Below are 72,089 nucleotides of genomic sequence, written 5' to 3'. Positions count from 1 at the left end.
AAGGCAACTTAATCTATGACAATACTTTGTTATTTATTAGTCGGTTGATAATTTGTATTAACAGTTTGAATCTGTGTATTAACTAAAGCTATAAGAAAAATGCAGTTGAGTAAAAAGTAGAATATTTTCTCTCCAATATTTTGTGGAGTGGGAGTATAAAGTTACATAAAACTGAAATATTAATGCACTAGAGCAAAGTACCTCAAAATTTACTGAAGTGCAGTGCTTGAGTAAATGTACATAGCACCATTACACCACTGGTGGTCACACCATGAGCTTTACAGTCATATCAGACATGTAAAGTGTAGTGGTATTATGATTTGAATCAACAGATTACAGTCCTTTAAAACATTCAATCAAGTATGGGATGCTCTGCAAAAATTACTGTTTATTTCAGTAATATTAAAGGCCGTTACTGTTAAGCTAAACTCTTATTCACACAGACACCACACTGTCATAAATCTATAAGTCTCATCTGTGGTCTGAAGTCCAAAAGCTTATGAGCAGCAGAAACATACATGTGTTTTCAGCCGAGCATGACAGACCTCAGATCCAGTCACGGGTTGAATTAAGGCACAAACACAACAGCAAATGTCACAGGGGGACGGAGCAGATTAATAATGACAGCAAAGATTGTCATAACTGCAGGGACGCTGAGCTGCAATGAGGTTGACAGAGCCGCCGAAATAAAGCTGTCTGGAAGAATTACGTTCCTTTTGTGAGACGTGTAATAAAGACGGTACCGGCTTGTCGTTCTTTCATCAGTCAAATACGTTTTTCTATTGTCCGCTTCAGAAGATCAAAGGAGAGACGTGCTTTTTAAAAGTTGAGAGATCAGGCAGAAAACTGAAAAAAGCACTTTGTGAGAAATGTTGGAGGAGTTATTTGATTTATTTTTAGCCTCGCTAGCGGCTCTAGGAATGGTCCGTCGGTCAGTCAGTCCACCACTTTGGTCCAGACTGAAATATCTCGAACACTATTCCAATGATGACTAGGAAATTTTGTACAGATATTCATTATCCCCAGACAATGAATCTTGCTGACATTGGGGATCCCCTGACCTTAACTCTAGCGCCAACATGAGGTTGACATTTGTGATTTTGAGTGAAATGTCCTGACTACTGTTGGACAGATTGACATTTGGTGCAGACATTTATGTTCCCGTCAGGATGACTCGCAATCACTTTAGAGGTTCCCAAACTCTTTATCTAGTTCTACTGTCAAAGTCAAAAGTATTATTGTGCAGTTCTTTGATCATTACTAAATGACTGCAAAACTCATGAAATCAGCCCCCATCAGCTAGATGTTTCTGTGTGGTGTTAATCTGTGAATGTAAGCAAACTAACATGATGAAAAGAAAAACATCATACCTGTTAAACATCAGGTGTTAACGTTTCTAAAGTGATGTGCTACATGAGCTGACTGCCAAGCGTCTGCCAAACTGAAGACTCATATTTAAAACCTCTAACACCTCCAGTTATTTTAATTTTTGTCACAAAGTGACACTGCGTTTCTGGCCAAATCGTGCCACGAAAACATGTTATTTTTACAGAGACGTCACTGCATTTTCTGTCGGTATAGCGCCATGAAAAGCAGTTTTTATGACTGAGACATCACTGCATTTCATGTTCTTTTCCTAACTTTAACCAAGTGGCTTTTGTGTCTAAACCTAACCACACTTTATCTACAGCATTGTTGAAATGGAAAGTTTCATTGTACCCGCAAAATAATAATAACATACACATCACCTATCTGTGGTTTTCATAAACTCACAATGCCACCATTTTTTTCTGGAAATTAGGTTGCCAAAGCACAGCATGGCTGTATAGATTCATGTTCTCATATCACAAGTTGAAACAATTATTTTAATTTCTGTCACAAAATGATTGTTATCTCATGGTGTGGTTTCTCTATTGAGCTGGAATTAGTTTCAGAGGAAGCAATGATTCACTTTTATAAAAGGAAATTATTGGCAAAGTGAAGGCAAAGGTAAACTAAAGGCTACGTCTCCCTTTTAAAATCTCTGCATTTATCAGAAATGACAACAAATAATAAACATTTAAGTGGTGAGAGAAAGATACTCCCTCCAGGATATAGCTATAAAATTACACCACAGTACTGATGCTCCCTGAAATATGAAAACATACAGCTGATCGACTGATGAAACATCCCTGTGTGCGTTTCTTTATGACATTTTTGATTGCAGAGCAAAGAGTATTGATCACGGCCGACCCATTTCACGTCTGTACATTAAATGTTTTCCACCTGAATGCCTCAAAGAACCATTAAACGGGAAGGTATATTGCTCCGCTCGGAGAGGATTTCTGGCATCTAACAGCTCAGATGACAAACATACACTGCTGTGTTACGCCTTGTAGAAAAGAAATAGATCATCTGCCTATTTATAACATAATTCTGACAAGGCCTCAAACCCATCAAATGAACAACATCATTTCCTGTTCAAAATACTAAATAATCTTTTGCATTCTTCAGACAACAGCAGCACTGCAGGGTGCTGACCAGACGCAACATTTCTGGCCCATTTTTGACTTTGCATGAAATAAATCAATTATGGTTCTGTGTTGCTGTTGCCTTGGGCTTTTATATGTCCTGAGAAGGGGAAGGAATTCAAATTTTATGGAAAAATGTACTTAATTTAATGCAGCGCTCTAAATGTTCCTTTTTTCCATGTCACGTTTACTTTAAATGAATAAGAGCTTTTCCCAAATGATCAAACTTTTAATAGAAAACGCAATACAAATGTAAGAATTACAAGGCATGATTCCTTTGACATATAGATTAAACTTAAAAGATATCCACACCTCATAATTAAACACACAGCTTTTACGCAACGGTGACATTATCGGTTAGAGATATGGAGAGTCGGGCGTCTAACACAGAGGAAGTATGCATGAACACTCTGTGACAAGATTATCAATCTCTGGGCTGCAGAAGTGATTAGTCAAGGAGCACTCGTGTATTCCTCTGCCTCACATTGTGCATCAGGAACATGTAGGACACTCATATATATAAAACACATGTAATAAGAAAGATTTGAGGAAACATATGCAGAGCATACACCTCATTTTTCTGACCATTTCAGCACGTCTTAATCAATAAAGTTCTTACACTGGTTTATTTTATAACTCAAACAGTTTGGGTTTTCTGCACACTTGATTTTTTTTAATGACTCTTAATGTACATTCAGACAATAATATTGACTGGAAACCAAACAAAGCAGCGAGGCCTCGGGAAAGTTCAAAGTACACAGATAGCCACTAATCGATATCAAAATGTTTGCTGTGATGAAAGCTTTGCATGTCTACTGAAGCTTTCATTCATGTGTGTTTAATCAGGATGCCACATCTACATTTATGGATTAATACAGCATTTTTTGAAAATATTAAATATCTGGATTACACTATTCTTGATTAAGACATGTTGTATTTTATATATGAAGTGGTGACAATGATTTGGTTCACAGCAGCAGTGGAAGAAGTACTTTAATATTTGATTTTCAAAACAGTTGTAGAGCCTTTTACGGCACTAGAGGGAGCCGCGTTAAGTCCAATAAATTGGCTCAACAGATAGTTGGACAGAGTTTGGACCTCTGTAGCTTGCTCCATAACACTGTTTTAGGCTTTTAGCTTGAGGCTGTGTGAGCCGCTAATGGCCTTAAGGCCCGGACACACCGAACCAACATCAACGAACCAGTGGCGACAAAGGTTGCCTGTTGCGTTGCCTCACATCGCCTGTGTCTCATCCAAAAAGTTGCACATAAACACACTGCAAAGAATACAGCCAACAGCCAACTAGCACATATGTTCTGCACCCGTGAGAGAGGAAATAACCCTCCATAAAAGCAGGCTGCAGCAGTCTGTATTCATCATTAAAAATGGACAAACAGGACTGATTCCAGACACTAGTTAGCCAATTAGCACATTAACAACACAACCTCATGTTGAAAGAAAAAAATTATATTCATCATGCACCAGTGAACAGCAACATTAACAATTACGAACCATTTCTGCTAAAGAGTTCAATGGCTAAAACATGATTTTACATAGTAAAACAAGTCTGTTTTGATCCCACTCCTCCTTGACTTTTGTCACTTTGGTTCCTCTTCTCGTGCGTTGAGCTGAACTGCCAATTAGAGTGATTTAATTCACCGATACTTCGCAGCTCAGATGCTAATTCGACATCCTGAATCAGCCAAAAAAAACGGACGATGACCAACAAGAGCCAATTACTGCCAACGATGCAGGACACACTGCAAACACCAGGGTAACCAACGCTAACCAATGACCCAGCAATGACCAAAGGACGACCTTCAGCTTGGTTTGTCAGGCCCTTACACCCCCGAATCTCCAACTAAACTGTCGGCAGTTAGAGTTGCATTGTGGGTAATGTAGGCATTAGATTTTGACAAGGAAGACAAAATAGTAGGAAATCAAAAAATATATCTTAGGTTCAGCTCCACTGATTTTTATCCTGTTTTTTAACTGACTTTTTAAAATCTGTTCTGAGGTTTACTATAAATCTGTTGCAACATGTTTTGACAGAAGTAGTTTTGATGCTCCAGTTAAAACTATTATTGCAGTGATGACATGTATCATGATTTCTATGAACTTAAGAAATTCATTCTGAGCAGCTTTTTGCCCAGAATACAATTAAAGAGCACATCTAATCTCTTACGGTAAACCATCTGTTACATTAAATGGCTCAAATATTCTGTAAATGTCACTGAGCAGTCTCTAAGAAGCTATGCATTAAACTCCTGGACATACTTTCATGTTCATGTGTGGCTGCACACATCTTCTCAACCATCGCTTTAATCTATAGCACAGGACGAAAGCTCAGCCGTCTCATAGCAACCTCTCCTCAACCTCCACACTGAAGGAGGTCTCTGATGCTAATAACCCCTTGATTCTATAGAAAAGGTTCAGCAGGGCAGAAAAAGCTCAATACATCAGGAAATACAAGTGATATACTGTTTTAGTGTGTATTTTCATAACTTCAATTCAATTCAATTTTACTTATAAATATCACAAATCTAAATATCCCTCTATCCTGACAGTTATAGTGTTTGTGATATAGAGATGAAAAGACTCTCTTTAGGATTTAATTCTGGACCAGCAGTTTGATGGAGAGTATTAGCTCATGAGTCATAAATACAGCCTGTTGAGGGTTTTTATGATGCTTACCATCAATACATTCAGAGTAATAAATGGAGGATTTGTTATCTCAACACTCGTTTGGAAAGAAACTCACACAGACACACTGGATGTGTCACACTTATCTGCAGTTGTGTTCATACTGACAAAAAGATTTTGAAAATAAAGCCTTTTTTAAAATGCTATCGTTCGTACTAAATTGTAGTTTAGTGCTGATGGGCAACACCTCACAATTCAACCTGCAATAATAATGGTTAGAGCTTCTGATGGCGGGAAAAGGGTCACTCAGTCACTAAGCCTTAAGTTTACTATTGTAAGTTATGTTTCTGTACACTTCATTCACAATCATCAGAATTTTTTGTCATCCTTCTTGGATGCATAATGGTGATTTTATATCTGGGCTATAAGACATGAAGCATTGTATCGTGGGATTGTTGGCAAAACATAATTCTACATTCTAAATGCACAAAAAAAACACAAATAAACACAACACAAGCAAATGAAGGAACGTCTCCACTAATTTCACGACAAATTCGAAAGGTTTTGAAAAACGCGGCACATAGAGGAAAGTGTTGAAAAAAGCTCACAACACAATGGAAAATGTTTTCCAAGGGAATTTAAAAAAGATGCACATGGGGCGCCGATTAGCTCACTTGGTACAGCGGGCGCTCCATGTACAAAGGCTGCGTCGCTGCTGCAGCGGCCGCAGGTTTAATTCCAACCCCGGCCCTTTGCTGCATGTCATTCCCCCTCTCTTCCCCCTTCCAAGCTACATCTGTCCTATCAAATAAAGACATAAAAAGCCCAGAATATAATCTTGATATAATCATGCTTGGGTTGCAGTCGAATAGTTATTTTTGTTTAGGTAAATTCAAGGTGAAGTCCACGTGGCATTATGGGAGCTGGCTGAGTTCTCTAATTGCTAAGAAAAGGAGCTTCAATGCTTCCTTTCATGTCTCATTTTGAACAGGATACTCCGTGCAGTCCTCTACAAAAGGAAAAGGCATAATGCCATTTCACAGTTTCTTGTGGCAGCAAAATTTAAAGTGACCTGCGTCAATAACATCATTATGTAGCCCATTGTGAGAGCAGTCAGGTGCATTTAGCGCCGCAGTTGTCCTTTCACATGAATTCTCCTTCACTTCTTCCCTTGACCTTGTGCCGTTTTCCATCAAGGAAAACAGCTTCAACCTCTCGTCAACATATGGTCAATTTAGATGGCAACTCCCAAAATGCGAAAACAAAGGTCTGGAATGGGAGTCTGCAAACCAATGGGTGATGTCATGGTCACTACGTCTATTATTTTATACAGTCATGTTGCAAATCCCTCCTGATCAGTCACCTAATAATTTAAGGTAGTGAAGTTTTGTTCACAGTTGAATCCCCCTTTTTGTACATATCAGACAAAGAAAATATTCAGTAAAAGAAAAAGATGCGTTGCATATATAAAGCATATTCAACAGATATGTTAACTTTTGCTTAAAGAGTACTGGAATAATATGAGATGTACTTAAACTCATCTCCTGCCTCATTGCTTTGTGTTTCTGCATTATCTATTTTCGCTGGAGGAGCTTTTAAATGAGACATATTCATTCAAAAATGTGATGATTAATGACCAAGAAATAATAAACAGTCTCTTCAAGCATCATAATGAGCTTCCCGAAACAACTCTCAACACTGTGGCTGCCCTTTGATTATTTGTGTAAAAACACAAGAGCTCTTCACAGCTGCAGTGGATAAATAATTCATTCTCAGAACATCTCTTTTTGTTTTGTTCTCTATTATGAAAACAGGATTAAAATATATTATACTTGCTGTTACTCATCATATGATTTATTCATGATCTTTAAATAAAACTGTGTAGCGTTGCTGCTGTCTGAAATTCTTCTGTGATACACAATCAGCAGTATTTAGCTCTTTTCTAAAACACAGATATCTTAATGATCTCCAGGTACTGTTCTGCCTCAGACTGTGTTCACAGGTGTTATGAGATATTACAGATGAAGATGTAACCAAAGATGAAAACTAAAATAAGTATCAAAACATAGAAAAGTTGTAAAGTTGTAGGGACATTTTTCTCACTGACAGGGATGTAATAACCTACTGTTCAGTGTAGAAATAGTGAGATTTTTGAGGTAAAAGTAGTAATACCACACAATAAAAATGAGTAAATGTCAAAAAGGGACCATCCATAGACTGTATATAAAGATGTATGTTGCATCTCCTCTTATCTCCACTGTACAAATATGAAGCCAAAATATGCATGGATGCATTAATAGAACTGGATACAGCATTGAACACAGAGCCTCGTTAATTCCTATGAGAGTTGCTCAGTCAAGTCAAAACGTTTCAACTGCCAGGTATAAAATTGCGCTGATGATCCAGGTTCTGTACGCACACTAGAGACCTGTAATGCCAAAAAATATGCTGGAAAACAACAAATTGTGGGTTATCAGAAGTATAGATTGAATGACTCATGCAGCACCAAAAAACTCTTTACGATGCCTAAAATGCTGTATATGGTTTTAGACTAAAATGATGGAGTGGGTTTGGTTTTTCAAGGTAGCTAACGTTTACCTATTTTGGGTGAAACTTATAACACCCTACTCCTAACAAAAAATATTTTATTTTTATTATTTTCAATATACTAAATGCAAAAGTTTTTTTTTAAGGTAACATAAAATGAATAAATAAATGTTATCAGGTGGAAAACAGCAAAAAGTACAAATTCCAAGGCAAAAGGCCCGATTGACACCCAGAAATAATATAATGTATGTTTTATCCTTTGATGACTGTGGGATCAAAAATTGCAGTTTGAATGGGTTTAAATTGTCCCTTTTTGACCTTTTACACAATAGTATGAATATAACTGTTTTGTTTACACACTGTATTTTAGACTTATTGTTGAAGCTGAGCTGAAAATTCGAAGATCAAAGAAAAAAACACAAAATCTTGCCAAATGAATGCCATATGCATGCACACAGCCAAAATGATCAAAAATGCATGATGAAAAGCATGTAAAATGCACCTAAACGTCCCTTAAACAGAGTCCAGACGCCACTGTGGTGCCACACACATTAACACACAAAAGTTGCAGGTCTGAAGTTGATCTGGTGCGGCAGATAAGATCTTCATTTTCATCTTAGCAAGAAAAACACAGAAAGTTCAACTCACAGTTTGGTGTCAGTCCGTCAGAAACAGTCAAAGATGAAACCAGAAAGCAGCAGCGGCGGTGATTCCTCCTCCGGAAGTAAACAAACTTTAGCTTAACTAGCTTTAGCTTAACACCGGCACGCAACTTTGACGTTATCAGCTGAAAATAAGCAACAAATGCACGGTTTGGTCCACAGCTAGTGTTTCTGGGTGTTTCTTCAGCTCCGTGTCTTTTTTTTTTTTTTTTTTTTTACCGACTTTCGTGTCTTCTCTCGGCTCCTTCGCGTCTCTGCAGCGCACTGTTTTGTCCCCGCCCTCTGACCTACTTTTCCAGCCAATCAGCGCAGGTGTTTTGACTGATGCCTTCATTAACCAATCAAAATAAAAAGCCCGAAATTAAGGCACAATCTGTGTTTTTTGTTTGTTTGTTTGTTTTCAAAGTTGTCTTACTTTATATACTTTATTTTGAACATTAAAAACATAAAAAGAAAGAATATAATAAGAAAGAAGTTATGCTGCAGTCCATGCAAAGTCGGAGGTCGAAATTTCCCAAATGAGATTTCCGACTAAGGACCTCTAAGCGACAGTGATGAACTGGTGGTATTTAAATAGTACATTAATATTTAATACTAATATTTTAAATGTATACTAATAACTACTAATATTATAATACTAAATACTAATATTTTGACATCAATTTACATGCAGAACAGGTTTTACTACATAATAGTAGGTGAATTAGTTTAATTAAATACATGCAAATATACTACTAGCTGCCTTTTAGTTGATTTATTTCAATTTGCAATTTCGCCCTGTGTGCCTCCATGGCCTCCATGGATGCTGCCATTGCTGTATGACGTCAGACCACTGAAGTTAGTACATGGATTTGCCCCGAGTTCACAAGTAGGAACTTCGACTTTGAGTGGTGTTTCATTTTACTTGTTCTAGTAGGAGGTTAGAATATCTCAACGTCTGACTTTAAATGGAACGCAGCATTAACGTCATCCTGGTTTCCTTGTCAAAAAGCCTATGGGATTTTTCCATTGGAAAATCAAGGCTAGCTGTCTGGACCTAAAATAATGTCGTACTCATTAATATATATCCTTTATTTTACCAGGTAAAAGACTCATTGAGATTTAAAATCTCTTTTAGGTAGGTAAGAGTGACCTGGATAACTGTATGTCACTCTTTTTATGGACTCTGTTTATACTGCAGGGACCTAACAGAGTGCCCCAGGGATAATATTTTTGACCCTAGTTCCCTCGTCAAAAAACCTATGGGAGTTTTCCATTGGACAGAAATTTGCTCTGTGGCAAACCAATGTTTATGATACTTGATATTTGATATGATACACGTTTTGTTTACCTAAATGAGCTTCATAAATTAATTCCATTTTTGAGATTTTTGAAGCTTAAATGCACTGACGTATTTTATGTCCTAGAACAAAATGTGAAAGTCTCTTGTGGTGCTCTGAATAACTGAATGATTCATTCCAGCAGTGCTCTGAATTCACAAACAGTCCAGTGTTTGCCAGAGTGAGCTCAAACTCCTGGATTGAGAATTTTCAAACGCACCCTATAAGTCAGATTAACCCCTCGCACCTCCACAGCTCCAACCTCTTGCCCAAATCCAGTCACTTTTGGCTAAAAAAAACAAGATTATAACATCCAACATGCCAGGTCAAGGCTTAAAAATGGGAGTCCACAACTCACAGTAATTAGGTCCATTATTTTATACAGTCTGTTGTTATAATAAGTTATAGTGTTGGTTTTAGGGAGGAGGAAAGTCTTTAATTTTCCAACAAAAGTCTTTTGAAAAGATATTAAATTTTGCACACAAGACTGGACTGGCATATGAATGAGTGCAGAATAATTCTCAGCATGCACAAGTTGAAGCAACGTGTATTCCTCTGACATCTGACATACAGCAGAGCAAAGCAAAACAAGACCCCCTCCCTCAAAAACAATACATTATTGATCCATGTTGTCACATCTAAGAGCTGAAAATAAAAAATATCATCAGCTGCTGAAGCCATCAGCAACATTGTTTGCTGCAGGTCTCTCTCTGTGTGAGAGTGTATTTCTGCCTTCACTGATTTTCTCCTGCAGACTTTTGTTACATCTCTTTCATCATAAAAACTCCATATGACATTTTGGACGATAATCTGGATGTGAGAGAGAGCATGTTTCCTGCACAAGACAACACTGACAGGTGATTATTGACAGTTATGTCACTTAGTGAAGCTGGATTCAGCTGTTTTATAGAAATCGTTTCACATTTCACATTTTATTTTATGGTCTTCACTGTTTAGAGCTGCAAAAAGAGACAACAAAGATGTTATATGCTGAACTATCGAATTTTTCAATGTAATATCTTTTTAAAAATGCCCTTGGCATGTGAAAACCAATGGACATCAACAAATAATATACTAGTGGTCGAGTAGAGACAGTGGAAATTAAAGATTACGTTATATTATTGTGACTCAGTGTATCCTATATATGAATTTATACTTGGACTTTTCTCTCCCTCTTTTTCTCACTATCTTATTATATCCTACTGCTTAAGATACTGTACATATGTGTGCATGCATGTGTGTAGATGTTTGTTGGAGTTGAAATGTATCATTTTACTTTATTTGTTAAAAAAGCCCAATAAATAAATTTTAAAAAAAAGACATTATATGCTCAAACAAAGAGTAAAATATAGACTTATTAATGCAAACCAAAAAAAGAGAATCATACTGTAAGTGTGTCCTTGAAATTATCCATTTGTTGTCCTATATTCATGGTTTGTACTGATGCTGAATGCAAACATGCTAGAAGTACAGTTCCAATTCAGTTTATGTAAATCTATATAATAACTCAGTTTTCTAAAGGACGCACTGGACGAATGCTGTCAGCAGCATTTATTTGAATCCAACACAAAACTCTCATGAATAAAGAGAATTTATGCATTTATTAGGGTTGTAAAAGGAATCCACTACAAAGCCTGTTTACAAAATGTCAAACAATATACAGAATAGATAAATATACTGAACAGATGGTGAGAGGGATTTTTACAGGGGTCTGGAGAGATGGGTGTGTTGAGACACAGAGACGTGCAGTGACGATGAGGCAATAAGACGGCAATCAGACAGCTAACTTGTTGGCAACGATTAACATCACAATATTTTTTTCCCATGATGCACTTGCTGTCAGATTTGTTAAAATGTCAGAAAGACAACAGTTTAGTTTCATGCTCAAACTTGGCTGATGGTTCGGATTGGAACTGATTTGTTTTCCATCATAGCTCTCATGGTTATATCCTCCTGACTCCCAGTTTGGCAAACTAGAAATCTAATGATACAAACTTTCCCTACAAGGTAGAGTTTCCCCCGTGTCATAAATAATCTCGGTGGACTGGGACTGAGATTGTTGTTGTGGTTTTTTTGGGGGTTTTTTGTTGTGTTTTTTGTTTTTTTATGGTGAGTAAATCTAGTGACAATAGGTGGGTTTCCACTACAGATTTGTGCAAAACTTAAGTGATATTTTCGAAATGTCAGTAAAACATAATTGCGAGATGACTGGGTTTCCATTGAGTGATGTTATGCGACTTCTCCTTTCACGTAACATGTCAAGAAGCATAATGATGGATATGCAAAACATTAGCAGGTTTATTTCTATTGCAGCCACCACACTAGCTGGCATTATTTCCAATCAAAGGCAATGGAGGCACGTTATGTGAGCAATTATGGAAAGGCAAGCCCCTCATACGCGGAAGCGACCATGTACAAGGGATTTCTCGGAGGTGATAGTCCACAATTTCACAGAGGAATTGTGGATTCAAAACTGACAAGCTGCTCAACTTTTGAAGAGTTATGCGATGCAATAACAGCTCTTGTAGTGCCTGCTGCATCGTGCCCGAGGGAGCTGGTTCCTACTGACAAGTTCATAGCGATAAATTCATGTGACCTATAAAAGCGAAGTGTTTCCAATGAAGTTTTGCAAAATATGTCTTTTTCTAATCACCTTAAATGCTACCTTATGGAAGCATAAAACCTTTTTTTCTGCAATAAATGTTTTTTTTCGGAAATTGACGTGTTTCATTTCAATTTGCCCAGTTTGAGAGTTAATGTAAAAACCCTCCTAGTGTCAAGGAACAAAAGAAGAAGTTAGTTAATGTGAAGAGAAACATGAAGAGAAACTGAGATTTAAAACATTCAATATTAAAGGCCCTGCACACACACACACACACACACACACACACACACACACACACACACACACAGGTGTTTTCACTTACTCTGGCTAATTAGTCCTCTGGGGAAATTAGGTGGAGCTATTCTAAGAATTTCACAACGTCACCAAACTTTATTGATTTAAGAGGTCAAACTGCCAACCATAGATTGCATAATAAAGATGAACGATGTGACAGCTTCCCTTAAGTGAAGCCTAAACATCTCCATCGCCCCCTGGTGGCTGGCTGCAGTGTAATAAGTCTGAAAACCCCGCCCCTCCATGTTAGCGAATGGGAAATGGCCAAAACAAAAAACTCAAAGTACACATCAATTACATTTTTTGGCTTTTAGATACTTTTTACCATGCTGTTCATTGTCTAAGGCACATATACTGTATACATATATATGTATATATTATATAACTTTATTGTAAAATGAGATTCATTTTTGTGAAGTTTTATTACCTTAGATTACCTTATTCTATTCTCTGATTTATTTAGACAAATAAGTTAATTTCATAAATGCTAAATTCAAACATACTGTATGCTCCCCTTTAAGTTAACATTAGAAACTACATAATGTGGTGCACCCTATCTTTAAGGTCAAGGATGGTTTTTCACCAGTAAAGCCCTGCTTCTGACTCTTGAGCTGCTGTAATGTATGAAATTTTTCCCAGAGTGGGATCAATTAAGACTTATCTTATTTCAAAAGTTTGATTATAATTAGTTATTTGATGCATAAAGAGGGGGTTTGATGTCATGCTTAAGAGCACTGTTTGCCCATTGGTTTGCTTGTGATCAATGGAACTACTCACAATAGGTTAGACAGGTGCATGTGCTCGAGATCGATACTGTGCAGACTCTGGCTCCAAATGACGACAAATGAATGAAGTGCAAGATAGCACAGGATATTTTGGCTTCTGTTGCTTTTGTTTTTGTTTTTTCTCTTTTTTGCCTTTATTTGAGAGGACAGTACAAGCGTAAAAGAAGGTGAGAGAAGGGATGAAATGCAGTAAAGGGTCGGGGAACCTGCAGCTGCTGCAGCAAGGACATAGCCTTTTGGCTTTATTTTTCTACAGTGGGAGGAAGTGGAGACGTGTCTTCCATCTTTATATACAGTCATCAGTGTGAACTATGAACCACAACGCTCTCAGTTTATGTGCAGCCTTTTGGAGCCTTGTCTGTCATTCCCTCATTTTCAGCTGTCATCTCTCTACCGTCAGCTGTCCAATAAAGCCAATAAAAGACCAAATAATGAAAAATAGGGTACTTATAAAAAGAGAGACATAGTTGATAGTCTGTACACACAGGTTTGTTATAAAGGTTTACCATGTTCACCACATAATTTCACCACCTTACTTCAGTGTGTCAGGGCCCTATTGCTAATTAGCAATAAACACAAAGTAGAGCTTAGGCAAGTCGTTAGTTTTGCTGGTATTTGGTCAAATGCTAAACCAAAGTATTGGACAAATTAAGCATTACATAAAAAGAAATGAGAAAATGACTCCAGTTCATCTAGATGGGAGCATGAATGTCTGGACCAAATTTAATAGCAATCCAGTCAATATGCAAGTTTTACAGACATTTTTCACAAATCTCAACCTCATGGTGTCACTAGAGGACACGTCAGGTCATCAAGGTCACCAAAATCATTTGGATTCATCATCTGTAAACCATGAATCAGTCCTAAATGTCACGACAATCCAACCAACAGTTTTGCAGTGCTTAGCTAAAAAAATCATTACTAATAGTATTCCAATTAATATTTTGAGTATTCATTGGAAAAAAAAGTTTTGCTTCACTCAGGTCATGTGCACCAATGAAACATTTTAAATAAAAAACAAAAAAAGTCGTTAGTTGCATGTACGTGATGTGATGCACTGAATTGCCAGTCAGAAACTCCCAGCACAGTTAAAACTCTCTCTTTATTGTTGTCTGGACTGCTAATATTGTCTTGTTGAAACTGGTTATTGTACAAATAAATATTTGAAAAAAAAGGAAAAATATTGGACGGTGTTCATCAGTGCTGTCGAGGAGCGTGATACAGCTGAGTACACTCCAGCCTGAGAGTGAAACTATAAAAACCACAAGTGCACTTATCTAGAGACACATTATGCTAATCATTTGTTTTGTTATATTTTGTCAGTGTTGCACATAACAAGTACCAGTTGGACAAAACTAGTCAACATGAAATCTGGACATGAATACAAAATATGCATCATAATTTTTTAAAAATGTCCACATACACATGATGATGCACATTATGTCCCACTAAGTAGTGTTTAGTACACTAAAACCTGGTCTCACATACTCTATGTACAACACAGTTACTAATACTGATACAAAAGTACCACAACCACTACACCACAATTACAAACAGTCACTACAAACGAGAAGAATATCTACAGATCTCAGAGGCCGTAAATACTTTTCTCTAACAGGAGGAAATAATAGCAATCTTAAACATCCAAATTAAAGATTTTCACAGATAATTTTCTAATTATGATGAAGCAAACATTAGCCTTTATTAAGAAATGCTGAAGGTGCTCGCGTCATCATCTGTTTCATTGAGCCTCTTGGTTTGGCCGCCCACTTCATCCTGCTCTGTGGCCAGCTCGTTGCTCTCATGGGACGAATCCTTCATGACGCTGTAATACATCGGCACATTGTATTCTGCTGCTTTCTCCTTTTGTCGCCAGCTGCACTTGCAGAGCTTCTTGAACGCGACACGAAACTTTTGAGACATGAGGTTGTAAATGATGGGGTTGATTGCACTGTTGGTGTAGATGCACATGCGGCAGAAGAGCAGGAACCAGGTGTTGGTGTAAGGAGGGTCGATGAAGGAGTTAACCACCACCAGTGTTCGGTAAGGCATCCAGAGCAGGGCGAAGAGGACGACCACCACAGCCAACATCTTTGTTATCTGTTGATGCAGAGGCAGAGGAGCAATGAAATACGCAACAAGAGAGACGTGATTATGTGACTTTAGGCTACAGTTATTCATGGGGTCCATGCGATGTCACAGTGCCTTAGTGCTGCCAGTTTTATGACCAGTCACAACTGAACACTACAACCACAAGTTAAAAAAAAAGCACAAATCGAAAGTAAAATGTAAGTTTATACAATATGCCCAGAACAGTCATCGGAGAAACCCTGAACTACAATTTTATTGCATCCAAAAGCAGCTAGATCGGCAGAATAAACAAACAAAACAAAAAACAATAACTAATTTTTAACAAATAATTGTGGTAAATTAATTCATTTTGATGCACTGTGTTTGCAGTCATGATGGCCAGAGTAAGTCTGCTGCTTGTTAAAAAATACGACGCTGGGCAGTTCAGAAGTGACGTCTTGGGTACCCATGAATACTTATCTTAACTGGCACATTGTCTGATATCATGTTGGATGTCGAAAAAGCAACAGTTTACGTCTGTTAGTGGAAGGACTCCCTGTAAATTTCACCAAGATAAGCTTGATTCTGCAGGACACAACAGTTTTCCAGTATTCTGAGTGCAGGTTCATGCTTTATATCATAATTTTTGTGCACCTTTGTGAGAATGCAAACCAAAAATCCTGAATTGTTTTGGTTTGATCAAAATGAGTTTATCAGCAGTCAGGTAACATTTATTCATTTAAAAACCTGCAGGGAAGTCTAGTGGTAACAACAGAGCCATCAATACAAAGAGCAAAAATCTAAGTGCATCTTCACAAATCAATCACACACACACACACACACACACAAAAACATCAATGCAGGTTTAATCTTGAGGTTAAGGCAAAAATTAGGCAAATAAACAACTTTTCAGATGATGGTTTTGCTATCTTATCCAAAAAGTGACAAGACAACCCAAGTGAGGGAGTCCCATGATATCAGCTCTGTCAGCTCTGTCAGCCTGTAGCCCACCCACAGCTGTGCGAAAGCCAATGTCAGTGTACTAACATGCTATTAATGACAGTGCAGGTCATGCCACAGCAGAAGTGGGATGAAAAGGCAGCCCTTGAAAAAGGTGAAAGCAGAGCACAGTTTCTGTCAGTTTTTTCTGGCATTTATCGTGTTGCACTCGTTTGTACATAATGACATAAATTATGTGTAAAAACGACAAGAGGAGCTTGAGAGAGAAATCGAAACCCCATTTCACTTCCATGCATCTGGCCAATCACTGTGTGAAGTGTGTATTAATGCTGAATTGACTGTCCTTGATAATTGAAGAAACACAGGCTCTCAGAGCTTTTTGTCCATCTAACCAGCATTTCTGATGAAACACACCGGCATCTTAAAGTTTAGGTGGTATAGTGTTCGCTCGCTTATTAGCATTAAACAGAAAATACGGCTGAGGCTGTCAGGGAATATCATCATTTTTGCGTGTATTTGGTCAATGGTGGTGAAGGATTAAAAGCCAGAGAATCACCAGTTTACCCTGGTCATGAATGTTTCAACCAAATTTGATTGTCGAGACATTTCACTAAAAACTGCAAATGTCATCCTCATGGTGGCGCTAGAGGAGAAGTCAGTGGATCACTAAAGCCTGCAGCATTCATCTTCTGAGAACCATGAACATTGGTACAAACCGTGCAAAAGTTATTGGATTATTTTAATTTTGATCATGATGGAAAAATAATAATTTAAGTGAACTATTTGGAAAATTGTGGACTACTTTTTTTCTCACATTTATCACCTGTGCAGTGATGTCTGACTATAAGAGAGATTCTTGATTGAAATAATTCATAAGTTTTTAATGTTTTCTAATAAAGGTGGATAATAAACTATGTGCCAGTCTTTCAGTACCTGTTTCCTTGCAGAGACGGCCCCCTTGTTGGCCTTGTTAGCGCTGTTGGAGTGACCCTGGTGGACCGACCCTCCTCCGGCTCTGTCGTTCAGATGCGAGGGCAGCGGGCTCATGAACAAAATCCTGGCGATGAGCCCGTACAGCACCGTAGCCACAATGAGAGGGATCACGTAGAACAGAGTGAAGTCCAGGAAATAGATCGGCATATAGAAGCTCCTGGAGACGCGATAGCCACAAGTGACGACCACTCCATTGGTGTAGACGGTCTCATCCGTGTCCACTAAGAAGAACCACATGATGCAGTAAAGTGAGGTGAAGATCCAGACGGCAGCTATGATCCTCTTGGCCCGGGAGACGGTGCATATGAACTGTGCCTTTATGGAGTGACAAATCGCGATGTATCGTTCGATGGTGAAGGCTGTGATGGAGCAGGACGACACGTTGATGCCAAGATACTGAAGATAAGTTATGCACAAGCATCCGGTGTATCCATAAATCCAGAAGGCTACAACATCGGAGATGTTTGGCAGCCCCGCAGCCAGGAGCACAATGAGGTCTGCGATGGCCAGACTGACGAGGTAGCAGTTAGTCGGGGTCACCATGTGTTTGGTGCGCAGCACAACTAGCACCACCATGATGTTCCCAGCGATCCCGACCACACAGATGAGTAATGTCAAACATATTGTTATGATCTGCTCTTCGACAGGGTTCAGAGGTATTTCTGTCCGATTTAAAACTTGAGTGGTGTCCTGAAAGACGGTTGTGTTGTTCTCCATTGTGTTCACGTCCTGCAGCCACAATTCAATTGATCTCCAGAGACACAATTCAAGAATTCTGTAGACAGAAACAGAGAAAAACGACAGGTAAAGTCTGTATAAAAATGATTGCACTGGGGAGGAAGTAGGTTTCATTTCAACATTGTAATGCAGGGATGTTGAAACTTTTTTGAGTGGTGATTTGATAATGTTAAAATACCTCAGGGCCAGCTGTTTCTCACATCATGTGAGTTATTTTAAAAAAAAATCCTATACAAATGAGACAAACACAACTGTTTCATCTATCAGTCAAAGACTTTGCTGTCGAGTTTACACTTCTTTGCTTTTGGCGAGCCTCTGGAGATACAATACATACCACAAGACAGGTTACTATTCAATATGTCTGGATATATTGCAATACTGTAAGCAAGATGATATATTTAAAATATTGTTTAAAAATCTAATTCTAGAGAAAAACTCAAAAAGACCACTCCAACATATGCAGAACATCTGACATCTGATTTTGAGCAATGATCACTTAATTTCCTGCATTTTGGTAATTTTTGCATGCATCAATTTTTGCTTGTTCTGCATCAGTCTATGGTGGACATGACCTAAGTTTTGGCAAAATAAAAGTCCTTTGCTACTTTAAGGTTTTTATTAGGAAAGACAACTGCACATACTTTAAATATTAAGGGTGGCATGTCTGCACCTATGGGGATTTAAATGTTATATTTCACTTTTTGAAAAAGCAAGCTCATTTCTTGCATCACTTCATCACTCTGTCTGGATTTTTACGGTAACAATTTATCAAATGAAAATGTGAAAAGAATATGAAGAGGTTGCTTGTAGTAATGAATCTACAGAAAAGAACCACCTGAGTTTGGAGCTCCCCTCGGCTTTATGGAGCTTTTAGTGAGTTTGTGAACAGCTGCAACATCACTATTTTGGTTGGCCCTCACTGCTCACTCACTGCATTAGTTTTAGCTCATCAAGCAGCTGTTTTCAGCCAAAAAAAAAAATCCTCCTGAAGCCCAACTAAGCACTACCTGCTCATTACCAAACAGCACGCAGACACAGTGAGAGACTAGCTGGTGGACATAATGGAGCATTTAGCAGATTAAGAGCCAGATTTTTCCCTCAGGAGCTGGTGGGGACCAAAAACAGAGCTCCAAAAGCTGCCCATAGGCATCAGGACAGCAGAAACTCTGACTGATCAACTGATCAGACTGCACCTTCAACCATAAAATACCAAACAACCAAAAAAATACATTTCTCTATCTTTCATCGTTGTATTTGTACTTATAGCAATGAATCATAATGGCTGTTGATGCATAATCTTTGTAAGTTTGGGGTTGTATCCATATGGTTGAATGCATCTGTCATATCGTTTTGGATAAAAGCTTCAGTTAAATGAATGTGATGAAACGTAGATAATGTAAATATTGGACTTACATTAAATAGGCGGACATAAGCACGACTTCGAATGAATGATAATGTTGCTGCGTAACTGCTGGATGTGTAAACATGCAAATATTTGCTAACATATGGATGGATCTATAGAAAGAACTGGATACAACGTTGGAGGCGGGGCCTCATTCATTCCTATGAAAGTTACTCAGTGGCACATGAAGCCGAAACAGTTCAACTTCCCGGCTGTTAAATTACCCAGATCTTTTGCTTCCTTAGGCCCATAAAACAAGTGCACTGTAGACCTTTGTGAGATGTGCAACTAATATGAATGATGGTAAAATTATTTAATATCGCAGCTCTTTCAGACTTGAAAATGTTATCTGGGGCACCCACTATCTCAACCTGGTGGAGCGGGCGCCCCATGTACAAAGGCTATGTCCTTGTTGCAGCTGCCGTGGGTTAAATTCCAACCTTGGTCCTTTGCTGCATGTCATCCCCTCTTTCTTTCTCCCCCTCTCACACTGAGACCATCCTGTCTCTAATTAAGCCCAAAGAAAAAAAAAGAAAATGTAATCTGACCAAATTTAACAGTGAAATTAGATATTTTGCTTGGGTTTTGGTGCTCAAATAAATGCATCTACTGATTTACAGTTGTCTCTTTCACAATGTCTGTTGTGAAAAGTCTTTTTGGGCCACATAGCAAACACGTGGGATGCAGACATTGTACTTCCAGTGTCTTCTAACCCTAAGTCCAGCACATTCCCTGGAGGCTTTACATCAACTCCGAAATATTAATATATCAATGTTGCCTTCATAACCTGTTTCTACTGCCCTCAAGTGGCAAAAAAATCACTTATTCTTCAAACCAGTCATTGCAGGTTTTATATATATTAATAAAATAACACAATAGCCAGAAATGCTCACATTAAAAGCAGAATCAGCAATTTCCAACTTCATGGCAAACAACAAAATTATGAACATTTCAGCCACTCTCTGGAATAAAGAGATACAAAATGAAAGGTTAAACTTGAATGTTAATATAGGTCAACGTTATATTTAACTTTTTGTTATGATGCAGGTGAAAGTAAAGGGGGCTGCTGACCGTGTGTATTCTGTTTCTCACAAATGACATATTAGTTCAGTTACTTAACCCCCTCAGTTGCTCCTCCTGAGATTTCTTCATTTTTTTCTTCCTTAAGGGATTTTTTGGGGGGGTTCCTTATCCACTGTGAGGATTTAAGGGCAGAGGGTGTCATATGTTTTAAAACCCTCTGAGGAAAATTGTGATTTATGACAATGAGCTTTAAATTGATTTGAAGTGAATCTGAGGGGAAAGTTAAGCGCCTGTTTTCCTCTGCAAATAATAAAGTGCGTCAATAAGTCATTGTGCACACTTAAACCATGATTTGGGTTTACTGATCCTTTAAAAGTAATAATAAATAAAAGACCATCCCCTGCTCTTCCAGACAAGTCTCCCTACAGTAAAATAATAAAATAAATAAATAATCATAATCCTCCCACTTTACAACCCCATGACGAAGAAATAATTTGCTTTAACATTCACAGCTGATTTGATGAAAGAGCATAAGTGTGGGAGAGTAAATAAACATGAAACAAATATTTTTTAGAGAAGAAAATGGGAAGCTTACCATCATTTGCAAAAGGCGGCTCTCACTCTGGCACGGCTGCAGCACTCAGGTGCACGAATGAATGCTATTCTTCCTCCAGAGCCAGTTGTCCACATATGTCTCTCCCTCTCTCTTGCTCTCCCTCCCTATGTTCCCAGTGCACCCCTCCCTCTCTTTCACATCACACACCATTACATCCACACTGCAACACGCTGCCTCGTACAGCCACCAACTTAGAAATCTATTCCACCTCCCCATCCGAGCTCAGAACGTCATGTCAGCCACTGAGGCCATGACCAAAAACCCTGTAATTATCAAGAGAACAGAGGTGGTAGCCTGCAATTCAACACATCATCCCTGAAGTGTTCGGCCATTTAATTGAAATGGCACTAATTACGAAGTAGACCCCTTTTTTGCCTCTAGAAGACATAATTTAGTTAACACTTCATCCTGAGCTTCAGATTCTCTGGTTTTGCAAAAATTCAGGAATTCAAAATGTCTCTTGAGGCACTAATAGGAACATCATAGGATTTAAGATTCATGCTGTTCCTTTGAGGCACATTTGGAAAAGCTTTCACAGCCTCCGGCACTCTGATTGTATGGTGGGATGCTGATACCATTAAAACCAGCTCCCAGTAGCTGAAAACATTAAGTAACATCAAAACCGATCGTCCACAGAATCTTTTCTCAAAGCTATGATGGATTTAAATAGATTCTTACAAACCACTCAGAGCTCGGAAAGCTCTTTAAACCTTTTCCTGTGGACAGGACTGACAGTGTGAATGCTAATGCATGACAGATGCATACATTTTCCTCATTTCGAATAGTTTCAGAGCGCCCAGTCCTGCAGGCTTCCTCTAATGAATAGATAACAGCTTCAAAGTAGTAGAAGAAGAAGAAATCCAGCAGCGCAGCTTCTGTCCAGGTAATTGTTTGATTGATCTGCTCCATGCTAAGAAGTCCTACCTATACTGTATCTGAACAAATATAATGATTAGCAGCTCATCTTCATGCTGTGCATCCACAATTTGTTCAGAACCTCAGATGTTTATTTATAGTCTCAGCAGAGATCCAGAAGTTTCCAAAGAATTTGAGGTTAATGTATATAATGTCTTAGAGAAGGGACATACATTTTTAAATGTTTTTTAATTTGTTTTGACCCTTTGAAACCTGGATCGACATCTGTTTTCTTGTGACGAGTTCAGACACCATTCACACACTATTTATTCCATTTAAACCCAAAGGCAATGACCAGCTTGGCAAGAAATGTACCCAAATTGTGAGGATTTTTTAAAATTTTTAAATAGGGGAAAATGTCCAGAAGTCGAAATTGCTTACTTTTTTAAATCACTTTTTCGGGTCATTTGTTATTGTTTTTTATTTGTTTTTATTTCAACTTTTTTCAAGTAATTATCTTGAGATTTTTTACTAATTATTTGCTCTTTTTGTTTTACATTGATACAGAATTAGTATACAGTGTGATACTATTACATTAGGTCAGAGAAGTCGTTTTTGTTCCATCATAAAGCCACTAAAAGAGTTAAAAATGGGCATATTAGATGTTAAGAGGTACATTTTATTTACATTTTAATAATAAAGCATTTTCCAGTTGACTGCATTTCCAACAACAGTAAGCGCTGAGCTGTAACACATATTATAAGCAACACACTGATGTGAGGATTCATGATAACAGAAACTTCATGAATAATTCATATCTTCTGTGTATCATCTTTAGGCTGCTGGAATCTGAGTCAACCATGAAGTGGACAAAAAGTCAGAATTAAAAATAGATGATAAAGAGGTAATCTATTATTATGCTGGGATGGTGTCTTAAAATAAACTCCCAAAGGCTCATGGGAGTTTTACTAAGCATGAGCTGATAAGATGCAAAGGGTTTTTTCAGAGAGGAAGTGATTTTTTTTTTTTTGTAAGGGCACACTGACTAAAATAGACTGGTGAATTATTGGATATGTAAATGAAACAGATTTATTTAATTTATTAAAGTCATCTAGGCCAATAAAATAAATGAAAAATTGAACAGACTTTTGTTGATAATTTCCTGACAGGAGATACTGAATTCTGCTCCATCCAAAGCACCGTAGTGGCATCTAGTGGGGCTGAGGGGGAAAATTACACACAGGTTTACACTGAACCACACAAGAGGGAAATAAACACTGCACACAATGTACAGAAAGTACACAGTAAAAAATGAGCTTTGTGAAATTAGTGTGGGAAAAAAATGGTTTGCAAACAAAAAACAAGAAGGATGCAAATTTAGCAGACGTGATGCTACATCTTTGAAAACCACACCAGGACTGAAAGTGAGCGCCTTCAAGAAGACACTGTTGGGTGGTGATACATCTGCACAGGAAAAGGTGTTGTTACACAGGATGCTCTATCTTCAGTTTTGCAAAAACAGACATATATAAGAAAAGAGCAGTGAATGATGTGCAACAGACATGAAAGAAACAAGAGCCAGCAGCTCTGTGAGGCTGCACTTTGGCTCAGTGGTGCTCGCAGGAAAACATGAGCAAACAGATAAACATGTTCAGAATTTTGTTCACGTTCACCATCTCCGTTTTGTGTGTTAGCAAGCTGATAAGCACTAAGCACAAAGTACAACTGAATCTAATGGGAATGTCAATAATTTTGCAGATATTTGACCATAAAATCAAGTACTGGAAAAGGAAATTTTGACCTGATGGTGGCACTAAATCAAAAGATATGACCAAAATCATTACAAAATCTAATGGCAAATTGATTATTTGAACAGACATTTCACACAAATTAAAAAAACACAAATGTGAACCTCATGTTGGCACTATAGTAATGATTCTCAATTTACAGCCCATAGGTCAAATGTACCCCGTGATAGAGTCCTGTTTTTAATTTACAATAAAAAGAAATTGAGTCATGCTGAGATTTTTTTTGTACTTCAAATGAAAATAAGGTGTCATAAAGTGTCATAAAGTGTTATAATTTCAGTACAAAAGTTGATCCAAATGCTGTACAACAAGCAGGCAGGTGGATTAAACAAAAAGCGAGCTTTAATACAGCTGCTAAAATACATTCAGTATAGGCAGGTAACAAAAGTGAAGATGCAGAGGCAGACATAACTCAGAGCACAGGAGAGAGAAGCACCAAAACCAAACTGAGAGAAAACCAGGATGGCACAATGAACACAGAGAAATAATCCATCTAGGAACACAAGACACCAACACGGAAAGGGAAAACAAACTAGGGAATGAGCTGATGAGCAGACAAACTGACAAAATAAAATACAGAGGAAAAGACACAAGTGTATTTACACACAGAGAACTACTCACAACCATAAGATTCAGCTGGCAGACACAGACAAAGGAAGGAAACACAGAGATTCACTGACAATGAAGTCAATGAGGGTATGGTAGGGAACAATGGGGTGGAGCAAACAAGGCTAATACAGGACAGGTGTGCAGGGAAAACTCTGGAGCACATGAGGAGAGTGACCTTCAGAATAAAACAGGAAACAAACTATAAGCAAAACCTGGGATCATGATAACACAGAGCTCTTTAACAATCATTAAAACAGAGCTTGTTTATAAGCCAAAAAACAGTGTGATAATTTTTGCAAAGATGATTGAGGACAGCAAATACTGAATGGTTGCAAACAAGCAACTGGTTTATCATATATACTGATAAATATTATTGTTTGTTTGGCTTCCTGTCATTTTGCAAGAGTGGTTCCCATGGGCGAAACAAGTTGAATATCCTTTCATGAGAAATAAAATCAGGGGATCAACAAAGTCATTAGACACAGTGTGTAGGATTGTTGAGACTTTACTAAGTAATACAAATTTTTCAGGTGCCCAGTGGCTCCCCTGACCTTTAAGCATTGCATTGTCCAGTAAACGTTCACACAACCTTAACATAAACAGTCTGTTTTTGCTCCTTTTTATTCTGCTTCACTCGCATTTTCTTCATCAAGTATTCCATCCGCCTCTCCTCCTGCTCTCTGAAAAAGGATGCAGAGATTTTCCTGCGCAGCCGCCTTGCGTAAACCTCGAGGAAAACCAGAGAGTAGCTCATCAGCCAGAGGCATCCCAGCAGGAGTGTGACTCCTAGGTTTGGAGCAGAGGTCGTCACGTCACAGAGCGATGGCTCGGGGTCAAAAGTCCATTTGTAATCCCTGTGGAAGTTTGTGAGCTCCCGGGTGACGCAGGAATTTGGGATGATACAAAAGGCAGGAACGAACCACTGAACCTATCAGGAGAATAAAAAAAAAGCATGAAAACTGTAAAAATGAGAAAGGAAATACTGTAGATGCAGTAAAATATCTTACCTTATAATCAACACTTATGCTGGCAGACGTTGGTGGAAAATCCAGAATCCACGGCAAAATCGCCTCAACTATATGATAAACAACATGATCCAAAACTACTATTAAAGTTATTGCAGTGAAATATAACGTCACCACAATCAGTGATATGAAACAGGACGTACATTCTTCACTTGTTATTTTGCAGCTTGTGACATAAGGTTTATTTTTAGCATTTTGAGTCACTTCTTGCCGGAGCTCTTTTGATATGTGGCTGTTATCAAACTGAACTGATGCCAGATAAGATTTCAAGTAGCGTGCAGATTCAAAGATGAGTAATGCCACAAAAATGGCAGCAAGGATCCGGTTTGACAGCAGTTTGTATTCTTTCAGCAGATTCCTTGCATGTGAGAAATTGACCTCTATCTGCCCAATCATCTTAGTAAACCTGCTTCTGACTTCTGACACATCGACATGTGTGAAATGATTTAACTTCCTCAAGTTGGTGACAATGCTCAAGTCTTCCCTCCTCACTTTGACGGCTTCCTCAACAAGGTCTCTCTTAGCTTTGTTCAGAGGTTCAGATGAGTTTAATAAAGTCTTGGTGAAACCCTCAGCGGTGCACTTTAGGATGCGAGTTACCGCCCCTACGTTCACTGTAATATTCGGGATGACGTTCAAGACTAAAATCATGACAGACGCCGTGATGAGAAGCTTGCGACCCTGTTTGGTGCAGACGGTGGGCAGAGTCATGGTCAGCACGCAGCGCAGAGGATGACAAAGGAACGACACCAGGAACATGGCCACACTGTAGATGCAGGCGGTCTGAACGGACCCTTCATGGTTATATCTGAGAGTCTTTGACAGCCAGTGATGAAGCAGGCTGCCAGTCACGATGGCGAGTATGAAGCAGAGAGACAGCTGAGTGAGGATGTCTCTGCCGGCAGGTGCTGGTGCAGAGTAAACATCCCAGAGGTAAAGCAGGACAGATTTTAAAACCTGTCTGCAAGATCCCGATCTGTCCCTGCGGAGAGAAAACATTAACCTGAACAAAGTTGTGGAATAGTTTGACATTTCAAGGGAATATTTGCTTTCTTGCCAAGAGTCAAGCTCCAGGGGACATCCTGTTTCCAGTGCAGGAACTCAGGGGTTTTATAGGGTCTCGCCCGTTGGTGCATGTCTCCACCGTAGGGTTCATCCCTGTAGGACAATTTTCAATAACTTTTACAATTGCAAAACAAGTCCCTGCCTCGGGGTAGGTACATCAATGCAGCCCTGAAATACTGCTGCATGGGACATTAACAGAACAAGCACCATTTTTAATGCTCAGAACACAAATTCATCTCCAGGAAAGGTGCTCAGCCCGGCATTGAATTTTTCCCAGTGGCCACTCCAGTACTGCAGTGAAAAAATCCACTGCAGCCCAAAAACAAATCTCCCCGCAGGCCAACATTATAAAAGAGATGTCTGTACAACTGTTAACGAGACACCTTGAACTGCACTCAAAGTCAGTTGTTAGTTCTTAGTTTTTTTAAACCTTAAAGTCCATGAGACGAGAAGAAATTTGCAGGCAGGGCTGCTGGCTTCAGCTTCATGGTGAACAGACACGTATGAGAGCCGTATTGATCTTCTCATTTAATTCTTTTTCAAAAAAAAAAAAAGAAATATCAAATGACCTAAATTCCCCAAATATGACACATTACTTTAAGTATGAAGCTACATGAGATCAAGGAGGTGACTGTCTTATATAGCATACAGACTGAAGACAGGTGGAAACAGCACTGGTCTCTCCAAAGTTCAAAATATAACATCTCTAAATTTTTTGTAATTTATAAATGGTATGCTTGTTTAATCTGTCCACAAATGTATTTGTAGATTTCAGAGTAGTCAGGTGTTCTATTTCCTTACAAACAACAATTAATCAATCTTTCCAACTCTTCTGTGCAGCAGCTTCCATGTTAAACCAAATAAACAATGGACATTTTTCTCATGTCACTTGACAAGAAAGCAAACAAACTTATTTCCAAAAGTGTGAATGAATTTATTTAACTCCACTAAATAAAAATCTCAGAGAGATTACTTTGGATTGAGACAATTTTCCACATGCGCCTGATCACTGTAAACAACAATAACACTGTGAAATTATGAGTAATTTACATGAACACTTGAACATGCTATTGTTAATCATGTAGATCCTAAAAACTTCATCTATCTGTCTATACACTATATAAATAGACAGACAGACACATAGACAGGTAGACTGATATATCTATTGATGGATAATTTCAATTTGTAATGTCCTTTAGGAAATCATTGGGCCATTCTATTAAGGTTCTATCTCAAGTAATTAAAATAAACAGTAAATAACAGTTCTTACCTGACAAGTGTAATAATATCCTCTCTGATGAACCTCATTCTCACTGTGAAAATAGGAGTTTAAGGGAAAAAGATGGTTAGGAAGTGTTGGAAGGTCTGTAGGTTAAAAGAGGAACTTCTCTCAACAGTCACCGTCATGTTGGTATTTGTGGGTCGCCTTCAAGTTCCCACGTGAGAAATGAAAAGACAGTTCTTCTCCATGTAAACCATACATGACACAAAATCATATGTGAAAGCATGAGGCAACCACACACGCACATACAATGTGACACAGGTCACACTTTTAGAGTGACGTAAGATTTGGAAATGTAATACAATTTGTATTTGTTTCACTCAGCTCATACTCTGTTGTATTATGTTGTATTATGACACCAGTATGATCACACATAATGTAAATAGTTCTACACTTTAAAAAGTGTATTGAATTGACACTAGAAGGCTGCATTCAAGCTAATTTCAGAACTGTTTCCTGTTGCATGTTGTGTACACTTTCCTCCAGTTTGTCACACAAATAGAAAACTGTTGACTGATGCACATTTTCCACCACAGTTATAAATTGAAAAAAAGAACTGTTGCCCCAGATTTGTTTGTTGTATCAGGATAGAAATCAATAAAACGAGAATAGATTAATGTTTGTTCGGCCAACAGCAGTTGGTTTCAGATGGGTGTTCTGTTGCTAGTAGCAACCACTACTGGCAAAGTTCTATAGCAGATTTATTGACATTGGTTGCTAGTAGCAACCGATACTTGCAAAGTTCCATTACAGTTTAACTGACAATGTTACATGTTACATGTTTGTGGTTAGCACTGTTGCCTCACAGCAAGAGGGTCCCTGGTTCGAGTCCCAGTTGGAACGGGGTTCGGTCCGGGCAGGGGCCCTTCTGTGCGGAGTTTGCATGTTCTCCCCGTGTCTGCGTGGGTTCTCTCCGGGTTCGGTGAGTCGGCCCTGCGATGGTCTGGCGAACTGTCCAGGGTGTACCCCGCCTTCCGCCCAATGACAGCTGGGATTGGCTCCAGCCCCCCCCCGCGACCCTTACGTGGTTACAGAAAATGACTGATGACTGACTTGTTCTGCCAACAGCAGTTGGTTTCAGATGGGTGTTCTGTTAGTAGCTAGTAGCAACCACTACTGGCAAAGTTCTATAGCAGATTTATTTACATTGGTTGCTAGTAGCAACCGATACTTGCAGAGTTCCATTACAGTTTAACTGACAATGTTACATTTTATCAAATCTGGTTAAATATTGACAAGCATTTTTTTTCAGTTTTTTTTTTTTAATTTTATCTAGGCTTCTGAACAAATACTTGTGTTGGAAATCTATCAGCTGTTTTGTGATTGTTGATTTTTTATTTTGTAGAATTTAGTTTATGATCAACTTGTTGCTAGCCAAGGCTAGTTGTATGAAGGTAATATGTTGTTTATACAGCATTTTAAGTAGCTGTTCGGATGAATTTATTTTACTCTTTTTACCCCTGTGGACTCTGTTTATTTTGTGGGAGCTTAATAAAGTGCCCCGGAGATGATGTTTTTCATCCTGGTTGCCTCATGTAAAAGCCTATGGGACTTTTCCATTGCATTTTGGATTATAACAGAAATTATTTATTTATTATAATTCATTATATATTTTATTAATTTATTTAACCTTTATTTAATCCCACTGGTCCCACTGAGATTAAGAATTAAATAAGTTCTGTGAAAAACAAATTTTTATGATACTTACGTTTCGTTCTGCAAGATAATCTCAATGCATGAACACCACTTTTAGGATTTTTGAAACCAGAATACAATCACCTAAGTAAGTAAAAAGTTAACGTTAGGCTATGAATGAACTGCATTACAAATCACATGAATTACCTTTGTCACCACAGTGAGGCTGTAAAGCTGCGTTCGATGCAGTGCTGCACGGCCCGATGACATTCTGTATTTAGCTTCTTGTTATAAATCGTCCTTTTTAAGACATACAAAAGCTTCAGAAATCACATGTGGATTATTTACTGACATGTTTTATGTCATAGAACAAAACATGAAAGTCTCTTAAGCTTGTGTTAACCACAGACCTTATTTCAGGAATCTAACCAAAAACCCATTTAAAAACAAAAACAAAGAACAACTGACTTTGAGAGAGAGGTGCTGAAATTCTAACTTTTGGGTTTGCCGATTTCCAGGTTTTAGGAGTTATTAATGGGGCACTCTATTTTTTTCTTTAACTAGTGGTACTTTGTGTCTTCCAGGTATGAGGGACAATTATCCTAATTCAATAGTTAGAAAGTCTATACTTTTGTAATTTTAGGTTCTTTGTTTCTGTTCTACTTTATTTAACGATATCTTTGTTTTCTTATATTGTGATTACCATCATTACATTTGTATATTGTAACAGATTCACAATTGCTTTCAGTAAAAATTCATGGTTTATCAACCTTTATTGACTGTGTATATATACTGTGTTAAACTTACATCATAGCTTAACACCTACACTCATGGTGAAGGTAGAATAACATTATGTTATAACATTATATCTTTCACACTGTCACCTCAACTCACACACACACACACATTCTTGTACTATCTTTATGAGGACCCTCATTCACATAATGCATTACGTAACCCCTTACCCCAACCTGAACCATAACAACCATAACAACAACAAGTGCCTGTAATCTCAACCCTAACCTAAACCTAAACTTTTTTTAACTAAAACATTAAAATCAAATCTTAACCCACAAACAAGCATTTGAAGAAGCAGGGATAGGCCAAAAGGTCCTCACTTTCCAAACATGTCCTCTCTGTTGTTAAAATATGTTTGCTGGTCCTCATTATGTAGCAAATACAAGTATGAAAACACACATACACATGCAGAGAGTATCTTTTTGAGTCATCTACAGAAGTGAAAAGATTTTAGGATGTGTTTTGAATTTCATGTCACAACAGAGAAGGATTTAATGTAGAATTAAAGTTCCAGTTATGATACAAGAAAAAAATCAATTATATTCATTGTGAGAAAAAAAGGGATAGACTAAGATATGTCTAATCTGTCTTTGGATCCTCAAAACAAAATAAAGCAAAACAAAGATATAAATCAACTTTGGTTGAGATCAAAGGTTGTCTGTGTTGTGCAGATTGGGTACATCCTGTTCTGGTCTGTGGGTTTTGGTTGCGTTTTTTTTTTTTTTTTTTTTTAATAGTTTTGCATTTAAACACCACGGGACCTTTTGCACTGACCCTGCTAACACTCAGTAACGACCACAGCCTTGCACAAGTTAACCATTGTTGTTAGGCCTCATGATTTGAGACAGTTTACTACACCAAACAAACACTGGCAGGAATTTACAAGCGTGTGCTGTCTCTCACTCTCTTTGTGTATGCACAGGCAAAAAGGTGTGAAAATACCTGCAGCAGTGCAGCTACAGCTAATCAAAACCTGAGAACAAATACAGAGACTATGTTCAACTAGATTATCATAATACAAACTCAATTTATTTGTAACAGCAGTTATATGAATGCGAATCATTCTGTAACAAAATTTACACATTCATTACTCAGGATTCATACTCTAATGTAGTAAAGATTTAAAATATTGCTTATGTGGGATGGCTTTAGACATCTGCCATATAATACATAAACAAGGAACTAGATTTTGCAGTGATTTTAGACAAAAATATATATTTTAAAAGAATTATTCACAGAGGTGTCTCTCATTCTTCCAGCAGAGGTCAGTGCAGTAGCATCAATGGAAACGGCACACTGCAGTCTGACAGGAGTTTCATAAAGTATATTATAGACTCTTCAGAGCTCTTGCTGTCATTGTTGCTGAGGTTAGATGTCTTTCCTGTCCTGTTTTAAAGAGGCAGGGAGTAGAATAAAGTGGCTTGTTTTTGACTTATTGCATCATTTTTAACTTAAAACTTTGTGGCAAAACAGTTCTCAGCATGAAATCTTGGTCACCCAAGAGTCAAAAAAGACACTTGAGTATCATAAACCTGTTAAATTCAGGTAACAGCTGAAGCTCCCAGTGTTTTCTGACATTGTAGTGACACTGTAGATGTCTACAGACCTTGTGTCGTGTTAAATCTTTGTGCAATCTTCTGATGGATGAGTGATCAGAGTGTAGCATTGAGCACCTGGACAGCTGATAGATGCACATCAGGAACAATAGCAGACTTGTTGATGGTTTGAGCCCACTCTGGAAATGTGTTCAAGTTAAACATGGCAACGCCCCACGTGTTCATGGCCAGAGAGACCGAGAGGATGCCCAGGATGTTCATCACAATGCCAGTTTTCACCTGAGAAAGCGTAAAACATGAAGATGCTGCAGTGATAAAACAACATGCTGCTGTGTCTGGTGTAAGGATCTCACCATGTCTTTGACCAGGAGGTGTCCTGATGCAAAGGCGATAGAGTTGGGCGGTGTGGACACGGGCAGCATGAAGGCGTAGGAACATCCTACTGTTGCAGGAATCATGAAGTACAGGGGGTTCACTGAGACGTGCATAGCCTACAGAGACAAAAACAAAACAAGAACATTTTTAGAATTTAAATCATGTCAGTCCTTTAATCAGTGTCGCGACTAAATGCACATGCAATTTACATGCTGTGCGTAGAGCAGAGATCTCAACTTATGGCCCATGAGCCAAATCTGGCCCTCAATGGGATGCTTGGTGACCCCCAACAAGTTTCTTATTCACAATGAGAATAAACTGATTCACAATTGGATTTTTTTGTACTTTTAAGGTAAAAGTGGTGCCCAACAGAGGTCCAGGCTAAGCCTTGAATGTTATCAAATCCGAAAAATGCCCCTGCGTGCACCTGATCGATGCAGAGCTGCTGCTAATGGCCCCTGGCCTCCTGCCATTTTGCAAAAGTGGCCCCCAGGCAAAGCAAGTTGAGCATCCCTAGCATAGGAGGAGTCATGATGATCAATCATAATCATGATAATTATGAACTATTTAAATTCAAGATGAAGCACAACTACAATAGGCAGTGTTTGGCCATTATATGTAATGATATACATTACTAGTTAAATAATAATGTGAATCATTTTTGGGGTCACAAAATGTAAGTCCTTTTTTTTTTTTTTAAATAAATAAGCTTGTGGAGCAAACTTTTTAACAGTTTTATCAATTCATTTGTAAAATAAGTAAGGTTAGACACAACTCCGCCACATTACTGCCTCTCAGATTTAAGACTGAATTGCACCTATAAACGAAAATTCAGTTTACTTGTCAAACAGACTGGACAGATAGCCAATTATAACGGGGTGGCACCTGGGGTGGCCAATCAGATTTCAGGCCACTCCCTAAACACTTCCCTGCTGCTGCTACACTACTACTACTTTTACTACGAGCCTACATTATTGGGAAAAGGAGCTCGGTATCACCCAGTGGCTCTTCAGTGACACCATAATTGCAAGCTATTTTCATCAGGAAAAGCATTGTGTAAACCCACAAAACTTTATATTCACGCCAAGATCTAAAGATGTCTGAATGCAACACATATGTCGCACTTAGCTGCAAAAAATAAGATGCAAGACACTTATATTAGCAATTTAGATGATCTATAAGCAAAGTCCAGGGTGGTAATGGTTAAAAATGTTTTTAATGTAAATGAGAACTTAGGACACAGTCTCTAATCATCCTATACATCCTGTAAACGATTCTCTGAGTGCATATTTCACTGCATAGGCGCTGCTGCAAAGTACAAAAGCTCCAGATAATGATTACTGACAACAGCAGTTAATGTCCAACAAGCTACAAACACAAGAACATCTATTGCAAGAGTTTAACAAGCCCTCTAAGCCTTGGACTAACATAAGAAACTGGGTCAGCATGAATCCCCTGTTCCCCGTCCAGTTTCCACGGCTTTGTCTTGAGACAGAGTTTCCGGGTTTGTCCACCTGACTGCCATCTTAATCAGAGTGTTTCGCTATAAACTGATGTGAAACCTTAACTTTACTATCAAGAAACATTTTAACTTACATCATCTATGTTTTGCTATTTCATTAACCCTTTGAAACCTGAATCATTATCAGTTTTCTTGTGCTTTTCCCATGCATTTAAAACTTTGTGCAAATTTGTGTGGTTTCTTTGAAAAACATGGGGAAAATAGTCATAAGCAACCTGACATGAAATTTCTGGCAAATTGCAAAAAACTGTAAATGGTGAGAAGAAAATCACCTTTGAAAAATTGCAAAACAAAAGAGAAAAAATGAATAATTAGACTATTTTCAAATAACACAGAACAAATACAAAAAAATAGATATTTAAAATGATTAATTATCATAAATAAATATTATATATATATTTTTGTGTTTGGCTAATTTAATTTTCATGTAACTTTTTACAAATTTCTTGCTAATATTTTGGTCATTATTTTGAGTTGCTTATTCCCTGCTTTCCATGTTTTTGAAAGAAATCACAAAAATTTCAGGTTTCAAGGGGTTAACAGTATCAGACTGCTCTCTAACCCACTGTATGTCTTTAAGTTGAACACCAGTCTTACCAGTTCAGCAATGACGGGTAAAAATATGATGATCGTGGCAGTGTTGCTGGCGAACTCAGTGAAGCAGGCCAGAAAAGCAGTGATCAACATCACAGCTGCAGCAGGAGGGACCTCGGCCAAAGGCTGGAGGTGGCCCCCGAGCCAGGAGGCGAGCCCAGACTCCTGCCAAACACCACAAGAACGGGGTCAAAGGTCAAAGATCAAATCAGAACATAATAAAGCAAAGTGGAGAACAGAACCAAACAGAGCAAAGCAGTACAGAGTCAGCAGGACAGAAACATTTAGTACTAAGAAAAATGATGTAAACTTTTACAATTTAAAGTTACTAATCATGCTTTCAGTTGAGAGGAAACATAACTTAATCTAAAAGGAATAGTATTTGGGCTATATATATATATATATATGTATATATATCTTGGTGGATTTTTTTAACAACATAGTGTCCTCTACTAGTAATGTATGTCACAAGGACATTCTTGAAAAACTGTACACATTGGAAGCCAAAGTTTTCCTTTATTCTAAACCTAACCGCATGCTTTTGTTCCCTAATCTTAGAAAACAAACTTTTTATTTGCTTTACCGCAAATAGGGAAGTTAATCTTTAAATGACTGTATACACATCATCCACCGGAACATCCAAAACAAATGCAGGAGGGTAACCTAGCGAGTAATATTTTCTAAAATGTTTGATATAGAGATGATAAGACATGTTAGACAATAACCAGCTTGACACTCCAGGAAGTCACTACTTTTCACTACTTAACAGCTTAAGCAAGCACTCCCTATAAAACCAAGCTTTTGTTGTTTTCCTTAATATGAATTAACATAATGATATAATGTGATAATTAGTGTAAGTGTTATTGTATTCTACATTTGGATAGGGGCCTTGTCCTCCTGTTTAACCAGTCTTAATGCCTGAGCTCAATATAATCTGCAAGCTATGGTCGCTTTGCCTTTCAATGACACCATACATGACGAGGGGCACTACAGCTGTCTGCTGATCTAAACTAGTTAATATTTCCCATAACGTTAACTAGGAAACATAACAGAACACGAGTCAGCCTAACTTCAGCTTTATTCCCATAAGTTTATTATAACTATCTGTAAGAGTCCCAGTTCGTGCCAAAAAGTTAACCTCACAATCGGCCCTTACACCATCGCGAGAGCCGCGCCTAACGAGCAACAGAATTGATATTCCAGGGAACAGTGTCCTGAGCATTATCTTCCAGGACCAGGCGAAGGACTTAAGAGTTGGTTTGAGGCTGAGGAGATAACTAGAGGAAAACACTCCAATGAAAACTACCAATCAAAAGATTTAGATGGTGTAGATAACAAACACAAAAAATATTAAGATGTGTCATCAAAGCACAGGGTTTTCCTACAACATACACATGGTGTCTGCTGTAATCAATATGAGATAAATGCTGTAAAATTTCTGAAGTTTACAGCTGCCTAGTGATACACCAGCATACAACAATGTCGTGATTACGCTTCCTGTAAGTATAAAGTTGTTTCCTTTCAAAGCTTCTCCAAAATCCTTAATTGATACCATCTGTTAAATACATTACCAGCAGAATAACAGAAATCATTAACAATTCAGATATTAAATTAAACATAATATTATTTAGTGATTAAACTAAAAAAGAATTCTAATATAGAGACCAATTGAGGCACAATGTAAGGTGGCCTTGAGCATCGTCGAAATATATTTTAAATATAATTGCAAACAGCACTGACATCAACTTTAACTTTCTGCACAACTGCACAACTCCTTCCTAGTGCACCTTTGGTACATATTTTTTTGTGTGTTCTTTAGTAGTCTGTTTTCATTTATAATAAGCTTCTTTATGTTTTTTTTCACTTCTTTAAAGTTACTGTTTTGAATTGTCTTCATCCCTTTATGTTTAACTAATTTATGCTAACCTAAACAACCACCAAGACAATAAATTGAGAAGCAACAGCACTCTACATACTCTAAAATATTTGGATGCTTCACAAACATCTTCCCACCTGGCAGCAGCATACGATACGAATACGATACGGAGACGGATACGATAACGATACGATACGATACGATACGAGAACGATAACGGGAATACGATACGATACGATAAGATACTATACGATACATACTATACGATACATAACGATTACTATTACGATTCGTCATACGATACGATTACGATAACATAACATAAGTCCAGTCATTCAAGTGAATACCCAAGATTAATTGTCACCAATTTCAGTTATCTCAATTCAAATTTCTCTTGTTGTTTTCCCAAGATATGACACTGAATATGACCAGAAAAAAGTGTTTTTTGCAAAACATTATGATACGTCAGAGTGAATTGACTTTGACCTTTTAAGTATTAACCACATCATTTTTACCTATTAAAACATTTGTGAGTGAATTTTGTCATAATTTACCACAGGAATTCTTGAGTTGCGGGAGCCAAACACAGGTATTGCAAGGTCAAAGTACTTTGACCCCCAAATTTAATAGTTTTCTCCTTAAGATCCGAGTGGATATTTGATGCCAAAGCGATGAAGGAAAATTCCCTCAAGCCTTTTGATATTCACATTCCACTTTACTTTAGATACGATGTAGAGGGTCGAAGGGACAGAGGGGCATTCGTATGCTTGTAAAGCCCTCAGAGTGCGAAACTGGGCATTGTGATAATGGGCTTTATAATAAAAGTTAACTTGACTTGACTTTGGAATAAAATGGACGCAACGGTCATTTTTTATTTGGGTGAAAAAAAAAAAACCCTGAACTTTGAACTCCAGCCATCAAAATCGAATCAGGTAAACCTTTGAGTCCAAGTGACATTTCTCTCAAGGGGTTTTGTAGAGATATCATGTTTCCATAGAAAGCATGTTGAACACATTTACTTGCGAATTACTCCCTCCTGCGACATACGTATGAACAGATGGATGACCAGACCCAAAAACATATGCTGGGCCGCAGCTATCACCGACAACAGATGCGTAACAGTACGATTACAGCGTTACTATTGCATCAAACCTACATATACCTTAATATTAAATAAACATTAAACAATCTTAGTTTATTCGTACTGCCAAAGATCAAAAGAAACCAGTTGACCATTTTGAATATATTACCACTTGGCCGCAGTTTTCTAGAAAGTAGTTTTCTTTTAAAACTCATGTGACTTTTCACCTTCCCTCTTTTGAGAATCGTGTTTACTCAGATAAGGTTTTCAATACAAACAATATTTACTCTTTATTTTATATCCTAACCAACGGAGATATAGTATATTAAGATCATTTTTCAATTTGTTTTAAAATAAAGTGCTATCTCTTCTTATCTAAAAACTGACCTACATTGAAGGGAACATGAGCCCATTATTTGCTTGTCTTCACTTTTTTTTCTTGCATCCAGTCGTTTATTTGACCAGCTGAACTATATACACAACGCGCAAACACACGTTCTGTAGCCACCACACAAGCCAGGTGCCAACAGTTCTTTGTCGAAACACACACAGAGACACATGCAAACTCCCAAAGTGTGACATCATAGTTTTGAGACGATTTTTCTAATCACAGAAACCAGAGAAACTTCTCAGTTTCAGTTTCCAGACGGGAAATATCACTGAACACCACACACTAATCCTAAAATTAATATAAAAAATAAAGAAAAGGCCAAAAGTTTTTCTGCAATAACCAATACTTTCCCCAGAGACAAAGAACATGACTGTCCTGATGTCAAAAATATTTAGTCATCACAACTTCTGACTCATAATGCAAGGCCGCAAATACAATTGTCTCTTGTAAAGCAATCACTTATCTTAATTTAATCTTAATAACAGCAAAGGTCACAAATAAAATTAACTAAAAATAAAATAGTAAGGGTAATTAGTATTATGAAAATCACGACAATGAAAAAGTCTTGAAAAAAATGAATATGTCGTGAAACCCAATCCAAAATATGATAATAACATTTGTTTAACCCTTCAAGAAGGACCTAAAAAAAAAAACTTGATTTACTTTGGTCACACTGGGAAACGGGCAAAAAAATGAAACTTCAAAACAATTAAATGATACGCGACAACAAAATATATAAAAAGGGTCCTAACAATAAAAAAAAATCCTACATGCATATCAAAAAAAATAAAGTGGTGTATATTATTAAACATGAAGGTAATATATATAAATGGCTGTAATAAAAAATATGAATGTCTAAAAAAAACAAAACGTGAAACTACAGTACAAAAAAACACAATAAACGGCGGGGGGTATAATAAACTATAGAAAAAAAAAAAGGAAGAAAAAATATCAAAAAAAGAAAAAAATCCAATACAAAAACTAAAGGGGGGGGGGAAAAAAAAAATCCAAATATAGAGGGCTCAGAAAAAACAAAAATTAAATTTAGCCAAAATGCACCAAAAAAAGATCATCTGCGATAGGGGACGAAAACAATATGGACCACAATGATCACACATGACTGCGTCAAAAAAAAATAAAAAGAAATAGCATGAGGGGGGGATCATTAACAGAAATGGAAATAATTAACAGCTGTCTGCAAGAACATGGGATAACTGGAATCAAATAAAACTAAAACTAGGCATAGAGGAAACACTAAGGAAAAAAAAAAAAAATCAATATTGCCTCAATAACAATAATATCAGCAAAAAGACTAAAAATCCCAAGAAAAAATAATATAAAATGGGGAAAAAAAAAAATAAATTAATGAAGAGCAGAAAGGCAATACATATAATAAAATGAAAAGAGCATAGCTCACTATGCAAGGCATGAAACAAATATACATAAAGGGGATTGAAGTCAAACAAGAAAAGAATAAGTTATTTAAAATAACTTAGGGGCGAATCAAGCAAAAATCAAAAACATAAAAAAAAAAGAAATACACGAAAAAAATAATCAAGGGGAAATAGAGTAGGTAACAAAAAAATAAGCTAAATAACTATAAAAAAACGCTTTGCGAATAAAAAAATAAACTAAAAAAAAAAAAATGTATTTAATGAATCACAATCTGCAAAAAAAAAAAAACAAAAATAACACACGAAAAAACACAAAAAAGGCAAAAAAAAAAAAAGAAAAAAATAAGAAAAAACAGAGAAGAACATAACTCAATATTCTAGGACTAGAAAAAAAAAAGTATTATAGAGTGTAAAGTTGACAGCATTTTCTTGCATAAAAACATAAACCATGAGACATTTGGTCTTCTTGTCTAGGCTATAAATTGTATGGATAATCAGTACAAATAACAACTTTTACATGATTGCATAGGTTTTTGAAACCTGTAATCAATCTGACACATCATTACCCGGCATATTCAAGACCTCCATGGAAACGCGATCCTAACCCATTCCCAAAAACAGGCAAGAGAAGCTTGAGCGGAAGAGCAAAATGCAATAACCAAGAGCACAAAATTGATGAGGTCGTAGTCGGAAAGTAGCTGCTAAAGCAGAAGTACATTTTTGACAAAACTGCTGAGGAAGGTGATTTTTTTAATGATTTAAATGATTTTTTAAATGTTCAATGTGCAACAGATACCTTTTCAGGCTGTCCAATCAGGATGAGTTGGGTGCGGTGCCTTTCAAGTGTAGGCTGTCCCCTAAAACCGATACGCGCGTGGCGTATAAACAGATCAAGAAACCTTCCTCAACACTACATAAATTTATTTAAAAGTATTTAAACATAATACTTAATCTTCAGCTGGTACAGCCTGCCTCCGATCGGAATCTCTCATCTCCGTCTTCATGTCGCTCTGAGCTCCGACCTCATCCATCCTTTTTAAGTTTTAAGGAGGCATTATACTATTACTCTTGAAACCAGATCATATTTGTGTCTTGTTGTCTTTAAACACATCGGGAGAATTCCAAACAACTTAACAAGACATACTCAGACATTCACTAAAAAAAACTATCTATAAAACCTGAAAATAATTGCGAAAATAAAGAAAGAATACAAACCAGAAACTGACCAACAAAAGTGATGAAAAGAACATAAATATATGTTTTTTTTCTTTTTTTCTATAGAACATCAAATTCTGCATTTTATTTATTTTTATTTTTATTTTCCACCTGCTGAGATGTACATTTTTTATACCACATCTGCATATGGAGAAAATGCATGTCAAAAATCCCAAGCTGTAATGATAACAAAAAAAATCTACTTAGGCACAACCAAAAGCCTGCATTAAAGTGTTTAAAATTAGCCAAAAGCAATAATGAATATTTGCTAATTTATGATTAAAGACTCTAATGTTGTGATAAAAAAAATAAACTCAATGAAAGTAGAAAATACTATAATAGTATAAATAAATTTTTAAAGCATGATTGGAAAGCGCATTTTGTATCGCAGAGTGACATACATGTGTGCAATATTAACGACTGACCTAAGGTTAATATTGCACTTCTCATTCTAATCATATACTCTGTGTACTTTATTGCTATTTTCCTCTTTAATGTATCTCTTTTATCTTTTTCTGGTGAAGCACTTAAACTGCAATTCCGTGTATGGAAAGTTGCAATATAAATAAATAATAATAATAATACTATAATAATAATAAATATTAATTATTATTATCTATTATTATATTCTTATATTATTATTATTACACACAATTATTATTATATATTAATTACTATTATTATTCATAATCATAACTATTTCATTTATTCCAAATATTATTACTTATACTGTGCAACTGTCCTTGGAATGAATGGGACCCTGTATTCAATGCTCCATCCAATTCTTTTCATACATCCATGGTGCAGACATGGGAGTGTTATCAGTCTTCTCATCTAACTCTTACTAGGAATACACATTAGCATATTTCCCAGAATGTCAAACTGTCTTTTAAAAAAATATCATCAAAACATCATTTGAGCTGGAGCTGATGGATGTTGTTCTTACCCGTCTATCGACAGTATTTGTTTTTCCACGGGCACTGAGGGCAGCGACTGCAGCTTTACAGTAGACTGACCTGAAAGACAGTGAAACAAAGAGTTTGTGTCATATAGCATGAGTCAAATCAAGAGTTTTAGCTCTTTGTGGGGGATTTACTACAGTGCTCATATATGAAATGTATGATGAAAAACCTGGAAAAGTCATAGAATGTCACAGTCATGTTTTCCAGGCCAGAAACATCATAGAATTAGTCAAAATCATTGAATGTTTTGGAAAAGTCATGGAATTTTTTGGAGTGTAAAGAAATTATCTTCAATGGATAACCTTTCACGTAAAGTAACATTAGGCAAATTTATTTTGTGTAGCTATTGATGTCACGTAGCTCTAATAAGTGTCAGTTTGTGACATTTACCATCATGTATGTTTGTGCATTTCTCCACGTTTTGTCTCTTCCTTCATGTAGCCCATGTAAGTGAGCTGAAATTATGTTTAAATAGAGTTTGGATCTGATATGCTTAAAAATGCCAGGCAAGTGGGACAAGAAAAAAATGGTATTATGGGTCCTTGAAAAGTCATGTAAAAGTTTTGAAATTTTGTCTGTGAAAATGTATGGAAAACCTAATGACTTTATCACTTACCATTTGAATATTTAACTTTGTATCTGAGGACTCACTGTAGTGGAAAAACTGCACAAAGTTCATATCTTGGATTACATATTAAAGGCTTTTGAGGACAAGGTTAAAACAATACAACTATCTATGCTGTCTGTGTACACATTTTGAAATGTGCTCACCTTCTGACAACAAATAAAATGGACATTAACCAAGGGTTTTTTGTCATGTGGGGACAGCAGGCGGGGGAAAAAAGTAAACACAAGACTGGTGATTTTTTCTAGCAATCACAGCAGTTACGGAGCAATATTATCATTTATTTGGAGTCGTGGCTCTGGCCACTTGACAAACTTAAATCAAAATTTTCTTCTTTTCTTTTAGCTCTGTGTTTGGTCTCCACCAACACCTGAGAGAAATATCTAGGTCTTTAGCTGCTAAATGCTCCACTACTTTCAGCAGCTAATGTCTAACTGTCCGTTTATCTGTTTTGTGCTGAGTATGTCCTGTACAGTGGGTTTATCAAAGCTTTTGGGCTGCCTGCTGCTGCTGAAAGGTTTATAAAAAAAGGTAAGAATGAAACAAAACAGCAAAAATGTGGGCCAGACAACCAAAAACATAAGCTGAGGGATGCTGAAATGCTCCTTAGCACAGAGTTAGTGATAATTTTCAGTGTCCTCATCACTATACCTTTCACATGATAGAGTTAAAATAAAACTACCAAGCAGCTCCGAGTACACGAGTCCATGTCAGGTAAACAACAAACAACATACCATTTATAATATCATTCTCAGGATCACTTGTGAACTTGCTCTTCTCTTTCAGGCTCTGCAGGTCTCCAAACAGACTCTCCAGGATGGCGTTAGCTATGGGGAGCATCATGGCGGTGGTGGCGGTGTTGCTGAGCCACATAGACAGGAAGGACGAGGTCAGCATCATTCCCAAAATGAGCCTGGGAGAAAAAATTCAGATCATAAACTTAAATCAGGATCATGGCGGCTGACTTTGAGGATTTCCCTTTTGTAAGAAGACGCACTCTCACTTAAAGGATAAGGTTAGCGCTAATATTTTCTTATTACCCTTACTTCATCAAGGAGGTCATGTTTTCAGGACTGTGTGCTCAAAATTTTGAGCGGATCTGAATCACAAGGTGGTTACACCATTTTGTCTGCACTTTTTCAAAGTAGGGCATCTGGCCTTATGAACACCTGCAATCTCTGAAGGCCCCTCAAGTGGTCAATTAATGCCATGAAAAGTCCAAAAAACAGCAATGCGTTTATCTGTTTCCCAACACTTTTCAACTTTCTCACCATGTTTATGGTTCAAACACGAGGACTGAAGACACCTGAGAAAACTGGTTCATTAAATATTGAAAACATGGGGGAAAAAACAAATGAGCATATTGTATAAAATAGTAAAAGGTGACAAAAAATGACCTGTTAATTTGCTTATTATATTATTTTTAGATATTATTAAAAAAAATAGAGGTTAAATGTCCAAAACTGTACTAATTATGTATTTTAAATTATTTTAGAGGAAAAAAAGTTTTGATGGGTTTTAAAAAAAAATTTTCAGGTAATTTTCTTGTAACTTTTTACTTAATTTTTTGCAAATTTTTGGCCCTTTCTTTTTGAGTTTCTTATTGCCTTCTTCCCTTGTTGTAAAAGAAATCAAGCCAATTTGCTCAGGTTTACAATAGTTTCCTGAAACAGTTAGACACTGCAGTTTTTGGCAAACGGTACTTTGCGGGTTAATACACATCGGGTGCTCTGGTGACTATTATCACCAGCGGGATGGTGTATGTTGGATCTGCTCAAAGTAAACTATAGTCCGTGCGTGTTGATCATAATAAAGAGGCTGTCGCGCAGTGTAACAGCGCGGCTCACTGAGGTGTTTGTAATTGTTGTGAATAATAAAACATAGACTATCACAGTCCTTTAACTGTCTCTCCTCTAAGTTTTCTCACCAGGCTGGTTTCACTCCGACAATAGTGAGGACCTTCAGGGCGATTCTGCGATGCAGGCCCCACTCCTCGATGGACGACGCCATCACAAGACCGCTGAGGAAGAGAAAATTGGTTTCCAGGAAGTACTGGGGGCAGACTTTTTTGGATGGAAGGATTCCGAGAGTTGGGAAGAGGCAGACCGGAAGCATTGCAGTGACGGCCAGAGGAAGGGCCTCTGTGCACCAAAACATAGCCATCAGCACCACCACATAAAGACATTTTCCCTCCTAAAAGATAAGCAACATGTGGCAGTTAATGTTAGGGAGTAACAAAATACAAGTAATAAGTAGGTATAAATGCCTGTATTCTGTTACAGTTTAAATTGGTAGAATTCTGATTCCGGTTATTTAAAAAAATAGATTACTTGTAGGGATTACTTTATTTGTTTTGTTTATTTGCACCGTGTCTTAACTGAATGCCATGTGAGCAAGCATGCAGCATGTTCGCATCCAGATTCGTCACATGTTCTTACTTTGCAGTGGACGTCCGTGCCTACATACTACACTCTAGGCATCCCTCCGCATCTGCTGTTGACGTTGAGGGATAGCACTACTGTGATGTCAACACAAGCACATGGTGGGATTACGCTGCACGTAGTTATGTTTGGGCAACAAAAGCACGTGGCAACCAACACTGGGACATTGACAAATGCTGGCACAGCTGGTTAGGATTAGGGGAAGAAGGCACATGAGGGGTAGGAAAAAAACATCACATTCAGATGGGGCACGAATACCAGACACTATAGTACCAGTACCTACATTACAGTCCAAAATTTTTGGATCAATTCAACATCCCGCCTGCTGTATAAGGAGCTTGCATGCTCCTTATATCACCAGAAGTGCCATGCAGCGGCGAATCATACGACACAACAGACTCCGACCGGATTCAATCTCAAGTGACACCACTTGTCTGCATACAAGGCTGCAGCAGTAGGTGCTGTCTGACTGTGCATAGTCAGCCGACGTGGTTTGTTTACATGATGTAACAGAAGTGAATATTCAACAGACTTAGTGCAGACACAAAATGACGCTCGCTTGCTGTCAGGACACAGTGTAAAATTCATATGAGGCACGCATTTCCCATTAACTGATTTTTTAAAAAGTGTGTGTTGTGACAACAGCTGAGGAGATGCACAGACAAGACACAATCGTGTGTTTTTGGCCAAAAATGTAAGAAACAGACAAATGAGCTCAGAAAGATGAATCTAAAGTATTTAGGATACGTTGCGTAATTTGAGTAATCTAATGGAAAACATTACAGATTAAATTTTAGGGCATATATTCAGTAATCTGTAGTGGAATATGTTTTAAAAGTAATTTTTCAAAACAACTTGGCACATCGGGGCTTCAGGACACTTGGATTACTTTGGACATTTTGTTGTTTTATTATGTGTTCCTTTAAGGTCTGAATCCTGGTCACCATTTGCTTCAATTGTTTTGGAGAAGAGTGCAACATCATTTCACTGGCAAACTCCAGCAATGTTTTGTGGACTGTAAAACTTCACTCCACTTTCCATCAGGTAATGACTGAATTTTCATTTTTGGGTGAACTATCCCTTTAAACCTGGAGCCAGGAAGTTAGCTCGACAGACAACTGTTGTAACATTAACGTCGGTGTTGTAACATTCACTCATTGATTTATTGGTAACTGCTTCTCCTCTTAAGGGTCGCGGTGGGGCTGGAGCCTATCCCGGCTGTCATTGGGCGAGAGGCGTGGTACACCGTGGACAGGTCGACAGACTATTACAGGGCTTTCACGCGGAGACAGACAACCATTCATACTCACATTCACACCTATGGGCAATTTAAAGTCACCGATTAACCTGCATGTCTTTGAATGTGAGAGGAAGCTGGAGAACCCAGAAAAACCCCACGCTGACACAGGGAGAACAACTCTGCACAGAGACGTCCCCCATCCAAGGTCCGATCCTGGGATCCTCTTACTACAAGGCAACAGTGCTAACCACTAAACCACCATGCTGCCCGTATTCACTCACTCATTCGTTTAAAATATATTTTAGAATAAGCATAAAAGCACAAAACACCATATCTAGTGTCCGATGCATCCATCTGTCAGCATGGCAAATTTCGGGCCTGTCACATTTAATTTGTCATCTCGAGATCTCAAATAAATTACAGTATGTCGTTATCTCAGGAAAACACAGTTTTGTCGTCTCAAGATCTCAAGAAAATGATCACGTTATTTCGGGAAACAAAGGAAAAAAATGTATGACTGTATGGCTGCTCAGGGCTTCCATATAATTGTATTCAGCCTCACATTTTAGCAGATTACAGAGCATACACAACATTAATCCTGGCCTGATTTGTTGGCTGATTGATTTTTTAACAGTTGGGTTGCAGTGTGTGAGGATAAATGGTGATTTATCAGAAGTACTTTTATCTTTCACTGGTTGGCCTCAGGTTTGTGTCCTCTCACATCTTTCTTTTGTTTAACATACAATTTTTTTGATAAAGCCAGCGTGTGGGACTTCCTATTATCAATTTATCTGAGGACCTGGTCATTGTGACCTTGCTCAACAATAATCATGATCCTGTTCTTGTTGAGTTTACCAGTTGGTCTTGAACATTAATTTGGCAAAAAACAAAAGAGATGACAGTTGATTTTAGGAAAAATCAGGAGAAAAAAAAGGTACAAATATGGGCACTATCAGTGATGAGAAACTGACCTTTGGGCATCATTGCTGTGTGTGTTAAAGCCCAGCTGCGCTTGTGCCAAAACAAAAAACAAAAAAAACGCTCACGTGAACTCATCTATCATAAAAATCACTCACCTTTTCCGGCACTGTAAAAAGTAACGGCAGAAACAGGAGTGGAGTGAGCAGCAGGATCAGCTGTTTGTGGACGCACCACAGCTTCTTGAACACCACAGATATCTTCATCTCCGGGGTGAAGTTTAGCTCCGCTCAGAGGAGAAGGAGCTGCAGACTGTGCTGAGAGGAGCCTGCAGGGACGCACTTTGTCCGAGTTCAGCGAAGATTAACTACACGCCTTCTCACAGGTTAACTCCTCGTAGGATGGTGTCAAATATTTAAGAAGAGGGATAACTGTCCGTCAGGCCTTGCCCACGCAGACAAGAAAAAGTGATGCGTTTTGGAGAAGTGGAAAGGAGAGGTACACATGATCTCACGCGTGCCAACGGGCTGCTGCAGGACTTCATTCATGGTTTTTGGGTCACTGTGATTCAGTTTACAAACTTTTTTTCACAGTGTAAATTATAGAACAACTTGGAGGTTGGTCAATCAGTAAATAAGTGTGCAGGAAAATTATGTTTGAACTAGAAAGACATAGACAAACAGCCAGGGATACTCAACTTACTTTACCTGGGTAGCCACTTTTACAACAGGGCAGGAGACCAGGGGTCAGTTAATTAACAAAAATAGATATTTATCAGTGTCTATAATAAAGTAACCACCTGTTTTTAACCTTTCCACACTTTCTGTCCTAATCGTCAGCGAAGAGGTAGATCCACTTGCACCAGCCCCGCACTGGTAAGGTGTACTTGAATGACCATAATTCTCTGAAAATGATAAACAACAGCCTTTCAGTTATTTCTTATCACATATATAAGCTAATATATATAGCTATATATATATATATATATATATATATATATATATATATATATATATATATATATATATAAACAACCAGGAATGATGCTGAATATTTAAATATAATTTAGGGACTGTTTGTTATTGTTTTAGTGTTAAGGGGAGGGATATATAACTTTAAATGGCTATATGTTTATTTAACTGCTGATTTTTTAAGAAAAAAATCTGACAATGTTTTATTGTAAATTTTTTTAAAGAAAATATTTTGTCAGAGGATTTTTTTTCTTTAATTTTTTTTTTGTTGTTGTTTTTCCTTTAAGGCTTTACGGCCTTGTTGTGGTGGATACATTAAGCCATGTGACTGTAGTGTAGTTCATTTATAGCCTAACATTAGCTTTATACTTGTGGCAATTGCACTGTTTTTTTGCATTTTTTGTTAAGATTATCTTGCTAATCTTACTAAACAAAACTGAAAAAATATCTCTCTTTTTCTGCATTTTTTTTTCGAAATACAATGAAAAAATCCAAGGGAACCAGGGTGAAGCTACTTCCACGTTGGCCTACAGAAAAAACGTCATCCCTGGGTTACTGTATTATCCTGTTAATAACTTGTGCACACAGTTATTAACATGTGCACAAAAGGGGAAAAAATATATAGCCTTTTGGGACTTTAGGGGCTCCGTATTGGATGTGCAGGGCAAGGTTTTTTGAAGACCCGAACCAACCCACCCTGCGAAGAGAGTCAATCCACTCCACCCCACCTGTAAAAGTATGCATTAGGCTAATCAGTGACCTGAAATCGAACTACAAACTCACAGACTGGAGCTGAAATTTTCTGACAACAGCTTTCTTACTGTTGGCCATATTGGATGTAATTTGGTTTCTATCTTTCTAAATACACTAATTTCTTGCAATTTGTGGAACATTTCTCATGAAGTTGCTAATTGCTTGTCCTTCCATGTTTTTGAAAAAAATCGCACAAATTTGCTCAGGGTTCAGAGTTTTAAATAAAAAAATGATGTCACTCAATGATGTCTCAAAAGCATTAAATTTATCAGCCATCACCTGATTCCTTGATATAACCCACTGGGGTCGGAGTAGGGGGCACAACAAGACTTTCAGAAGTTATGGTAAATTAATGTATTACTGTCATTGAATGTTGTGGCTGATATCTAAGCCGATGTCGTTTTCTTAGCTGCTGCTGACTCAGTGAAAACTGAAAAAGAAAAAGAAAAAACATACAGCTATAAACTAACGACCACTCACTTTTTGGTGTTTTATTATGCCTCTGTGTTGGTGATAGCTGTGGCGGGAGACATCATGTTTTCGGTTGTCACCCTGTGGTGCTTTCACACTCCAAAGTACTTAGTCACTACAAACTCTTGACATGTGACACCAGCACACCAGAGACTTATTCCACCTCAATCACAAATTACAAACTCCACCTACAGAAGCTGTGAGAATGACAGGGGAAAAAATGACACAAACCACAAAGACTCAACTTCATCTTACCAGAATGGTAAATTTGAGCTTTGGACGAGCCCCCATTTGTCAAAACACAGCTCTTAAGATGGACCAAAGAGGGAGACACACAGGTGTAAAAAAACAATAAAAAGATAAATAATCAAAATAAGTCAAACCAATGGCAGAAATAGGTAAGAGAAATATGTCTGGTGAGATTCCGGATCAGCATCAGACTATTGTGAAAAAATCACAGAGCCTCCAGGGCATATGCACATCAAATGTGTTTTATTTTAGAATTTATTATTCTACAAAGCTTCTTCTTTGCATGTTGTAATTGTGGCTTGGCAGTGCAAAGCATCACTCCAGTTACAGACTGCTGATGGGACAGATACCTGCTGCCCTCAGATGGCCATATAGTACCAAGGCGCTCCAGAGAAAACAAATTTTGACATATATGTATATACAGTATATAGGTCTTGACACTTAGACCTGGGAAAAATGGGAGCAAAAAAAGGTTGCATTTAAGCCTTTAAAATCTGGAGTGACATCACTTTCCTTATATTATTATTATTATTAAGTATTTAAATCTTAGAACTTCAGCAAATTGGTGTGATTTCTTTCAAAAACATGGGAAAAGGGCAATTAGCAAAGTGGTCATAGATGTTATACAAACAGCATTAGTTGATTTAGAAAGTTATTTATAAAAAGCTAGGGGGGAAAAATAGGAAAAAAGTTGATAAAGAATATATATTTAATTATCATAACTACATATTTATATTATGTTACAATTGATTTATTTATCTATCTTTTAATTAATTTTAAGGTAATTTTCTTATACCTTTGACAAGTTTGGGGTCATTTCAAAGGATTAGATTTTGTTCTGTGTACCTTTGTGTGCATTATTAACATGATATCAGTTTTTTTTTAATCGCAGTTTATCAGGACAACCCTAATTTAAACCCAGTTTTCAAACAATTTTCAGGACAAATCTTGATGTTTCAGTTGACTTTTGGCTATCTGTGGTGGTGTTGTCAGACGACGAGCCAGTAGGTGGTGGTCTGTGCACATTTTCACCGCTCTGTACCTGCTGAGCTGCTCTCAGTGAGACGCCTTGCCTCTTTTATGATCTCAAATCAATATTTTCAAAAGGCAGTGATCCATTTAATGCCTTTCCTGTATTAGTTTGACTTTGTAAACCAGGAGGAGAACTCAGTGGTGGATGCTCGCTCTCTCCTCTGTGCTGAGCGGTGGGTGTTACTGCAGGTGTCTGCAGGATAAAAGCTGCTGGATTTCTTTACATCCCCGACTGAGAGAGTCAATACAGACTGGAGAACATGAATACAGCGTCTTTTAAAGACTGAGCTGCACTTTCACCTCACTTCTCACCTCAAGAGGGCTTCAGCCAGCAAACAGAAAGTATGAAAGATGTTTTAAAGATAAAGTAACCAAAATATACATATGATAAAAGCTTGTTGATGTGATGTTTATTGATGTCTGTGGTGCCACTCACTTCAGAGTGGTATCACTTTCTTTAAGCTGAATATAACTGAAACTGTGTTGGTAAATCAGAGGTTTTAAACCATAAGCAAATCGGATTGGTTACTTTTAAAAACACGGGAGGAAGGCAACGAGAAATAACCAAAAAATTAAGTTAAATTTGAAAAAAGTAGCAACAAAATAAAATAAAGCAAAAAAACAAAAACAAACAAGGAATTGGCCCAAAATTGTGCTAAGAATTATATATATGAGATGAGAAGAGATGAGATGAGATGAGATGAGATGAGATGAGATGAGATTAGATGAGATTAGACTGTATTGTATTCTGTCAATACTGCAGTACACCTGTTGCAAAATGTGCATGGCTTGTAAAGTGTTTGGGGTTTTTGTTCCTCTAAAAAAAACATTACATCCTCTTAGATCTTGTTTCTGTGGTAATGACAAACTCGCCCGGTTGGGTTGACCTCTTTCTTGCTAATCAAAAAAGGCAACAGGTGGTCTGATTCATCACAGTGACACATTTATTACAAACTGAGGACGCTTTAAAGGAAAAAAATACAAAGATATCTTTGAAAACAAGTAAAGTACAATAAATAAGAAAAATAAAATCACTTGCACCCGAATATTTCGTATCTTTTTACATGATCTCACAGGTCAGCTTCACCACTTACGCTGCCATCGTCTCGACGACCTCATATGAACAGCTTGAATAACCTGAACAACCACAGAAAAAGACAAGACAGCACAGAACAAATCAGTTCAGTGAATTGTCCGACTGGAAAGAAGCCCACCCACAATATTTGTGAGAAAAAAAATCCCTGAATGTGGAGGGGTTGCTGTTCGAGGAAATGGTGCCTCAGAGTATGCAATAGCTCGCCTACAGTGTGTGCACAATTACCAACAACATCATATTGTGAGGTGTTAAAATCCCACACAATAACAGACAGCATTAGTCATCTACAGGATATAAGGTTTTTCTAACTAAATGCAAAAACTCAAAAAGAAAAAGATAATAATGCTCAGATTTTGTTGACAGTGTCAGAGAGGTATTTATTTATCTTTGTGGTCATAGTTGGTGGCACTCCTGCACTATGGACTACATATATTGAAATATGTTTCTAAAAGTTACACACATTATCAATATAATCAATCAATATAATGTAGTCCAGGTCAACACCACTGCAAATTATGGTCTCAACAATAAACTTGTACTTGAATAAATATGTCTCTGACACCGTCAACAATAAACAAAACATTATTATCTTTATGAGGGTAGAATTCATGGCTGAATTGTTGTATCCAATTGCATTAGAGCTTAGGATAAAGTGACCAGTGTATATCTGTATATCTGTGTTATGTATCATGTCATAACAAGATATGTTCATGTTATCAGAAGATGTTTCCATGTTACGCAAAAATCTTTTCATGTTTTAACAGTATGCTTCCATGTTTTTACAAAATATTCTCATGTCATAACAATATGTTTTCATGATAAATGCAGAAATGTCTTGTTACAAAAACATGTCTGGTAATAAAAAGAAAAGTTTCGAGCTACAACAAGATATTTTTCACTTTTTTACAAGATATTTTCATGTTATGACAACATACTTTTACGTTTTACAAGAAACTTTTCCTCTGAAAAAAAAAAATATATATATATATTCTTGGTAAAACGCAAAAACATCTTGTTGTACAATGAAAATATCTTGTGAAAACATGTAAAACCATTTTATTATAACAAGAAACTTTTCATGTTATTTATGGATACTAATCTATTTTTTTTTCTGGTTTGTTTTTCACCTCTGTTTTATTATGTGAGAATGATATGGTTTGGTTTGGTTTGGTTCAGGCACAAAAACATTATGGTTTGGAGTGATTTCCTTCTCATCAGCAGGATGAATGAGTCATTAAGGAATCAAAACTTCTCATTTCCACTGTCTCTCATGGTGTTCCTCAAAGCTCCTGTTTAGGCCCTGTCTGAGGGCTGGTTTTAGACATGCAGCTGTACTTCCCCTTTAAACCAGGTGAAGTTCAGGGTTTTTTTTTGTGTCAATTGCTGGATGGCTAAACTCTCTGTTGCTTAACAAAAGTAAGACGGACGACTTAATTTTAAATGCTTAAAATCAACGGTTTAAACACCATATGCGGCTCAAGTAAATGACTGTGAACACGCAAGAAATCTCTGCTTCACTTTTACTTTAAATTTTACATAAATTTTGGCTGTAAAACTGAAAATCAGATCTTGCTTTTTTAAATTCCATTTTCAGAGGGAAAGCAAAAAGCTAATATCTTCAACTCCAGACCCCTTAAATCTTTTAATTCCTCCCCTTAATTTATTTTCATTTGAACTATCAATCTTTTCAGCACTTTAGCAGTTTGTTCTATAGATAAATTGACTGGATCATATTTTGACCTGCAACAAATCCATCATGTGAAGATAAATTGAGTTTATTTACCCCAATGGTGACCAGAGATAAAACTATTTTGGTGAGGCCCACTGCCACGTAGCCTACAATGCCCCACTTGACAGGAAAGTCCTCCCCATAACCTTTGCAGTGCAGAGTTGTGTTAGACGCAGATGTCGTTGTCGTCAGTTCAGTCTGGGTCGCACAATCTGTATTTAAATAAAAACAGAACAAATCAGTGTATAAAATAGATATTCTGGTGCAGACTGATAAAAAAAATCATTTGCAAAAATTACTATTACTACTATACTACTTTCGATGGTCTTGAAGATATTAAATTGATTTTGAGCTATTTAGTTTCTCTTGTTATTTAGTCGATAAGTTTCCAGGTATTTAATATTCTCAACTTTTGAACAGATAAATCGTTATGTAGAGCTACTGTATATTACACAGTCTTTGAGTTTGTGATGATTGTTGTCTGTTTTGTAATGTGTTTAGTCAAACTGTGTGTATGAATGTTATGTTTTGTATATCTATGTAATCTACTTAATTAAATATTGTCAATGAAAATAATTGAGACCCCAGGAAGGGAAGCTACTGTTTAAAACTTTAGCTAATGGGTATCTTAATAAACAAACAAACAAAAAAACTATTCCTGATCTGTTAACACTCCCCAGCCATCTCTCTCCTCATTACAGGTAACCAACTTAGTGAAGCATTCAGGGAATAATGTACTCTGTATCATGATATATATTTATTTTATATAAATATTTTGGTATGACATTATGTGAACATCTGATGTTACTGATTCATTCATTGTCATTGATTGCACCTCTGACAATTATCCAGCGCTACTCTGAATGCCTGGTAGCTGACACCGGCCCATCTGTGAGCTGCAGCATGCCCTGATGAAGACTATTATGTAAAACGCAAATGCACTAAGTCCACGTGTTAAAGAGTTATGGGTTATATTGCATTCACAAAACAATCATATGTCCTTACCTTCTCCTTTGCTGGTCATATAAACCTGATTTTTTAACCTACATAAGTAAAGTACCACTCCTCTGCCAACTGCCTACTTTCTTGCAATAACTATTGTTGGATCCTTTTATATCATCAATGATTAAACAATATTTCTTCAAAAGGTCTGTCAGGCCACTTCAAAACAATTTTATATTTAAATCGTGATTTTATCCCCCTGAAACAGAAACCATTTCAACAAGCAAAGGCATCATTTGTCAGTTGGTAGTCTGTTTTCTTAATGAACGGTAGAATATGTTTGTACGGAAAATGCATAACTGTCAGAGTAGATAGGAAAATACTGTGTGTATTTCTTGTTTCCTGCTTTTTGATGTGGCTCTGCACGTTCTGTGACTGCAGATGCAGAATTGAGGTCAAAATAGACAAGTTTTGGTCATAAACTTTTTGTGGCAGATGAATTTGAAAGTAAATGTTTCTTCGTCTATCAAACTATTTAAATAAATACAGGTTATATTAGAAAGTCTTCTTTTTTTTTTAAAGAACCAAAAACCTCCAATAATCCAATAAATTTGTTGTGTATTTAACACTCTGCTCCTATTGCATTGGAATTTTTTGGCAAATATGATCATGCATTAAGGTAATACTTCACCCACAAAAAGATTTGTATTTCAGTTACTCATCCCATGCTAAATTGCATTCTTTAAAAAAAAATTTTCTTGTATGCCTCCACGGCATACAAAGAATCCAAAAACTGAGAAAATTTTTCATTAATTAAAGTCACAGGGGTCCACTTGTAACAATAGCAAAACTATACCAAAACATCTGTTTACAAACTCTCATACAGCTCAAGCGCCACAATCCAAGTTTCATTTATCCAGTCGAATGCTGAGTGCTTTCCAAACACACTCATTTTGCTCAAACCTCACAATTTAAAATCGGATGTTGAGCTTTTTTTGAGCATTCTCGGTTCTTTGATCAACGGGGCTGCATGCAATTAAAGTTTTCTTCACAAATTCAGCATAATATGGTGTCACTAACTGATATAAAAATGATCATTTGGGGGGTAAAGTAATCCTTTAAATATTACATAAGATTTAATAGAGTTAAAGTCCAGTCTTGTAAGTATTTATTTGATTATTTAAAGATCCTGAAGTACCTCACAGGAACTACCCACAATTGTAGACTTTACTTTTGCAAATTGCATGCTGTGTCCTGCAAATCTGTCACATATGAACTGAAATAACTTTTTCACTTGCAGGTGCCATAAAAATCTCATCACTGCATCAGAAATCCCAAATTTAGAGATGAAATATCAAAACCTTGTCAATATTTTTATCCAGATATGTGTGCAGTTCAGTCCAGATGGAATTTAAATTCAGAACTCACCATTAACTTTTAGGTTGACGTGTAGATTCAGATTTCGACCCCCTACATTTGCACTGATGTCACACTCGTAGGTGCCCGAGTCTTCAGGTGTCACACTGGTGAGCAACAAACTGTGTTTCTTTCCAAACTGGGGTTTGGGTGAACGAGGGAAGCCATAGTCTTGTATGATGTTATCTCTACCTTTCCGGATAATTCCATGTTTCATCGTGTTGTTGAACTGCTCAAAGTAAAAACCAAAATGTCACTTTTATTTATTCATTATCAAATTAAATGAGAGTCAATGATACACAAGATGAAACAAACTTTTAATCTGCATTTATCAGCTTGAATTAGACAACATTTACTGTATGTCTGAGAATCTGAAATGGTTCACTGACCTTGTACCAGGCCAAAGAGATGAAATTCACTGTGTCAATTTCAAAGCCTGGACACATCACCGAAACATTTTCATGACAATCTGCTTCAATTTCAGACTCACTCTGGGTTGTGTAATGCAGCAACAGCAGCTGAGAAAAAACAAACCATAAACAGCATCAATACACTGAACTACTATTGTTTGTCTGGTGAAGAAAATCAACAATAAAATATGAATTAAATGTCACAAGCTTGAATTATATAATCATACAAAAGTCAGATTTAACTCACCTTAATGAACAAAACCTTCTGGGACATGTTTTACATCTCATATAGCAGATAACAAGAGGTGTTTTTCAGTCTCACTTCACTTGAAATGTACTCACGATTTCCTGTAAGGGGATACATTTGAGCTGAGGGTATTATTGTGTGGTATTCATTGCCTGACATTAAAACTCCACCAAGTGGTTCTTCAGAGTAATGCATCATTATTGTGTTTCTACTGTAACACAGAAATTATATATTTTCTTTATAGGACTACAAAACAGTTGAATTTTGAAGTCAATTCCCTTTAATGACCTTTTTAGGAAAAAAAACTTTTTTTTCCTTTTCATTTTTGATGTTGTTGACTCAATAACAAAAATTAAAGTGCTTTTTTTCTCTTTTTTTAACATTCCCCATAGTTTGTTTTAATATACAGACCTCTACCAAATGGTTAAGGTGGCTCTTCATGCCTTTGGAGTAACTGTAAAACAAAGGAAAAAACAAAATTACAATGTATTTACTGCTATAATGCTTATAATATGTAATAAACATATATCAATTTGAAGCATGGAATTAGTAGTATTACCAGTACTCGTATCAGTTTCACGTATGTAGGCTATTCTAGATATCTACCTTTACAGTACTTTGAAAACATCTCAGAAATGGTAAAAAATTATACTGCTCAAATAAGAGGGAATAACATTACATACATGGTATTAACATGAGTTATAATTCATCCTTTTTTAATTCATTAAAATAAGGAAATGTGTGACTACTTTTACAATGAAAGAACAAATGAACCATTTGGTACAGCATGTTAAAAAAAATAAATGTGTGTGTATGTGTGTATGTGTGTTTGTGTGCATGCGTGTGTGCGTGCGTGCGTGTGCGTTATGTTCTGTTCAGTAAGCTTTCTGACATTATATCATGTCAAAAAAAGCATGCCTGCTTTAAAAAAAACTTCTACCACACACAGCTCTGTCTCAGTGACTTTTGTTACAGTTTAGAGAAGCCAGACTATATACAGATACAACAACATTTAGAGGATTTTATTTACCATAACATGCCCAAACCAAATGGTAGAGTTGAGTTAAGTTTAACACATTTTTTGCAAAGCTATAGACTTAAACGCCCACAGTTCAGTTCAGATATTGCTCCATGAGAGGGTTTTTTCCCCATCAGATTAGAGAGTAACTTAAAGGGGAACTCCAACTTTACATTAGAAAATGTCCTTAAGGAGACACAAAACAATAAAAGACAAATTTACCACAAAGAGACACAAAACAACCTCAAGCAGACACACAATGACTTCAAAGGGAAACAAAATAATTGAAAAGAGATGCAAAATGACCAAAATGCAACAGCTTACTGTGTTTTTAAACTGGAACCAAGAGCAGGACCACAAGACAAGGGCTAAGGGGTAAAAGGAGGTTGTTGTAGAGTTTTCTAAGTGGGTGAGGCTGGCAGACGGAAGTGAGGCTGAGGATGGAGTTGAAGTAGTTGAAGTGTGGCCAAGTCTTGAAAACTGTGTGGTGAACCGCACTGGAGGAGCTGTTGCTGATGGCACAGGTGGTGAGAGGCTGGGCGGGGTGTGGCTGAGGCCTTTGAAATTGTGAAGACAGCAAATTGTCATGAACCAAAAAACATTAGATAATCACGCTGGTTTGTTCTCTGAAAACAACACTGGAGATGAGTCAAAAGTACCACTATGAAGCACAGAAACAATCCGGCAGTGTAGAAGAGAGAGACCGGGGTTTTTAAACTGCAGGTGATGAGTGTGGAAGGAGCAACAGGTGTGCATGCAGAGCTCCAGCATCAGGAAGCCACGCCCAACCTCTGAAAGCACACAGAAACACAGCAGCAGAAAACACAGCAAATATCCATGAAAATATGAAAAAAACAAAACACAAATCCATACCACCACACAGAAATGACACAAAATGACCTCAAAGAGTGCCTTTTACATATCTGTGTCCGGGGCATCCATTGTCTCATCATCCGCCCACGCTGGGGAGAAAACAAAAACAAAAAATATCAGTGCAACAAAGGACAGAGGACATGTATGAATACACTATACAAGCAATACAAAGTAGGGGTCAACAGACTATCAGCCTGGCTGACTATTGGGGCTGATATTTGGCATTTTGCCGATTATCTGTATTGGCATTTTATTTTAATGAAAAAAATAAAAAAATAAATGAATGAAGAAGTGCGTTACTTTGGCTCAGCTGCAGCTGTGTATCTCCCTCCAGTCTTAAACATTTACTAAAACCATTTAAACAAAGCTTTTTGTTGCAGTTTTTTATATTCAAATTCTAATTTTTTACAGAAATATTTTCATTTTTATTGTAAGTGAATATCGGTTCCAAATATTAGTTATCAATCTCATTAACTACTTATAATCAGTTTGGTATTGTCCTTGAAAAATCAATACCCCTTATACAAAGAACAATTAAAAGACTGCCGCAAATGACAATAAAAATAATGGGATAATATTTTAGGCTGTTTGTGGGTATCTTGGCAGTTTATTATATTTATGTGAATAAAATAGGTTTGTTCCATATTAAATACAGGAAGAATTGAACCTCTTACTAGCGCAACAGGTCTCACAAATTGTCTGGATTTCTTTAAGAGGCTGACTGTCTTACATACTGGAGACTCGCACACACACACACACACACACACACACACACACACAGAGACTTATAAGGCCAGCTCATCCTGTTGTTTTCATTGCAGGGAACTCCCCATTGTCTCCTCTCAAGCATATTATTTGTATGTGTCGCTCTTGTTGACAAAGGAGGTCGATATATGGTTATTAATAGCAGGCCGGCTTTATGGAAAAGGGAAGAGTGAGGCCTTTGGATTCCACCATCTGCATTAAACAATGCCTCATTCAGCCGCAGCTGGCATGGCGAGCGCAGGGACGCAGAAATTTACTGATGTCAACTCTGAACATCAGTGGAAATGAGGAGTTTTCGGCCGCTTCCTATTGGACAACTGCAGCTGTGAGCAGTTTAAGATTTATGACAGGGAATAATCTCAGCTTGAGGCGTGCAAAAACATGACACAACACATTTTCTTGTTGCAGATGTTTTGTGCTGCATTTATGAAAACATCTTAATCAAGCACAAGGGAGCTGAGCAGTTATACAAACTATGTGCTGTAAGGAAACTCAAAGGAAGTTCACAAGACTCATCAAAGCTGGGACTCTCTGAAGGTTTAATTGCTGGTGCAAATGTGAGCGAGTGCACGTGTAATGTGTGCACGTATGTGTTTGATTCGGGCTCTCTGTGCTGCAGTTAAAGGGTGTTGCACGCCACAGTGAATCCCTGAGGTTGTTAGCACGCCCAGCTGCTGGCGTAGGGCTCCATGTTTCTGTCAGCGAGGTTGTTCACTGCACACTCTTCAGCCTCTGATTGAGGAAATCCTCTGTTTGCTGAAATGAAATGTCCCAATGGTTCCGCCGTCCCTCCCACAGGTCCTGTACACAGAGACTTTCCCATGAAGACTGTGTGCATGTTTACTGGGGTCTGACAGATATATGGCTCTTTGATGGACCATAACAGGACCCATGTTTCAGTGCAGGAGAGGCTGATAGGTGATACTTTGAGATGGGCTAATTATAGCAATTTTTTAATTTTTTTTTTAATTTAACATCAAAACTTTAAACTGAAACCAAAACAAAACATTCATACAGTTCACTTGATATAGAATTTTATTGTCCTACAAGAGGAAATTGCAAGGAAGCATAAAAACAAAAAGCATAAACACAATAAAAACACAATTAGACAATTAAAACTTGTACTGTACAATACTCTGCCAGATCTACTTTTTAAAATAATTACTTTTTACATCACATTAATATGTACATCAAGCAAGACTAGTCTTTGTTTACACTATTTAATTTTTTGTAGGCTACGTTTAAAAAAAACGACAGAAACACTGGAAAACACACTTAAAATGAAAACTCTGCAAAGAAAGACAACCTAAAGAAAGTCTAATATATTGGTAAATTGATATTCCTTTTTAAAATTGAATTAACACACACTTTAAAGAGCTCCATATGATTGATTTCTCCCGTTTGATCTGGATGATACGTTTCTGTACCAAATGCCTTGAAAATCGTAAGTTTTCTATATAGCTATATATATATATATATGTATGTATTCTGACCAGCCATATTTGTGTTTTCTTATACATAGTTACAAACCAGAACTTGCAGATCTCCTAATTTCATCACTGGCAAAATCCTCTCTGTCATGAGCAAGTTAAGTCAGTTGCTTTTAAGTTTTCACTTTTAAGTTGCAACAACTTCATCAAATTTAGTAATTACAGCTAAATTTCAAGTAATCCTGACATGAAGATCTAAAGTTACCATTAATTAAGATTTGTAGTTATCTTTACTTCCCTTTTTCAAGTCAGTGGGGCTCCAAGATTATTTTAACTAACATCAACTTGCCAGATTTTACAGTGCGCTAATACAACTGTAACTTTCTGAAATGATTCCTGTCTTTGTGAAGCTGCAGAGCTGCATCAAACCGCCTGTTCAATTGTTTGTTTGAGGAAGCAAAAAAAAAAAAAAAACCCTTTCATTCAGTATTACTGGATTCTCCCTCTGCCTCTGGGCTTTGGCAGGCTGCTGAGTGCTGGAGGTTGATTGTCCGAGCCTGCAGCAGAACAGAGCCGTGTAACGACGAGCTGTATTGTTCCCTAATTTCTTCTCTGGGATTTCCTCTTACCAGCTCCCCACACCCGCCCATCCTATCCACTGCTCAGCCCTCCATCATCCTCCCTCTGTCTGAAGGAGGCCTTGCCAAACTCTCTGGCACATGAAAACAATTGTTCTTGTATGTTTGAGGAGACAAACCTCCTCCTCAGACAGGCTTTTCTCCCCCCTCAGAGGCTCAGCTGACTGTCGGGCAGACATCCTCCTCCTCCGTTTGGGAAAACCGGTCATGTTCAGTAAAATCGGAAGCGAGGTATATCTGAGTCTTGAGCCACAAAGTGACTCAGAACCATTAATATCTTTGACATGCAGGTGGAGTGAGGGGCCATCTCCCCAGCCAGCGAGCGTTTGAAACATGCTGAAACAGACTGTGAGAGCAGGAGCTATTAAAAATATTACCATGTGCAGGTTTGTTTCTAACAAGAGCTCTCTGGCAAGACTACAAAATGCTGATGGTAAGCACCCATCTGGGAATCAGGACTGCGCTCCCAGATGATGCTGAAAAAACGCTTTACATCCTTCCCGTTTCTGGATCATCTATTTCAGCTTTTTTTTGTTGTTTTGCAGAGGTAAAGTCAGGAACATGTTTGAGCAGTCAGAGCAGTGATTTGTGTTTAATCTGTTTTCATGAAGATGTTGCTCAACAGGAGTGTTCCCTAAATGTTTCCTCTTCTGTTTGTTTGGATCAATAACAGTTAGTCAGTCAGCATCAGCGGGCTGAGATGTTACATTATGTCGGTTTCTTCGACATTTATGCACAAATAACTCTCTGAAAACACTAAAACGCAATCTGTAATGTACAATAAAGCAGTGAGGATCTCAAATGGCAACATAAAGAAGACGATCGTAAACACACACGTATTGTTTTAGGTTTACTCTAAAGTGAACTTTATTGTACAATTAAACTATACTGAACATTGTTGTTGCGGTTCAGCCATCTTGCATCTAAATCCTGAACACACATATTTTCTGAAAACCATCATAAAATATTCCCTGGTTTATTTTCAGCATTAAATCCCCACTCACTAAAAGCAGTGTTAGTGGTTTTTTTTATATTACTGTTGGGGTATTTACCCAAACAAAAATACAGTAAGACTTCAAACATTTATAATCTACTCCAGCCCCTTAATCAATCAGACTTTATTGTCATTATACGTAAACATACAACAAAATTATCGACAGCAACTCAGTCTGGTGCAAAACATAAAATAGTAAAGCGCCAAGTAGTAAAATAGTGCAATTTAAAAGACAACAGTCATTAACAAATTAATAAATAAGAGTGCAGTTAAAAAGCAACAGTGATAATAAATACATGACAGTGAGGTAGTAGTAATCTAGTAATCTAGTAGTAATCTAATAACTAAACAACTTAAGTAGTTGGTACATGTACATGTCAATATCATGCATTGTCTGCACAGGGTTCTCAACATGGAGGTGGCTGAGCCATACTGAACTCCATAAACAGTGTTAAATAACAGAAACAGTGCTGACAGAGCTAACCCTGTTAACCAGGGCGTATATAGAGGGTGGGCACTATGCTTCTGTGGTGACACCGATGCATTATCAGCGGTAACTGTCTCATGAGCGCAGCGTAAAGCGGCAGTATGAGCTACCCACTACGAAACGCACATGAACCAACATAAATGTGCCACTGGACCAGTTTGCCACAACAAACCACAGAGAAGCTCGTATTACAACACACACAGATGTCAGAGTGTCACGACATTCTCGGCTCGGGACGCCATCACGCCACTATATCTTTATATATTAAATAGTTGTTTGCTGCTATATTAATGCTCTAAATGTTGTCAACAGACCTTTTGAGATCTTTTACTTAACCCTTTGAAACCTGAGCAATACAGTTTGATTTCTCTCAAACACTGAGAAAAAAAGGCAATGAGCAACATGGAAAGCAAAGTCCAGCAAACTGTAAGAAATAAGTAAAAGGTGACAATAAAATAACCTGAAAATTAGTGTTTAAAAAGGGGTGAGGTTTGTAAGAAAATCATCCATTAAAGGGAAAAATCAGAAAAATCATAAAACCATATTTAGAGTTATTAAGATTAAATATTTAAAGTAATCGCACAGAACAAAACTGTATACACATTTTGGTTATTTTTTTATCATGTTTTTTAAACTCATTTTCTCATTTGTTTTTTGGGGTTTTTTTCAAATCATTTTTACTTTTTTGTGCTCATTTTCTGGTAAATTTCTTATCATTTTTTTTCCAAATCAATTTCTTACCGATTATTAAGCCATGTCTTGTTAACTTTCTTGTTGCATTTGCCTCGTGATTTTAATGAAAATCAAACCAATAAGCTTAGGTATAAATGTGTTAAGTAAAAGTACCAATACAACAATGTAAAAGCCCTGTATTACTTGCTGAATGTACTTACTGAATTTAGAAATGTAGTGAAGTGGAAGTATATTTTATACTATTGCGTAAGATTCCTAAAAATATATAATAATAGAGCATTTCCAACTTGTAGTTTTTCAAAGGAAATCCAAGTTTTGATACTTGTATACTACTTGCTAGATTTAGATTGTTACTATGTAGGTGTATCCTTTGCAGTTTTAATCTCACTTGTACATCTTTTTTTAAAATAAATAACAGTAAGTCTAACTGCATTTTAAAGGTTAAACTTGTCAAAGTCAAACTAACCATATTTTAAAAAATATATTTTAGGTTTGGTAAATAAAAATCAGCATTAATATTAAAAAATAACACTGGGTAAAAACAACGGATTAGTACTGAGTAAACCAGTATTGCACTGGAGCTATATTTATAACCCATGCAGAGACTTTTATTGTGCGGGACGGGAGGACAGATGGAAGCATAAAGCATCTCTCTACCTCTCTTTTTTGTCTCTGTTCTTTAAGTTTATTTACATAATGTTGAGTTCAGGCTTTAGCCTCCAAAGACATGACATAATATCACAGAAAAAGACAACTGAAGACAAGTAACAAGTGTTTGGTTCTTGTTGTTTTCTATCTTTCCGACTGTCAAGGTCATTTTTCATCTCAGGTCATAAAACTGGCAGCAGGAGGAGGAACTGCCGTCTAGCTTCATTTCATCTCCGCTGAAATTCTTCCTGCACAAAATCTCTTCAGGGATTAAGAGATGCGAGTGTCCGAGGAAGAGGAAAAACTCACCAAAGCGAAGTAGTAAACCTTTAGCAGCGGTCCCCAGGTGGATCCTCGCCTGTCAGACATGTTAAACAGATCCTCGCTGACCTTATTTCTCCCTCCTCTCCTCTGATGCTCTCCGCCATCAATTTGTTACCTGTCATCCTCTGCAAAAAAACCCTGTCTACTTCCGAATTGGTTGAAAACTCACTATTTGGTCCGCTCCTGCTGAAAAGCACCACCAGAGAGATGTACATCTGGGTCCCAGCGCCGGATGAAGTCAAGACTGGCACTGACCCAAAGCCCGCCGCACAGAGAGTTCCTCAGAGGGGTCGGCTGTGCGTTGTTTTCCCTTCCTGTGCCTCCGTGACATCTTCCTGCCGGGGGGAGCCTCGGGGAGCCATTTGAGGAGGCCCCGGGGCCCTGAGCATGGAGAACTTAGCACAGCAAATTCCAATTAGCCTGACAGGGAAGGTGGGGGAGGAGGTGGAGGGGAGCCCGGACCCCCAGCATGCACCTTTAACTGCCTTAAAATTCACTTTCCATACAGCCTCCTGAGTCACCGGGGAGCCTCCCTCTGTCATTTTGAGGACTGAGTTTGCAGTCTGATTCAAAGCGATGCCAGACAGGAACTTGGGCTCAGCTGTCTGTGTGTCTGAGCCGCAATCCGCCTGTTGGACCGATCACCGCAGTGTCTTTTTCAAACTGAAGAAGACAGAGAGAAGTCCACAGAGACTGGGCTGGTTTCGCTCCAGGTTTCTTAGTGAAATGTTTCCCACTGAAGAGTCGCCAGAATAAAATGTTGGCATTTTACGTTTCTGCAAACCACTAATGTGGAACACTTGTAAGCTTTATATAAGGTACAAGGTAGATTTATTACCCATTTTTTAAAATGAACTTTAGAAAATGAAATTAAAATTTGTCCTTGATTCTGCTACATTTTTGGAGTTGTAGGATGAGTTGGTTAAAGTCACCAGCTTCTACGTAAATGCAATATCATTTCATATACACGTCATCTGTAAAGTTATGTGGCTCTGACAACAGACAGCAGCAGACCACAGATCAAGACCAACAAAGGCAGGTATTTTTTAATAAAACATTCAAAACAACATTCAAATGACATTTTTAGCTGTTTTTCTGCTGACCACACCAGGTATTTTTTAACTACAGATCAGATCATTTCCAGCCATGTTTGTGCTGTCAAATCAGGTATTTTAAACAAAACAGTGAGACATTTTCAGACTTGTTTGTGCCTACCAAACTGGGTATTTAAAGCCAAAACATGATCTTTTCCTACCCATAACCATATGGGTTTTGTCGGCTACTTAAACCTAACTACATGTTAACCACAGCTAGAGCAGCAACAGTACGTTGATTAATTGATTAGTCAATCAACAGAAAATTAATCACCAACTATTTTGATAAGGAATTCCTTGTTCAGTCATTTTTTAAGCAAAAATAGCAAATATTTGCTGGTTCCAGCTTCTAAAATGTAAGAATTTGCATTTATGATGAACTGTTTGTTACAGTAATTTATTGTTAAATATTTTAGTTACATCCTGTAAAATCCTGTAAAAAAATAACAGTGCAGTGAATGAGTCCTACACTCTAAAGAAGAAGCTAATTAAAGATGTCTCTTAACATTCTGGGAAATTGTGATGGGAATTTTTCTTAATTTTCTAAAACATTTTATAGATTAAACAATCGATTAATCCTAAAATTATTGGCAAATGAGTCGATAATGAAAATAGCCTCAACAGCTTTGTTACAGCATACAGATCAAACACAAAGAAGCTTTAAGTTTCAATGTATCTGCTACATATGAAATGTACAAATTTAACATATAAAAAGTTAAAACATATCAGTTATATGCAGAGATGTTCAATTAAAACATTTTAGCAGCCGACTATAAAAAAATAAATAAAACATAAATATTTTGTGTCACGTTCAGGGTGAATCTGCTGACACTAATCTGCTGATAAAAAATAACATAACAGGAAGTTGTGCTCAGGATCAATGTTATATTTGCATCATTCTACATGATTACACGTCAGCAGGGTTTCACTTCTGCGCTCCACCGTGACCTCCGACCTCTCACCCCATCTCTCCCTGTCCACTGGGCCCACAGCAGTGATTTATCCCTCTGACATACCAACAGCTGTGTTGGGGGCTCCGAGCTGAGTGTGGGCTACTATTTGCCGTGACTAATCGATAACAGACTTCAAAAAAACACCAATCGTGAGATGTGGAAAAAATACACCAGTCACTGACACCAGAAACCTTGAACCTATGCTGAGGCTCCGCGGGCTTCATAAACAACGTCTTGGCAACGTTAATGGAAACACTGGAAAAGTGAGTGTGAGTGAGTGTGAGAGACATTTTTCCATAAAGACATTTTATACCACTAAGTATGACATTAAGAAAATACTGCAAATGGAGCTGAAGATAAATGTGTTTTCTTAAAATTGAGCATTTAGGCGTCAAATAAATAACATTTCTTTTTAAAAATTGAGTTGGTCAATTTTGTCATTTATGTAATTTTCCAAACTGTAGTTAAGCTTCTTGTTATTTAACAAGAGCAACATTTTTTCTAAACTTGTCACCTTTTTGTCACCAAGCCTCAAACAGAGAAAATCCCAAAAGACTGTCTGTCCCAAAAATAAACATTTTCTATTTTTGCATTTGTCAATTTCTAAAATCTTCATATATTTAGTTTTACATCAGTGTCCCAGTCATAACCACAATCTGAAAAATATTTTGACATGAATGACTTCATTCAGTTTGACAGCTTTTTTCTTCTTGTCACAGGACAAACCTGAGAATCAGGAAAATAACCGCATTTGTTTTGATAAAATATATTTTATTTAAACCTTCCGGGGTAATAAAAAAAAAGGACAAAAACTCATAAGTTTCAAACAAATGCACCGCATCTTTGAAAGGCTTATGCTTTAAATTTTTTCAGTCAAGTATAAATAGTCTCTTCTTTGGTTCCATCATTTGATCCAGCATGTGTGTGTGTGTGTGTGTGTGTGTGTGTGTGTGTGTGTGTGATATGTAACACCAGCTTTGACTCTTCCCTGAGAAAGTCTTTGAGGATTTTCAGGTTGCTAATCATTCACTGGTCTTCAGTCAGCGTCTCATTCGCAGTGGACCCAGCCCTCGCATTTTGAAACAGTCTTTGCCATCCTTTATCTGGAAAAAAAAGAAATGTCTCAGTCATATAATTCAACAATAATTAATGTCACTGTACCAAAGGTCATTGCATTTTTTAGGGAAATAAAGACTTGAGTTAGAATACATGAACAAATAAAATATTTGGGTACAAACAATATACAAAAAACCCCAATATATACAAACATTTAAAGCAAATGCTACTAACACCACAGAGCCCCAATATTCAGTACAGGTTTGCTGGTGCTCCACTGATGACATCATTAATGTTTATTTTCTAAAAAATCAATAACTATTTTTTTCAGTTTCACAGTTTGATGTAACACTGATTTCCAAAAGCAAGAAGAATATTTTAGGTTGTATTTCACATTTAGTGTTGCACTATGGTTAAGTTCCCACAGTAGTCAAAAATAAAAAACATCTGTGGCTGTGCGTGGAATTTACAGCGAGCGCCAAGACGTGCCGTGCGTAAAAGTGCATTTTACGCACATACTCCGAGACAGAATAATGGAGTTATTCTAAAGTGGTTACGACTGAAAGATAAACAGATGTTGCATTAGAGGAAAGCTCAAAAAAAGCATGCTCAAGACAAAAACATACGCACATATAAAGGCTTTGCATTCATGCTATCCTGCCACTTTGATATAATTCGCTTGCTTAACACATCAGTTGTATTTAAACTGCACTGGAGTTTAAGAATGCGATTATACAGTAAAACAGCGTTTACCCCTTTTCTCTGGTTGCTCAAACAGAAGGTGCAGATGGTCCGTGGCTGCTGCGCCCCGCTCTCTCCTTGCGCATGAACCGCGCCGAGGCAGGGCTGTCCATCAGCGCCGCCGTCTCCCAGCAGAAGCACGTTGGCCAGATGGGAAATGTAGCTAGATGCAAGTCGAAGAGTTTCAATCTTGGAGAGCTTTCTGTCCACTGGCTCGGTGGGTATGAGAGTCCGGAGAGCTGTGAAGGCGGTGTTGACGCTCTGGGTCCTTCCTCTCTCCCTGGCGTTAGCTGCGCTCCTCTGTTTCACCACCACCGCGGACTCTCCTTCTAGTTTGCGCGAGATCCTTCGTCGTTTTTCGGTGGAGCCACAGTAGCTCTGCTCCGAGCTGCCGTCGCTTTCGCTGCGGTTTTCATCATCCTCGGATGTGATAGTGAAGTCTGAGTAGATCAAGTGTGTCGCCACAGGCCGCAGCATGGCGAAAGTCATCTTTAAGGCTCCAAATCCTCTGATAAATGAGACCGAAAACAAACTCGGGGAGCAATCCTACATCTCAATATGGCACACAAGGCTGCATGAAGCCACCTGTGAAGAAACATACGTTTTTAACAAAGCTGACCGACTTTTCATAAAGTCAGTTTCGACTGGCCTATTTTAGGGATGGACGCTGACTACCTGGTCAGCTGGGCTCTTATAGCGGGATGGGAGGAGCTGCCAGCAGCACACAGAGTTACAGTAACCTCTCCAGTGGAGAGACTTTAACGATAACTCATCATAAACATGTCAAAGTCTTTTAAATAACAAATGCACAATAATTGTACAAGAATGTTACAGCAACACGTTTAGAGACCAAGTGATAGAAGCTGTAGCTACATGCAAAAATATTATATTAAACTTTTTTTGTGCAATTTTGTTGTCATAATTTACCACAATGTACATTTTTTAAACAGTTTTAAGCAGAAAAATACTGCCATGATTACAGACCACAGAACTGCAAGACATAATATAGCAGTCAGTTTTACCTGTATTGGTGGAAAAAAATAGTGAGATAAGGTTAGCAATACAACATAGTAAAAATGCTCAATTAAAAGTCAAAGTTTAGCATTAAAAATCTTACTTAAGAAGTTTGGTTTATTTGCATGTGTACATGAAAGAAAATAAGAATTTAAAATGTTTCACTATTGTGCAGAAGAGGCTTATAAAGTTACATCCACTACAACAACAATTATACTTGAAAAAAAGGAAATATATTAAAAGTAAAAGTACTCATTATGCAGAAAACCCCACTGAGTAGAGAATTATCAAATATTATAGTATTATTACTCATGCATCAATATAAGTACAATCTCTGTGCTGTCACTGTTCAAGGTGAATCTTATTTTAAAACTTCTTTTTGGAATATAATGCTATTTTAGTCTATCATAATGTAATCTTTTTTCATAAAGCCATTCAAATGATTTCTGTATTTTTGATCAGCAATGTAACTTGTGACTATATCTGTAAAAATAAAAGTATTGGAGTAAAACAATAAGACATGAAAAAAATGTGTCAGTAATCGCAGTGTCGTAAAAAGTACAATATTTCCCTCTGAAATGTAGTGAAGTAGGAGTATAAAATGGCATAAAAAGAAGTACTTGAGTACAAATACCTCAAATGTGTACTTAAATACAGTACATGACTACTCTTAGTACTTTCCACCCTGACGAAGACATTATGATTGAAATTGGTCATTGTTTTCTAGCAAATAGCATGTTTTTTTCTCTCATATCATGACCCTTTTTTTAAACGCACCTGCATTTTTTTTCTTCAGTTTCATATGATAAAGTCTTTAAGCACCTTGTTCTCACAGTACATGAGTAATTGTACTTAGTTTCATTCATCCTGTCCTTTAGGAAAAGGATGAAGGGAAGACTCTTCTTTATAAAATTAATGTTTCTGTGCCAGGAGCATCATTACAAATTTACAAGATGCAAATATAAACACTGCAGAGTCTTTTAATGGCATTTAGGGACTAAAGTTTTCTTTGTAGTCATTTTACAGTTTACTATCTTGTGTTAGTCTGACATGTTTATGGCGCTGCCACCCACTGAGGTTTGTTTTTGTAGGCTGGTAAAGGCAGCTGAGACCAAACTGAACTTAATATCTCCGCAGACTTCAGCTTCCTTCTCATATAATTGTGCAGGTGTTTGGAGAACTGTATGTAAATTCTGTTTGTCTTGCCAAATCTCAAATTTCCAATGGAAATTTATCGAGTCGAATGTAAGAAGTTCTTTCATTTGAATATCTTTTCAGGAAGTCTGGCTCAATACTCAACCTTGTATCACGAAAGCACAGCGACAAACAGGATTAGTTGGAGTAAATAATGTGAGTGTTAAGTCTCCGTATTAAAAGGCCTTCACTGAGCAGCACAGCTCAGGCAGCAGGAGAAAGTGTGAGTAAATAAACACTAAGCAGATGATCCTGGAATGGCAGGGATTTATTTGCTCTCTGCCCTGAGTTTAAAAAAACAAAACAGTGGCAAATGGATCATTAAGTGACTCCTCCGGCCACATTGAACCACTTCAACGTGCCTCAGCTGCATCAACAGTCAGACACCAAAACTGTCTGCTGGAGGAGCTCCGAGGTCTCGCAAAGGACACGAACCAGACAGGAATCTGCAGTAGCAAAGGCTGTGTGAATATTTCCATTAGTAAGAGTAGTCTCTCCAGAGATTTAACGTCATACAAGTTCATTAAAAAAAAACATTATGAGCTCTGAAAGACACACAAACTGATTTTAATTTGATGTGAGATCTAATATGATGCAGTAAAATGCATTAGAGGTTAACAAATCCTGTTAATTATCAGCAAACTAAATCATGCTAAAAGTCTCAGACGTTTGGCCGCTGCCGTGCGGTTTATAACATTTACAAAAACTCATTAAGACTCACTGTGAATTCATTGTGTGTCTTTGTGGGGCATGTGAATCTGTGAGTGTGTGCTGACTTTGGGGCCGAGGACAGAAGTTGAAGCGTTCTCAGAAGAACTGTCTTATTTCATGGAACTGTGAAACGCTCTCTTGCTCATCCGGAAGAGGCAGATCCATTTATCCATGCTGATGAGGCGGCAGCATGTTGGGTTTGCCACCCACTGAGTCCTGTGTTGTTGAGCTTCAGAGATCTCTGAGAACAGCAGCTCAGTCTGAGGAAGGTTTTCTGTCTCTGCACTGTTGCATGTTCTGCCAATTTATACATGGAAATGTCTGTCTGCAATTTTGTACAAGTAATCATGCTCCCAAGAGGGTGAACAGTCATAACTTTGGTTATTCCCTGATTACCTCTAGAGCCACAATGAGATCGGTATGTCTGGCTTTTAGTGAAATGTCTCGATATCTATTTGTTTGTCATGGTAAAGCTGTTCCAATTATTCTCATCCCAACTCATTGAACACCGCAGCTTTGTCAGTGGACCTAAAGGTCAAAATGTGATGCACTAGGTGCCCTCCCGTGTCAAGTTTGGACGATTATGGACGTGGTGTCAATTTTCTCTTATCACACGCATTGTGTCTTTTCAAAATAAACTTCAGTTTTCACAGGAAATGTACATTTTCTAGTTGTTACATGCACAGTCTTTCAAAATAAACCTACACCGTAGACTTCATTTTTAAGTTTATTTCGTCAGGTTTAGGTGACAAAAGCCAATTCAATCGGTTGTATGCGCATGACATACTGAAGGACGGCAACAGGTAAAGACGCTACCGGTAACAGCGTGACATAAGGTATGCGAGTGAGCTTATTGGGCGGGCAGGAGGTGAGGTGCATGGGTCCCACAAACAACAGACTTTCGTGTGAGAGTCCAGAATCTGTTTAACAGTAACAGGCTCCGTCATCCCATCATGTGCATTTGTTAACATCAGCAGCATCCTGGGGTACAACCAGGTGACGCATAAGGATATCTAAAATGTCATAAGTAAATGCAGAAGGTGACTGACAGAGCAGCAACATGTGTTGCAAAAGCATTTGTTAAGGTTTAAAAAACATCATGGTTTGGCTTGAAGTGAATGTGATTGTTACTAACCTAATGTAACGTAACTTGATATATGTCATGTGACATACAGTAAGTCAGTACTGTAGCATACTAGCACACTACATTGGTATCAGAATAACTCCAATGACTTTTGGCTTTACATGGGAAATGAATGGTGGGCTTGGGTTGAAAAGCGTTGCTGGTGAAACAAACTGCTGATGGTCAGTATATTTCATACTGCCACCAAGGGTGACTTTGTGCTTCGGAGTGTGACACCGACATCCACTGACAAAGCAGCGGTTTTTCACAAGTTGAGATGTTGTCAGCTGTGTCAACAACTGCTGCCGCCCGCTGATATAAAACTGGCTCTGTGTGTCGGTATCTGACACAGAAATCACTGAAAAAAGCAGCTTAATTTGACAAGTTGGGAGTGAGAATTAGCTGACTATTAAGGTTCCCCAGAGGATGAATCCTTTTAACTTTTATGATTATCTGACTTTTTTTCTCTGGTGCCACCAGCAGGTTAAAGTTTTCACTAATCTTGTGAGAGTATACCAATCTCTATTGCATGAATTAAATTTGATAGAGACATTCATTTTCCCAAGAGGATGAATCCTAATGA

General features: G+C 37.5%; 5 protein-coding genes across 6 annotated transcripts; all 5 read right to left on the bottom strand.

Moving 5' to 3' along the window:
* Positions 1–15,069: 15,069 nt before the first annotated feature.
* LOC121947318 (thyrotropin-releasing hormone receptor-like) lies at positions 15,070–18,105 on the bottom strand. The gene is made up of 2 exons (XM_042492315.1): positions 17,329–18,105; positions 15,070–15,465 (listed from the first exon to the last, which is right to left on the bottom strand). Exons 1-2 carry the CDS (start codon positions 18,103–18,105, stop codon positions 15,070–15,072), a joined length of 1,173 nt encoding a protein of 390 aa, XP_042348249.1.
* A 6,425-nt stretch (positions 18,106–24,530) lies between these two features.
* LOC121947531 (osteoclast stimulatory transmembrane protein) lies at positions 24,531–27,858 on the bottom strand. Its single transcript, XM_042492614.1, has 3 exons — positions 27,800–27,858; positions 25,447–26,446; positions 24,531–25,367 (listed from the first exon to the last, which is right to left on the bottom strand). Exons 1-3 carry the CDS (start codon positions 27,835–27,837, stop codon positions 25,020–25,022), a joined length of 1,386 nt encoding a protein of 461 aa, XP_042348548.1. The 5' UTR covers positions 27,838–27,858; the 3' UTR covers positions 24,531–25,019.
* A 3,078-nt stretch (positions 27,859–30,936) lies between these two features.
* Positions 30,937–46,724, bottom strand: slc13a3 (solute carrier family 13 member 3). Its single transcript, XM_042491072.1, has 8 exons — positions 46,593–46,724; positions 43,763–44,028; positions 42,570–42,748; positions 41,195–41,264; positions 39,830–39,890; positions 34,295–34,456; positions 32,154–32,291; positions 30,937–32,079 (listed from the first exon to the last, which is right to left on the bottom strand). The coding sequence occupies exons 1-8, from the start codon at positions 46,698–46,700 to the stop codon at positions 31,897–31,899; spliced, it is 1,167 nt and encodes a 388-aa protein (XP_042347006.1). The 5' UTR covers positions 46,701–46,724; the 3' UTR covers positions 30,937–31,896.
* Positions 46,725–50,836: 4,112 nt separating this feature from the next.
* LOC121947054 lies at positions 50,837–57,509 on the bottom strand. Of its 2 annotated transcripts, XM_042491936.1 has the most exons (8): positions 57,428–57,509; positions 57,093–57,325; positions 56,162–56,204; positions 55,751–55,851; positions 55,483–55,611; positions 55,106–55,322; positions 52,790–52,947; positions 50,837–51,047 (listed from the first exon to the last, which is right to left on the bottom strand). In XM_042491936.1, the coding sequence occupies exons 4-8, from the start codon at positions 55,775–55,777 to the stop codon at positions 50,994–50,996; spliced, it is 585 nt and encodes a 194-aa protein (XP_042347870.1). In that variant the 5' UTR covers positions 55,778–55,851; positions 56,162–56,204; positions 57,093–57,325; positions 57,428–57,509; the 3' UTR covers positions 50,837–50,993. The 2 variants fall into 2 exon arrangements, with proteins under 2 accessions (XP_042347870.1, XP_042347869.1); XM_042491935.1 differs by having other exon boundaries at positions 57,093–57,452.
* Positions 57,510–66,421: 8,912 nt separating this feature from the next.
* On the bottom strand, positions 66,422–68,435 carry tcf15 (transcription factor 15). Its single transcript, XM_042492303.1, has 2 exons — positions 67,477–68,435; positions 66,422–66,770 (listed from the first exon to the last, which is right to left on the bottom strand). Exons 1-2 carry the CDS (start codon positions 67,951–67,953, stop codon positions 66,708–66,710), a joined length of 540 nt encoding a protein of 179 aa, XP_042348237.1. The 5' UTR covers positions 67,954–68,435; the 3' UTR covers positions 66,422–66,707.
* Positions 68,436–72,089: the final 3,654 nt, after the last annotated feature.

This window comes from Plectropomus leopardus, chromosome 8, assembly GCF_008729295.1.
Source record: "Plectropomus leopardus isolate mb chromosome 8, YSFRI_Pleo_2.0, whole genome shotgun sequence".
Taxonomy (NCBI): Eukaryota; Metazoa; Chordata; class Actinopteri; order Perciformes; family Serranidae; genus Plectropomus; species Plectropomus leopardus.
The sequence above is the reverse complement of the archived record's forward strand: the minus strand, read 5'-3'. Positions and strand labels throughout refer to the sequence as shown.

Bases quoted from the DNA above. Each gene is read 5' to 3' on its own strand.
- LOC121947318 (XM_042492315.1), bottom strand. From the start codon at position 18,105: ATGGAGAACAACACAACCGTCTTTCAGGACACCACTCAAGTTTTAAAT. The intron at 15,466-17,328 runs GTACTGAAAGAC...CTGCATCAACAG, and splicing joins CCGTCTCTGCAAGGAAACAG to ATAACAAAGATGTTGGCTGT.
- LOC121947531 (XM_042492614.1), bottom strand. From the start codon at position 27,837: ATGAGGTTCATCAGAGAGGATATTATTACACTTGTCAG. The intron at 26,447-27,799 runs GTAAGAACTGTT...TTCTCTCCGCAG, and splicing joins GATATTATTACACTTGTCAG to GGACAGATCGGGATCTTGCA. The intron at 25,368-25,446 runs GTAAGATATTTT...TTCTCCTGATAG, and splicing joins GCATAAGTGTTGATTATAAG to GTTCAGTGGTTCGTTCCTGC.
- slc13a3 (XM_042491072.1), bottom strand. From the start codon at position 46,700: ATGAAGATATCTGTGGTGTTCAAGAAGCTGTGGTGCGTCCACAAACAG. The intron at 41,265-42,569 runs GTATGTTGTTTG...ACTGTCTTTCAG, and splicing joins TGAGAATGATATTATAAATG to GTCAGTCTACTGTAAAGCTG. The intron at 32,080-32,153 runs GTGAGATCCTTA...ACGCTTTCTCAG, and splicing joins ACCTCCTGGTCAAAGACATG to GTGAAAACTGGCATTGTGAT.
- LOC121947054 (XM_042491936.1), bottom strand. From the start codon at position 55,777: ATGTCCCAGAAGGTTTTGTTCATTAAG. The intron at 55,612-55,750 runs GTGAGTTAAATC...GTTTTTTCTCAG, and splicing joins AGAAGGTTTTGTTCATTAAG to CTGCTGTTGCTGCATTACAC. The intron at 51,048-52,789 runs GTAAATAAACTC...GTGGTTGTTCAG, and splicing joins TATCTCTGGTCACCATTGGG to GTTATTCAAGCTGTTCATAT.
- tcf15 (XM_042492303.1), bottom strand. From the start codon at position 67,953: ATGACTTTCGCCATGCTGCGGCCTGTGGCGACACACTTGATCTACTCA. The intron at 66,771-67,476 runs GTAAACGCTGTT...TTTTTTTTCCAG, and splicing joins TGAGCAACCAGAGAAAAGGG to ATAAAGGATGGCAAAGACTG.